The following is a 72,089-nucleotide window of genomic DNA, read 5'->3' as shown; positions in this document are numbered from 1 at the left end:
ACTTTAAAAGTGTTGGTCTTACATAAAATGCACACACTTACTTGTATTTAGTGTTAAACGTATGGCTCTCACAGAATTACATTTTAAAATATGTGGCGTTTGTGGCTCTCTCAGCCAGAAAGGTTCCTGACCCCTGCTGTACACTCTTCTCTTAGCACTGTTTTTGTAGCGTCCAGTAGTTTTGTTGGGTTATGGTTCCATTTTCACTTGTTTTGAGATGTTTTTGATTTCCCCTTTCACCTATTGGTTGTTCAGAAGTGTGCTGTTTAGTTTCCACATGCTTGTCAGATTTTCAGCTCTCCACTTGTTGATTTTTAGTTTCATACCAGTGTGGTCAGAAAAGATACTTGGTATGTTTTTAATCCTTTTGAATTTGCAAAGACTTGTTTTGTGTTCTATCATATCCTGAATAATGTTTTATGTGCACGTGAGAAGAATGTATATTCCAGCGCTGTTAGACGGAATGGCCTATTTATATCTGTTATATCTGTTTGTTCCACTTGGTCTAATGTATGGTTCATACAACATGTCCTTGTTAATTTCATCTGAATGATCTATTTATTGCTACTATTATTGTCTTGTTATTTCTCTCTTCAGATCTCTTAATATTTGCTTAAAATATGTTGGTGCTCCAGTGTAGTGGTATATATATATTTATGATTATTGTATCTTCTTGATGAATTTACCCCTTTATTATTATATAATGACTTTTTTGGTCTTTTGTTTCTCTGTTTGGTTTTAAGTCCGTTTTGTCTGATGTAAGTACAGCTATCCTGCTTTCTTTTGGTTTCCAGTTGCTTAGAATATCTTTTTACATTCCTTTACTTTTAGCCTATGTGTATTCTTGTAGCTGAAGTGGGTCTCATAGGCAGCATATAATAGGATTTTAAAAATCTACTCAACCACTCTGTGCCTTTTGGTGAATTCAGTGTACTTACATTTAGAACAATTGTTGATATGTTACCAGAATGGTTTTGTGGTTCCATTGTTTGTTTTCCTCTATTTCATCTTACCTTTGTAAATCGGTTATTTTATGTGATGGTATGCTTTGATTCCCTTTTTAAAAAATCTACTAGAGGTTTTTTTCTTCCTTCTTATTGAACTTATTGGGGTGACACTGGTTAACAAAATTATACAAGTTTCAGGTGCACAATGCCACAATATATCATCTGTTCATTGTATTGTGTGTTCACTACCCCAAGTCAAGTCTTCTTCTATCACCATTTATCCTCCCAATAACCTCTCCTTTCACTATAGTTTTTGCTTTGTGGTTACTTTGAGGCATACAAAAATATCTTATAGATAAACAATCCACTTTAATCTGATAGCACCTTAACTTTTCTTTTATACAGAAGCTCTACCCTTTTACGTACCTCTCTTTATATTTTTGATATCATAATTTTTCTCTTTTTATGTTGTGTGTATCTTAAGAAATTGCAATAGCTATATCGCAGTTGTACTATAATTAAGTGGTTAACACTACATTCTGTTTGAGAAATAGCTTTCTAAATCTGACTATAGATTTGTTTCTACCAGTGTCTTATATATTTTTGTTTTATTTGCTGTTCATTGTCTTTTTATTTCAGTTTGATGATCTCTTTTTGTTTAGAGCATCATGCCAATATTGCCAGGACTAGATGATCTCTTTTTAGCATTTCCTGCCAAGCAGGTCTAATGGTGATTAATACCCTCAGCTTTTGTTTTTCTGGGGAAGTCTTTATTTCTCCTTCCAGTCTTAAGGATAACTTTGGCAGATATAATATTCTCTTCTGGCAAATTTTTTTGACACTTTGAATATCATTCTACTGCCTCCTGGCTTGAGGATGTCTGCTGAGATATATGCTGATAGCCTAATGAGGGTCCTTTTCAGCTTAAAATATTTTTTTTCACTTGATGTTTTAAGGATTCTTACTTTACTTTTAATTTTTGACAGTTTAATTATAATATGTCACAGAAATGTATTATGTGCAAGGGACCCTCCATAAAAGTATTAGCACATTTTTCAGCAGAAACTTTGCAGGCTGAAGGGAGTGGCACAATGCATTTAAAGTGCTTAAAGAAACGAAACTTCCAACCAGGAATAGTCTAGCATTTATATTGTTTTCTCAGAATTGAAGGAGAAATAAAGTTTTCCAGACAAGCAAACATGAAGAGTTTATAAACACTAGATTGACTTCACAAAAAATGTTAAAGGGATTTCTTGAAGCAGAAATGAATGAATTAAAATCTAATTTCAAAGTTAGGAGAAGGAAAAAAATAACAAAGATTAGAGTGGAAATAAATTAGACAAAAAAGACAATAGAAGAAAATCAATGAAACTAAGTTCTGTTATTTCTAACTATCTTTTTTTTTTCTTTTTTTCTTTTTTTTGGTATATTTTTCTGAACCTGGAAACGGGGAGAGACAGTCAGACAGACTCCCGCATGCGCCCGACCGGGATCCACCCGGCACATCCACCAGGGGCGATGCTCTGCTCACCAGGGGGCGATGCTCTGCCCCTCTGGGGCATCGCTCTGTTGTGACCAGAGCCACTCTAGCGCCTGGGGCAGAGGTCAAGGCGCCATCCCCAGCGCCCAGGCCATCTTTGTTCCAATGGAGCCTTGGCTGCGGGAGGGGAAGAGAGAGACAGAGAGGAAGGAGGGGGTGGGGTGGAGAAGCAAATGGGCGCTTCTCCTATGTGCCCTGGCCGGGAATCGAACCCGGATCCCCCACACGCCAGGCCGACGCTCTACCGCTGAGCCAACCGGCCAGGGCTAAGTTCTGTTATTTCTAAACTGATAAATAAAACAGACAAATGTTTAGCTAGTTTCACCAAGAAAAAAAGAGAGGACTGAAATACATAAAATTAGAAATGAAAGAAGAGAGGTTGTGACTGATTTCACAGAAATACAAATGATCGAAAGAGACTGCTATGAACATAATAACTGCCATATAAGACAAGCTGAGATCATACTCAGTGCTCAAAAGCTGAAAACTTTTCCTATACAATGAAGAACAGGACAAGGATACCACTCTTACCTCTGTTATTCAACATAATCCAGGAAGCCCTAGGTAAAGCACATAGGCAAGAAAAAAAATAAATTCAAGTAGGAAAAGATGATGTAAAATTGTGTCTCTTTGTTGACATAATGACATGATATTGTATAAAATAACTGAAAAAATTCCACCAAAAAACTGTTAGAACTAATAAACAGATTTGGTAAACTTGTAGAATAAAAATTAATATACAAAATTATTTGTGTTTCTATACACTAAGAATGAACTATAAGAAAGAGAAATTAAGAAAACTTTCTCATTTACAGTTGTTCAAAAAGAATAAAATACCTGGGAATAAATTTACCCATGAAGGTGAAAGATTTGTACACTGACAACTCTTAAGACATTGATAAAAAAAATTGAAGAAGACATAAATGAATGGAAAAGATAATCTATGCTCATGGACTGGAAGAACTAATATTGTTAAAATATCTGTATTAGCAAAAATGGTCTACAAGTTCAATGCAATCCTTATCTTAATTTCAATAACATCATTTTACAGAAGTTAAAAAAAAAATCCTTAAATTTGTATGGAGCCACGAATAACCCCAAATAGGGAAAGCGATCTTGAGAAAAAAACAAAACTGGAGGCATCATATTTCCTGATTTCAAACTCTAATACAAAGCAAAAATAATCAAAACAATATAGTATTTGCTTAAAAAAAGAGACACATTGATAAATGGAACAGAACAGAGAACCCAGAAATAAACCCACTCATATATAATTAATTTATGACAAAGGAGTCAAGAATATACAGTGAGAAAAGGATAGTTATCATTTTCCATGCATTTAATAAATGATGCATGGAAAATGAGCCAGCTACATGAAAAAGAATAAATCTGGACCACTATTTTACACCATACACAAAAATCAACTCAAAAATGGATTAAAGACTTGAATGTAAGACCTGAAACCATAAGACTCATAGAAGACACTAATGTGTCAAGCATTAGTTTGACATTTGTTTTGGCAATGATTTTTGGATCTGACACTGAAACAATGGCAACAACAACAAAAATAAATCTTGAGCAAAAGTCAACAATAGCATCAAACTACAGATTCAGACTTGCAAAACTATGTATTTAAATTATTAGATAACAATTCAAGTATGTTTAATATGTTTAAATAAAGAAAGTATTAAAAGAATGATTAAAGACGAGAAACTATCAAAACTCTCCAGTTGGGAAAAGAGCAAAATGGATACTTCAGAAGAGAAAATTTTAATAATTAAAACTTGAAATTCAGTGGGTGTGTTACCCAGCCAATTAGGATAACTCATAGTAGAATGAATTTACTGGAAGGGAGATTTGAAAAATTTATTAAAGAGAACACAGTAGAGATATACACATAATGGATGTTTCAGTGATGTGCTTAGAGCAATAAGATTTGGCATACATCTAATTGGGTTTCTGTAGACATATAATAGAAATATAGAATCAATTTTCAGAATACTGCTTGTGTTTAGTAGACAGCACACTAGGCTGAAGGTTACCATATTAAATGGACAGTAGAAGAAGCTGTGAATATCTCTGTAATTACAAGGAGAAGATCTGTCTATAATCAATACATCTTATTGTTGTCATGGTTGTTGCTTATGATAATGATGATGATGATGATGGAGTGCCATTTTCCTCTTCTCCCACAAAGTGCTTCCTCTATTCAGTTTCATTGTGGACAGAACCAGACCTAAGACTGAAATGATAACTATGTTGTCTGTCTGTGACCATTTCCCCTTCCATATTGATGGCAAACATGTTGACTTTCTTTTCTAATTAACCACTTCATTTCTGCAGAATTATTCTTAACATAGTCCACCAGGAAGCAATAACTAATCTGATTTTTGTAAGTGAACCCTCTACCTTACTTCTCAGGGAATAGCCTTATGTGTTTTGTTTGTTTTTTTTTGTTTTGTATTTTTCTGAAGTGAGAAGTGGGGAGGGAGAGAGACAGACTCCCACAAGTGTCCGACCAGAATACACCTAGCATGCCCATCTGGGTCGTTGCTCCATTGCAACTGGAGCCATTCTAGCGCCTAAGGTGGAGGCCATGGAGCCATCCTCAGTGCCCAGGCCAACTTTTGCTCCAATGGAGCCTTAGCTGCAGGAGGGGAAGAGAGAGATAGAAAGAAAGGAGAGGGGGAAGGGTGGAGAAGCAGATGGGCACTTCTCCTGTGTTCCCTGGCTGGGAATCAAACCCAGGACTTCCACACATCAGGCTGATGCTCTACTGTTCAGCCAACCAGCCAGGATGATAGCCTTATGTTTTTATGGAGATATTTTAAAATTAATTGTTGGAACTAAGGATTGGGACATAGTTGGCGAGGAGAAAGACAATGTGGATGGCCAATGCTGGTAAGTGTTTATAGTTCACAGACACAGTTTGTTTTGTCAATGTTACAGCCTTTCTCCAGGGAAATATCTAAGACTTCTCCTTTTATGAATGTACACAACTCCCAGGCTAAACTTAACAGCACTTTTCTACCTCTCAAGTCATCCATGATTTTCTTTCTAGTTTGAATTCATCTGAATAAAAATGTGTTAGTGTTGGGAGATATTTTCATGACTGCCTAGGAGAAGGACAGCTATAGCACCTTGAAGACAGCATGCATCCCTGTTGCAAAATTATTATTTAGCTAGGTTACCATTGGTTCTGAAGATTTAGCACCTGCCTATTCTGGACTTGCTCCAATGAGAAAAAGAGAAAAAACTTCCAGAAACCCTGCCTTGGTTTCTTTTCTTTCTTTAAAATTGAATTTATTGGGGTGACATTGGTTAATAAAATGATATAGGTTTCAGGTATACTCGTCTCTATTTCCTAAACCCCCTCCCTGTCCATTGTCCATGCATCCTAACCTTTACTTAATTAAGTTCAAGTCACTTCTTTGTAGAAGTCTTTAATCTGGGAACCACAGATAGATTCATAAATAGCTCTGATTTGTGGAAAGAAAAGTCTGTACCTATGAGAAAAAAAGCATAATGACTTTTTCAATCTTACCTAATGTCTCAGGAGCCTTCCGAGAGTCATTAAGTGGGTTAAGCCCAATTCATTTCCCAGCTACTTATTGGTGTGTGACTCTTTCTACCATACTATCACATTATTCTGTTATTCTTATGTCTCTCCAGGCTGTGTGAAAGCAGAAAAACAGAGAATTGTCAATACTCCCAGATTAAAATTTATTGACTGCAGTTTACAAGGATATATTAAAGAGTATCTACTCCACCCCCTCATTTTACATTGAGGCCCAGAATGACTCAGGGCTTTCTCCAAGCGTTGAGTTAGCTAATATCAGAGCCATGCCTGACTGGACTCATTCTGTGTCACCTTAGAGAGAGGTGACACTTTTTCTTGATTTGGTATGTTTCCAAAAGTTTTATATATTTGTAAAATTTTGAATTAAAAAAATGTCAAAGTAAGACATTTTAAGGGATAATTTACTAAGGATGCTTATTAACTGTCTTTTTGTCCCCAAAGACAGTGACCGGGAAATTTTTTATTTAAGATTAGTGATTATACACGGAAGGCACAGATTAACTCAACATTGATGATTCAAGGTTGTAAACTTAGATGACTGAAAAAATGAATAGCCTTTCTCTTTGCTTTTTAGAATTGAATCTGTCATCTTCTTCTCAGCAGATGGCACCAAACAGGTCCACGGAAGGAGATAGAAATTGCAAGTCTGTGACCATGCCATGTTTCTCCTCCTGAGATTCTCAGATAAATAGCTGCAGCTCATTCTCTTCCCAATTTTCCTAGGACATCCACCTTGTGACATTGATCTGAGACCTGGGTCTTATCATCCAGTATGGACTCACACCTACCACCTATGTATGTTTTCCTCAGTTTCTTGTCATTTATAGACATCTGCTATTCTTCCATCAGCTCAAGGATAACTTAGACTTCTTAAAAGCTAAAAAACCCTGATTTCCTTCAATGCCTATGTCACCCAAGGTTTTGGTGGGTCCCAGATGAGTCATGCTGGGTGCTGCCTCTTGGCCACCATGTCCTGTAACAGATATGTCAGTATTGTGAGGCCTCTTTCGTACTCCGCCATCATGGCTTCTGGCTTGTTAGAACATGGTTGCTGGGGCTGTGGGAGTGGTTATTGTGGTCACTTAGTTCAAAGAGTCCCTTGCTTTCATCCCCACTACCATGGGCCAAATACCTTTCATTTCTATGACACACCTCTGATTTTCTCCTTGTATTGCTCCAATCCTTCCACTAGTTAGTTGATTCTTTTTCTGGTAGCTGGTTTTGTTGTGTTCAGTTATTTGCTTGTTATCCTCTGATGCTGTGGTGTGATGTAGTTTTCATTCTGAAATTACCCTCCATCAAAGGTAGCGCCAAGGCTTTCAGTGCCTGTGCCTCCCCTCTCTGTGGTGCAGGTTTCTCTTGCACCTGCATCCTAGCTCTAGCCACCCCAAGCAGCAGGACATGGCATTGCCAGTGCTCTGTGTCATCCTTATCCCCATGTGAAACTCTCATCTGAGGAACAAGGGGAGCAGAGGCCCCAAGAAGACAATAAAGGGGCAACACATTTACCTCCCTAAAAATAATATTAGAACAGGTATTATTTCCTCTGTGTAAGACAGGGAGAGACTATGTAAGTGACCTTCTTTTGTCGGTCACAAAAATAGAGCAAAGAAGTGAGAACCTGGTTTCCTTGATTTCTGGTGTCATGGTCAGCTGCCACCGCATGACCCATCTGAGACAGTGTCACCAACATTAAATTCAGTGTAAAAAGCCTGTTCCTATGATTAGACCCAGGTAGACAAAACCCTGTGTGTTGAGAAAAGAGGTTGAGGTTTTGATAGCTGTTACATGTAGAGAAATAATAACAACCTGGGAAGCCACACAGACTATTCTTTTCTTCACTGATTTTATTTCTTTTATTTATTTTTAAATGTCATGCATTTATTTATGTTTCAAAAAATAAAACTAAATAATGCACAAAATTAAATATGTGAAAGTTAAAAATGATTTTTAAAAGAAACCCTTTGTAACTTTAATCTTGAACAGAGTCAGAGGGGGGGGGGAGGGCAGCAAGGGGCAGGGGGGAGGGGAGAAGAGGAAAGGGATAAAGAAGTTAACCTGGGTTTATCACTGAATAATCTTGTGTCCTCCACCTTATACCTTGAGCCTCTTTCTGAATGAATTGTGAAAAAGAGATAATTGAAAGGAATGGAAAAAAGAAGGGGCACTTTTAAAGTCCAGCTTGGTGAGATTCGGAGAGGCTAGGAAGAAGTCAAAGTCATCACTGCGTGGCATATGTGGGCCAGGAGCACACTTCATGGCTGCTCCCCAGAGCCTGTGCAGGACTCAGAACAGTGGCTGTGGCGGTATGTAGAAAGCTGTGACCTGAGTGCCAGATGTGAGCCTCCCAGGGATTCCTGGGGCTTAGGTTTGACCAGGACCAGCAGTGCCACCAGACTGGGGGTTGTCATGGAGACTCGGAGTCCAACCAGAAGAATTTTTTTTTTTAATTTCCATATTTTTTTTTAAATTTTATTGATTGATTTTACAGAGAGAGGAGAGGAGAAAACAAGAAGTATCAAGTCATAGTTGCTTCACTTTAGTTATTATTCATTGATTGCTTGTTGTATGTGCCTTGACTGGGCAAGCCCAGGGTTTTGAACCGGCAACCTCAGCATTCCTAGTCAATGCTTTATCCACCGCGCCACCACAGGTCAGGCAAGAGAATTTCTTTTTAAAGATTTTATTTATTGATTTTACAGGGAGTGGTGGAGGGAATGAGAAGTATCGATGCATAGTTGCTTCACTTTTAGCTGTCCATTGATTGCTTGTCATATGTATCTTGACCAGGCAAGCCCAGGGTTTTGACCCAGTGACCTCAGTGTTCTAGCTTGATGCTCTATTCACCGTGCTGCTACAGTCCAGGCTAATTTTCAAAAATAAAAAAAAGATATATATTTTTCAAACAGGAGTTTATGGACTACATCACATACATGTGACATTATTTATGTAACACTTTGCACTACATATAGTTACATTGATAGCTTTCTATTGCATGTGAGATTGGCAGGTAAGAAATTACCTCCACTTGACAGGTAGAACCATTGGGCATATTGAAGTCTGCTATGTTCTTTTTTTTTTTTTTTTGTATTTTTCTGAAGCTGGAAACGGGGAGAGACAGTCAGACAGACTCCCGCATGCGCCCGACGGGGATCCACCCGGCATGCCCACCAGGGGCGACGCTCTGCCCACCAGGGGGTGATGCTCTGCCCCTCCGGGGTGTCGCTCTGCCGCGACCAGAGCCACTCTAGCGCCTGGGGCAGAGGCCAAGGAGCCATCCCCAGCGCCTGGGCCATCTTTGCTCCAATGGAGCCTTGGCTGCGGGAGGGGAAGAGAGAGAAAGAGAGGAAGGAGGGGGGGGTGGAGAAGCAAATGGGCGCTTCTCCTATGTGCCCTGGCCGGGAATTGAACCCGGGTCCCCCGCACGCCAGGCCGATGCTCTACTGCTGAGCCAACCGGCCAGGGCCTGCTATGTTCTTTTGAATGTAGTAACAATTTCGCTGACTCTCACTAAGTGTGACCTGTGGAACAAAAATGGGTCTTACTGACGTTCAGAATCATGGCTTCCGTGGCCTGAACGTGGTACCACACATTCTATACTTTCAGTGTTATAGCAAAACTATCTTAAGAATCTATTCAGTTTAAAGGCTTAAATTATTACAGTTCTTTTCAGGGGGAACATAAAACTACTACCCTATTATCAAGAGTTAAATGAAATAGTTAACTCGTTGCCCCCACCTACTCCTTTCGCTGTAGAAGTAGATCAAAACAAAAATGATATCTTCCTAAAACATCTCTGTATCCCTAGTAATGGCAAGGTAGATGAGCTCCATTAAAAAAAAAAAGAAAACAATGATTGTAGAAATAATCTTAAGTAGATATTTTTAATGAAGCATTAGTAATGCCGTATAATATGTTAAAAAGCCCTCCAATTCAGAACACTTAAATTATACCTACTAATAATAGAAGGCGTAATGTGTACGACACATTCTAAATGCTTTATTAGCATTGTCTACATGAATTCTTTATGAAGAGCTACTCTGTGAAGTAGCTGTTACTGTCGGTCTCGTTTTATAGTTAACAGTGCTGAGGCTTGGAGAGGTTAATTGACTCAAGATCACACAACCAGAAAATGGAAGAGCTGAAATCCAGTCCAGATTGCCTGATACCAATGCCCATGGTTGTAACCATGATTAGTCATGGCTCTGTCATGAATTAGTTTTATTATATTTCTTACTTGCCTTGATTTCTTCACTTACACATGGGAAATAATGATATGTCCACTTCACAGGGCTGCGTGGTGATGATTCAGGGCAGAGAGTTGGGAAAATGTCGCACGTATTTATCTAAAATGGGAATGCTTTGTAAACAAGGAAGTGCCCACATATGTGTCATAAAGCTATAATCCTGGTGAGCATGTCGTCTTCGGCCGGTCCCTTAGCTGGTTTGGCTCAAGTTCCTCTCCTGAAAACTGAGGGTGTTGGACTGGATGATTTGTAGGCATCTTCTACCTCTAATAACTCCAAGTTCATTAAAAGAAAAGTTACAACAATGAGATCATGATTGGACTGTGGGGAATGGGTGCAGAAGGGAAGTGGCAAAATGGGACGTGAAATATGCAGGGACAAAGACTCCATGACAACCATAATCCCAGAAAGCAGGCACCTGAAGAGTTTTCTCCCTTTAATTGTCTTTCCTCCCGTTGCCTCTGCCCTTTAATAGCACGTTTAAGAGGATCCCTAACTGTAGGCATCTCTTTGCTGTGAGTAGACAGCAAGCTTCATGGCCCAAACCTCCCATCTTGGAGTGGAGGCGTACCTGGAAAATTTCTTTAAAAATTTTAAAAAGAATCAAGCAGTTTTAACCTTTGGCATGAATGCTGCCTTCCTGGGGGATCTGGGTCAAGGTGTGAGGGCAAGGTTTAGAGATCGGTGAATTCTGTGCTATGTCAATATTGTTATTTTCCTCCCTGCAGGACCTATGAGGAACACGATTTATGGTCCTCGGTCTCCTCCATTCAGCCCTTTCCTCTCCCTCACTTCCATACCGTTCACTGAGGGTTGTTCCTTAGGTTCTCTTTCTCCTTATGCACGTTTTCTGACCTTCAGTGAAGAGATCAATCTCTAACCTAGAATTTCAGGTATTATTCTGCAGGAAGGGGCAGATGATGAGTTATAATTTCTTAATGCTGTGATCTTGAACTCTGTTAACTTGTTTTATTCACCTGTAAAATGGGGATAATAGGATCACTTAAAATCTAATGAGACAACATCTATAAATCCTAACACACTGTAAAAGTTAATAGAGTGTTGAATCCAAAATAATTTATTAAATTTAAAGGTTATTTCCTAATATCAAAACATGCTTCTCTGTTTTTCTAATTTATACATCCCAAATATCCTATCCATTTAACATTTTCTTGAAGCTTCTGTTTTTATAATAATAATGAATCTGATTTCCATTTACATATATAGCTTTGATTGATAAGTTCTGAGTAGCAAAATACAAGCTAGTCACGCCATAATTATATGACAAGTGATCATTTAAAATTCCACAGGCCTTTTGAAATACTCCAAATAGCTGTCATGCATAGCATCTCCATCTTTGGAGACTCTGAATATTTGGAGACACTATTCTGGGTGGTACAGAGATCACAGCCACCCCACTCCAAGCAGAAGTAGTGCTGGTGTAACTCTCCCCTTTAACCTTCTTTTCTTACATTGTTCTTTATTCAGCAACATTCCTGGTTTTCTTAACCTGACTTGGTATCTTGCACAACCTTGCAAACTGACCGTGTCCTTAATATGATATCAGCACTGGAAATCGAGTTTTGATTAGCTAGATCCACAGAGTAAATATCCAACAAATATTTATACTATTCATCTTTCTTCAGACTGTCTTGGGAGACAGTAAACACATGCAAAAATGTAATCAAAGGGAGTTAAGATATTCAGAATATTTTTCTTTTCCTCTAGCTTAGCAAACCATAACAAGATAAATGTTATCATAAATAAGTTAGACAGTCCACAATGCCTCACTCTTTTGTGAGAATAAGTTATGTGGAGTCCTTTTAGTCATGGCTGCCTTTATTACAGATTTAATACGAAGGTGAAGAATTTTAGTGCAACTTACTGAGCTAAACTTTGACTTAGTTTTACTAAGTTATTTCTATTACATTGAGGTTTTGGAGATGTTGTATATACCGCTTTATGTTTTCAAAGTATTTTCACTGAGTCTAACTTGTATTGGGTAAAATATCCTGTAAATTATATTGGCAGCATTCTACTTTAAGAATAAACAGGAGGATTTCACAGTTCATAAACCCATAATTAAAATGGAACAAAAACAAGAGTTTTTAGTTTCATATCCCAAAATGGGTGAAAGAACCATTTATTAATGTACTTTACATAGGTTTATTATTATACAGACATTAGTATATGAAGTGTTTATCATTAAATACAGTAGTGAGACATTTCACTCTCCATGTATTGTACAGAGTGTGTGGTATTAGGAGATTAAAATCTATCTGAGTGGGAGGTAACAGAACACTACAGATAGAAATATATACACTCATTTGCTAACAATATTCTTGAGTCTAGGCTTAGATACCATTTAATCTAGGAAATAATTTTATGAAGAGCTCCATGATACTCCAGTAGTATTAGTTCTGCCTTATTTTCTCTTTCACAAAGAAGGATGTCAGTGGAAATGGTACTTACTCAGTAAATAAGCCCTAAATGTTTTAAGTCCTTTATGTCATACCTGCAACAACCCCATAAAGTGGTATTATTAGTCCCATTTATAGATGAGGCAGCTGAAACACAGGGAATCTAAGTCGCTAAATGTCACACAGTCACTAAGTAAAAGTCAGGAATTTTGTAAGTCTGTTCTGTCATTCTCTCTCTAGCATTCTCTGTCATTTTTCCTCTCCCTTTCTCTTCTCTCTATACCATTAAGGATTAAGCATTTATATATGAGTAACTGTGATAGACTCTTATGATGTGTGTGTGTGAGAAAGAGAATATAAAACATTTTTTCCTACAGAGAGATAGAACCATTTTGTGCACGCATCAGCAGTATATGTGGCCCATCCCTTGTTGATTTATGTTTTTTATATTAAAGGGATTACCACATTGTCTTTTTCTACTTTGTGACTACTTTTCCAGTTCATTAATTATGTCTTAAAAGTATTTTATATAAGTGCTTTTTTTTCAGGCATAATCAAGCTTTGAATAGTTTTCTCTTATAGTTTCCGGTTTGCTCTTTTATTTCAGAAATTTCTTTCCCATCCTTAGATTATATAAACACATATTTATTCCTCTAATGCTTTTTACTTAGAGTGAACCAGCTCTACCAGACTTTGTGACCAACTTTAATCCTTCCCTATCAATTTAAAATACTAACTTTGTCATATATTAAATTTTTACCAATATTTAGGTTTATTTCTTAATTTTCTATTCTTTTGACATGTCTCTTTTTATAAGAATAATGAATTATCAGTGTTTATAATACTTTTTAATATCAAAATTAAAATTCTTGATAATTACTCATCTTTTTCAGGGTTTTCTTGGCTATTAGTATTGATTTACTCTTTCATCCTAAGGAAGTGCTGTTAGGTATGAGGCATAACCAGTAGGTGTTATCTACTGTGAGTCTGTTTGTGAGCTCTAACATGCTGATTGTACCAACAAAAATATGAAATATACCTTTCTTATATTGAACATTGAAATATCTACTTTGAGTCTTTCTCAGCATCAAGGCCCAACATAGTTTGATGCTATTGGCTCATTGACCCAAGTGTGAAGCAAACTAAATGGAAGATACTGTCCATGGTTTGTATCTTCATGGCTCCAGGTACTTTGACCTGCCTCTGCATGAGGTCTGAAACTTCACCTGCTTAGAGGCAATAGGGGCTGATGATCTCTCAGGGATTTCCCCCAGTTAACCCATAAAGCTCTATCATTCCTGCCGTTGCTATTCATGCTACAACTGTCTTTCATGGTTATCTGTAAGCAATCAATCATAGTCATAGCCAACACCTACTGAACAATTAATGGGTACCAGACTGTGTGCTGAGCACTTGCATCATTTTCCTCGTATAACCCTCCTATTAATCCTATCATTAAGGGCTTCTTGTTGTCCTCACTTTGTTACATATAAGTCACACCATTTATTTAAACCACTTGGATGAGTTCTCAAGGGTGTGACAGTATCAGAAATAAAACATTGTTATGTTTTATTGAGATATAATATTGTGTAAACTTGTGTAAAATATAATGCACCTGAAACTAATAAAATATTGTATGTCAACTATAATTTTAAAAAAGAATAAGAAAAGGGTACAACATAATAATTTGATATATGTATCTATGCAAAATTATTAATACAATAAGATTAATTAACATTTATCACCTCACACTGTTACAACCTTTTCCTTGTGATGAGAACTTTTAGGATCTGCTTTCTTAACAACGTTCAGATGGACAATAGTCTTGCTAACTATAGTCACCATGTTGCACATTACATTCCTAGAACTTACTTATCTTGTAAGTGGAAATTTATACCATTTGACCACTTTCACCCAGTTCTCCATATTCTATGCCTCTGGCAACCTCAAATCTGATCTTTGTTTCTATTAGCTTGGTTTTTATTTTTTATATTATACAGTGTTTGTCTTTCTCTATCTGACTTGTCTCACTTAACATAACGCCCTTAAAATTCATTCAGGTTGCCACAAATGGCAGGATTTCCTTCTTTTTTATAACTGGATAATATTCTTTACATATCACAATTGCTTTATCTAATAATTCTTTGATGGACACTTAGGTCCATGTTTTGGCTATTGTAAATAATGTGGTGATAACCAGGGGGATGCAGATTTTAGTTTTATTTCCTTTTAATATATGCAAAGAAGTAGAATTGTTGGACATATGGTAGGTCTATTTTAATTTCTGAGAGAACTTCATACTGCTTTCCATACTGGCTGTACCAATTTACATTCCCAAAACAGCACACTAGGGTTCCCTTTTCTCCACATTCTTACCAGCAATTTAACTTTCTTTCTTTCTTTTTGTATTTTTCTTTTTGATGACAGCTGTTCTAACTGATCTGAGTTGGTATCTTGTGTTTTTCCCCCATTTCTGACGATTTTTGATGTAGAGCGCCTTTTGATGTACCTATTGGCCAGTTGTATGTCTTCTTTGGAAAAATGTCTACTCAGGTCCTTTGCCCACTTTTTAAATGGACTGAGTTATATGAATCCCTTATATATTTTGCAGTTGAGTTGTGTAGGTTCCTAGACATTTCAGAAATTATCCCCTTATTATAATATGATTTTCAAATATTTTCTTCTATTGCACAGGATGACTTTTCATTTTGTTTTTACTTTCTCTTGCTGGTTTTAAAATTCTCATTTTCTTTGACTTTTGACAGTTCAATTATAATGTGGCTCAGTCAAGCCCTTTATGATTCAACATATTTGTGACTCTTTGGGCCTCATGAATCGGAATGCTTGTTTTTCTCTTCAGATGTGGGAAGTTTCTGCCTTTATCACTTTAAATATACTTTGTATCCATTTCTCTTTTTTTCTGCTTCTGAGGTTACCATAACGCACATATGTTTTTTGATGGTGTGCTGTAAATCCCATAGGCTTTCTTTACTCTTTTTCATTCTTGTTCTTTTTGCTCTTCTGACTGTGATAATTGCAAATGACTATTTAATAGCTCGTTGATTCTTTCTTCTGCTTCATCATGTCCCCTGTTGAAATGTTCTGTTGACTTCTACAGTTCAGTCATTTTATTCTTCAGTTCTAGGATTGATGTTTGTTTTTTGATAATTTCTCTTTCTTTGTTGAACTCATTTTGTTCTTGCATTTTTAAAAATTTCATTTAGTTGTCTATGTGGTGTTTTGTTTGTTTGTTTGTTTACAGGGACACAGAGAGAGTCAGAGAGAGGGATAGATAGGGACAGACAGACAGGAATGGAGAGAGATGAGAAGCATCAATCATCAGTTTTTCATTGCGACACCTTAGTTGTTCATTGATTGCTTTCTCATATGTGCCTTGACCGTGGACCTTCAGCAGACCAAGTAACCCCTCGCTCAAGCCAGCGACCTTGGGTCCAAGCTGGTGAGCTTTTTGCTCAAGCCAGATGAGCCCGCGCTCAAGCTGGCAACCTCGGGGTCTCTAACCTGGGTCCTCTGCATCCCAGTTCGACACTATCCACTGTGCCACCGCCTGGTCAGGCAATGTGTTCTTATAGTCCACTACATTTCTTTAAAAGAATTATTCTGAATTTTTTGTTGGGCAATTTACATGTCTCCATTTCAGTTATTGGGTCATTATAGTTTCCTTTGATGGTGTTGTTTTTACTCAAGTTTTTATGACCCTTGATTCCTTACATCAGTATCTGCGCCTTTGAGTAAGTGGTCTCCACTTCCAGATTGTACAGGTTTTTTTTTTGGCAGAGATAGATCTCCAGTCAGCTGGATAGGTCAGTTAGTAGTATCCTTGGGCTGCTAGGGCTTACTATTGGGGTCTATTTGTTGGCAAGGTCACTACCCTAGTTCTGAGGTTGGGTAGGATATGCCACTGGTGGGGGAAAGTTGGATAGAATGCTGGTTTACTTTTCTGACCAAATGTCTCTGTTGTTACCTGGGTTCTCTAGTCAGGCTTAACTGGGTAGAATTGGGTACTATACACTGTAGGAGGTTGGACTGTGAATTACTTTCACTGCCTGGGCAGAGCTGAGGAACCATCTTCAAGGCTTGTACAGGTCATTAATTGGAGACTTTAATCAGTGCATCGAATTTCCTAGCCACATGGGACCACCACCTTTGCTCTATAGATAGGCAGAGCCACTGGCTGGACTATCTGCTCATCTGACACTGCAAACAGGGCTGCACAGCTTGCCAGGTGCTCTGGTTAGGCTTTCTGCACAGGCAGGGCTGAATCTTTATTCAGAAGTGGGAAGGGCTGTGAATTAGTTTCCTTGCACAACTGGCCCAAGGCTTGCAAGTCTCCTTGTTTGGGAACACAGGCAGAACTGTGCACCAAGCTCCCTGGGCAGGGTTTGGGGTAGTAGGCAGGGCTATGCATTAACTTCCCTGCCTATGCAAGCTGGCAGAACAGCCTTTAAGGCTGGCAAAGCTCATTGCTGGGGTCCTAAAACAGGTGAAAGTGCACCAAGCTCCCTGGACAGATAGGGTCACTGGCCCAGATCTGTAGAAGGTCAGAGTCATTGGCTGGGCTTTCGGCTCAAGTGCTGCTGAGCTACGCAGCTTTGTAGGTGCTCTGGCCAGGCTTCCTAATTGGGTGAGGCCAGCAATAGGTGGGGCTATGAGTTAGCTTCCTTGCCTGGGAAGAGTGTGGCAGGGCCCATAGCTGGTATATAGTCTTAGGAATGTGAAGATTATGACCTGCTGAATAAAGAGGCACAATTCATTTACATGTGGTTGACAGGTGTCTCACTCAGCACACCCCCCTTGGCTGTTCTGATTTAAGGCACAATTTCAATATACTCACACAAAAAAAGTAATATTTTAAGACATTTTACTGACAGATTCTAGAAATGTGAAGTCGGGGTGCAATGAACCAGGAATAGGGTAGTCTTCAATCCTAGGTCATGAGTGAGCAAGAAGAGAGTGAATCTTCCCACCACTGAGTGAATCATTTCCCTTTTCTAGTGCTGAATGGAAGAAAACAAATATAGCACATGTGAGAACTATAATGCTCCCATTGCACCCGAGTCAGCAGTGTGTTCGTTCTCTTGTCTCTTTCTGATTTTAGGAGAACCAAGCCAATGATTGGGGGAAGAAATATCACAGAGATCACCCATTTCATCCTCTTGGGATTCTCAGATTTTCCCAGAATCATAGCAGGGCTGTTTGTTGTATTCCTGTTGATCTACATTATGACTCTGACTTGGAACCTATGTCTCATTGTCTTAATAAGAATGGACTCCCACCTCCACACGCCCATGTACTTCTTCCTCAGTAACCTATCCTTCATAGATATCTGCTATGCGACCTCCACAGCCCCCAAGATGCTCTCCAACTTCTTCCAGGAGCAGCAGACGATCACCTTTGTGGGTTGTGCTGTTCAGTACTTTGTCTTTTCAACCGTGGGACTGAGTGAGTCTTGTGTCATGGCAGCCATGGCTTATGACCGATATGCTGCCATTTGCAATCCACTTCTCTACTCATCAATCATGTCCCTCAGCCTCTGTGTTTGGATGGTGCTGGGGTCCTATTTGGCTGGACTCTCTGGTTCTATATCCCAGCTGTGTGCCATACTTCAGCTCCACTTCTGTGGGCCTAATGTCATCAACCACTTCTTCTGTGACATGCCCCAACTGCTAGTCCTGTCCTGCACTGACACTTTCTTTGTGCAACTCATGACAGCTATATTGATACTGATCTTTGAGATAATAAATGCCTTACTTATCATGATATCCTATGTCTATATTGTCTTCTCCATCATGAAGATCACTTCAGCTAGAGGCAGGTCCAAAGCTTTCAACACCTGTGCTTCTCACCTGACAGCAGTTACCCTCTTTTATACCTCAAGTATATTTGTCTACTTGAGCTCCAGCATTGGCGGTTCTTCCGTCTTTGACAGGTTTGTATCAGTCTTTTACACCGTGGCGATTCCCATGCTGAATCCTTTGATTTACAGTCAGAGGAACAAGGAAATCAAAGATGCCTTAAAGAGGTTGGAAAAGAAGAGAGAGTATTACTGTGGCCAATGATTCTCAGATTTTTGACGAATTTTTCTTATACTTACCCATGAATGGAGTATAATAAAGCACATAATATCTTTGGATAAACGAGGCTAATTTCATATAATTACCACACCAAAATGGACCAACAGCTGACTCGAGTTCATGCAGTTATACTATCTTTAAGTCCTGGGGGTTCATTTCTTTCACCTTCCTTGAGTAATGACCTCATCATTTATTAACCTGCCTGCAAGTATTTGGGAAACATCAAGGTTTAGAAACTTGTTGCTTTTTTTTTTACTCTGAGATTGAGCCCTGTTCCATTTCAGGCTTCTGACCTTAAAGGGGAGATACCTGGCAGAGGCCCCCAGGAATGTAGAAACTTTGTCTCCCAAATGTTCTGATGCAATATGGGCCAGATGTGGTGGTGACCAAGGTTTCTTCTATGTTTCTGCCCATAATGGGAATGAACAGAGGGAGGGATGTGCTTTTGGAAATAAACAAAGCCATATAATTGTTCTGGTTTTACCTCTTGGAAAGGCTGGCTGAGATAGTTAATTTCTTTCTATGGTGTCCTTCACTGCTAATCATCTAACATCTTTTTGGCCACATCATAGTTTCTACCAGTTATAGTCTAAGAAGGAGGAGGTGATGTGAATTATAAAGAAGAATGGAATGAAGTATGTGGTCCCTTTAGTTCCATTTGCTTATGAGTCTAATGATGTAATTTCATCCATCTCATGTTCAGTGGGGATTTCTGATGAGAGATGATATTTAAAATCCATGCCATAGCCAATAGCAATTTTTGATATAGTGGGACTCAAACTACTTTTGCTCACCCCCATTAAATCTAGAAAAATTATTCTTGGTTCACTCAGTAGGATTACACTGCCAAGTTATTTCTAACATTTTAATCATTTGTTCAACTTTGGTGTGAGGAAACTTGTGTGAGCATTCATTGTAATAATAGAATTTCTGTATATTCAATATTGAAGAGACTAAGAACAAATATGGAAAACTGCTATTGATTCTTTCCTATCGTCTGTGTTTAATATTTTACATCCTTGAGATTTATGGTTATATGGACGGGTATATGATGGATGAAGTAGAAGGGTTAAAGTCATGTTAATACTGATATATTTCCAGGAAACCTCCATGGCCATGAAAAGAAATAGAAAGGGGTATAAACAAGATTCTCATCCTTGGCCACTATCTGAAGGAGGAAATAAAGCTTGTGGTTCTAGTGGTCTCATTAAAAAGAGGAACAAGATGGGTAACAACTTTGTTGATTTAACAGATTGCCCAAGCTTGAACAAGCTGATATAAAGTAGATACTATTATATTTACATAGAATACTTGGAGACTCATTGGATTTTTTTTTCTTTTTTTCTTTTTTTTCATTTTTCTGAAGCTGGAAACAGGGAGAGACAGTCAGACAGACTCCCGCATGCGCCCGACTGGGATCCACCCGGCACGCCCACCATGGGGCGACGCTCTGCCCACCAGGGGGCGATGCTCTGCCCATCCTGGGCGTCGCCATGTTGCGACCAGAGCCACTGTAGCGCCTGAGGCAGAGGCCACAGAGCCATCCCCAGCGCCCAGGCCATCTTTGCTCCAATGGAGCCTCACTGCGGGAGGGGAAGAGAGAGACAGAGAGGAAAGCGCGGCGGAGGGGTGGAGAAGCAAATGGGCACTTCTCCTGTGTGCCCTGGCCGGGAATCGAACCCGGGTCCTCCGCACTCATTGGATTTTTAATGAATGTTTTGAGAGTTTCCATTTTAATGTGTCACATGAATTATTCTGTTCAATTAAGCACTGTAAGTAAACAGGTAGTTGAAGCTTTTGCTAAATATTCCATGAGTTCACACACGAACAGGATCCAGATATGGGATTGTTGAACCTCTGGGAGACAACATGTGGATTTACTACATGCCAAAGATACTGTAGTATGAATAAAGGATGCTTGCTTCATGACCCCATCCAGCCATAGGTGTGTTCTTTGAAGCATTGCTCTTTCAAATATGTATAAATGTGTGGGATGCTTGTAAGGTGTCATGCCCAATCCTTAAGGAGACAGAACTCAGATGTTTGTAAGGGATATTTTTATTATATTTCACAGATGTACATTTTTATGAGTTCAGATAATCTCAGGGAGGTGATGAATAGGTATTTAGAAGTTAACATTTTGGGAGCTGCTGTGGATGGGTGAGGTTCTTGAGAACTGCTACCATCTGGGAACTGGCTTCATAGGCTGCCGTTGATAACCATTAACTAGAGCTACTGATGGTAAATACCATTAAAGTATTATTTTAAAGAAAAAATTGGGGAAAATAAAATACAACTATGTAGACTTGCCCCCGAAGAACGTTTAGACCAATGGTACATTGTAAATGGGGTAGTTTTATTTATTTTTTCCCATGTTTTGTTATTTGTGTATGGAAATGCAACTTACTTACTTATGTTGATTTTATAATCTGAAACTTTACTGAATTTGTTTGATTTTTAGTTCTAATTGTTTTGGGGAAGTTTTTAGGATATTAATTTTCTCCAGTTTGGTTGCTTCTTATTCCTTTTCTTTTTTTTTTTTTTTTGTATTTTTCTGAAGCTGGAAACGGGGAGAGACAGTCAGACAGACTCCCGCATGCGCCCGACCGGGATCCACCCGGCATGCCCACCAGGGGCAACGCTCTGCCCACTAGGGGGCGATGCTCTGCCCCTCCAGGGCGTCGCTCTGCCGTGACCAGAGCCACTCTAGCGCCTGGGGCAGAGGCCAAGGAGCCATCCCCAGCGCCTGGGCCATCTTTGCTCCAATGGAGCCTTGGCTGTGGGAGGGGAAGAGAGAGACAGAGAGGAAGGAGAGGGGGGTGGAGAAGCAGATGGGCGCTTCTCCTATGTGCCCTGGCCAGGAATCGAACTCGGGTCCCCTGCACGCCAGGCCGACGCTCTACCGCTGAGCCAACCGGCCAGGGCCTGCTTCTTATTTCTTTATCTTGCCTGATTGCTCTAGCTAGGACTTCCACTACTATGTTGAATAAGAGTGGTGAGAGTGGGCATCCTTGTCTTGTTTCTGATTTCACAGAAAAAACTCTCAATTTTTCTCATTGAGGATGATGTCAGCAGTAGGTTTATCATATATGGCTTTTAGTATATTGAGGTATGTTCCTTTTATATCTAAATTATTGAGTTTTTATCATGAGAGAATGTTGTGTTTTATCAAATGTTTTTTCTACTCAATTGAGATAATCATATAATTCTTATCTTTAATTTGTTAACGAGATGTCATATTTATTGATTTGTGTATGTTGAACTCTTTTTGCAACCCAGGGATAAATCCCAGTTGATCATAATATATGATGCTTTTATTATATTGTTGAATTTGATTTGCTCATATTTTATTTATTTATTTATTTATTTGATCTGGCAAGCTCTGACTTTTTATTGGAATGTTTAATTCATTTACATTTAATATAATTATTAATATGGTTGGATTTATATCTGCCATGTTGCTGTATTCCATGGTTGTTTTTTTTTTCCCCCTTTTTGTATTTTTCCGAAGCTGAAAACGGGGAGGCAGTCAGACAGACTCTTGCATGCACCCAACTGGGATCCACCTGGCATGCCCACCAGGGGGCGATGCTCTGCCCATCCAGGGTGTCGCTCTGCCACAACCAGAGCCATTCTAGCACCTGAGGCAGAGGCCACAGAGCCATCCTCAGCACCCGGGCCAGCCCTGCTTCAATGGAGCCTCTGCTGCGGGAGAGGAAGAGAGAGACAGAGAGGAAAAAGAAGGGGGGTGGAGAAGCAGATGGGCACTTCTCCTGTGTGCCCTGGCCTGGAATCGAACCCAGGACTCCCGCACGCCAGGCCGATGCTCCACCACTAAGCCAACCGGCCAGGGCCCTGTTTTCCATGTTTTCTATATATTTTTCTCCTCTGTTATTCTTTTACTGTCTTCTGTATTAAACACATTTTCTAATATACCATTTTAAATCCAGTTTTTCCTATATTTTTGAAGTAATTTTCTTAGTGATTTCTGTAGCGATTGCAGTATCCATCTTTTTTTTTTATAAATAAATTTTTATTAATGTTAATGGGGTGACATCAATAAATCAGGATACATATATTCAAAGAAAACATGTCCAGGTTATCTTGTCATTCAATTATGTTGCATACCCATCACCCAAAGTCAGATTGTCCTCCATAACCCTCTATCTAGTTTTCTTTGTGCTCCTCCCCCTCCCCTTCCCCTCTCCCTCCTTCTCTCCCACGCGACCCCTCCCCCCCACCCTCACTAACCACCACACTCTTGTTTATGTCTCTTAGTCTTGTTTTTATGTCCCACCAATGTATGGAATCATGTAGTTCTTGTTTTTTTCTGATTTACTTATTTCACTCCATATAATGTTATCAAGATCCCACCATTTTGTAGTAAATGATCCGATATTATCATTTCTTATGGCTGAGTAGTATTCCATAGTGTATATGTGCCACATCTTCTTTATCCAGTCTTCTATTGAAGGGCTTTTTGGTTGTTTCCATGTCTTGGCCACTGTGAACAATGCTGCAATGAACATGGGGCTACATGTGTCTTCACGTATCAATGTTTCTGAGTTTTGGGGGTATATACCCAGTAGAGGGATTGCTGGGTCATAAGGTAGTTCTGTTTTCAGTTTTTTGAGGAACCACCATACTTTCTTCCATAATGGTTGTGCTACTTTACATTCCCACCAACAGTGAATGAGGGTTTTTTTTCCTCCACAGCCTCTCCAACATTTGCTATTACCTGTCTTGTTGATAATAGCTAATCTAACAGGTGTGAGGTGGTATTTCATTGTAGTTTTGATTTGCATTTCTCTAATAACTAATGAAGATGAGCATCTTTTCATATATCTGTTGGCCATTTGTATTTCTTCCTGGGAGAAGTGTCTGTTCATGTCCTCTTCCCATTTTTTAATTGGATTGTTTGTTTGTTTGTTGTTGAGTTTTATGAGTTCTTTGTAAATTTTGGATATTAGGCCCTTATTGAGCTGTTGTTTGAAAATATCATTTCCCATTTAGTTGGCTTTCTGTTTATTTTGTTGTCAGTTTCTCTTGCTGAGCAAAAACTTTTTAGTCTGATGTAGTCCCATTCATTTATCTTTGCCTTCACTTCTCTTGTCTTTGGAGTCAAATTCATAAAATGTTCTTTAAAACCCAGGTCCATGAGTTTAGAATCTATGTCTTCTTCTATGTACTTTATTGTTTAAGGTCTTATATTTAGGTCTTTGATCCATTTTGAATTAATTTTAGTACAAGGGGACAAGCTGTAGTCGAGTTTTATTCTTTTGCATGTGGCTTTCCAGTTTTCCCAGCACCATTTATTGAAGAGGCTTTCTTTTCTTCATTGTGTGTTGTTGGCCCCTTTATCAAAAATTATTTGACCATATATATGTGATTTTATTTCTGGACTTTCTATTCTGTTCCATTGGTCTGAGTGTCTAATTTTCTCCCAATACCATGCTGTTTTGATTGTTGTGTCCCTATAATATAGTTTGAAGTCAGGTATTGTAATGCCCCCAGCTTCATTCTTTTTCCTTAGCATAGCTTTGTCTGTTCGGGGTTTTTTATAGTTCCATATAAATCTGATGATTTTTTGTTCCATTTCTTTAAAAAATGTCATAGGAATTTTGATGGGAATTACATTAAATTTATATTGCTTTGGGTAATATGGCCATTTTGATTATATTTATTCTTCCTATCCAAAAACAAAAAATATTTTTTCATCTCATTGTATCTTTTTCGATTTCCTTTAACAGTGCTTTGTAGTTTTTGTTATATAAGTTCTGTACATTCTTTGTTATGTTTATTCCTAGGTATTTTATATTTTTGTTGCAATCGTGAAAGGGATTATTTTTTTGAGTTTGTTTTCTAATATTTCATTGTTGGCATATAGAAAGGCTATGGACTTTTGTATGTTAATTTTGTATCCTGCGACCTTACTGTATTGGTTTGTTGTTTCTAGTAATCTTTTTGTGGAGTCTTTGGAATTTTCAATGTATTGGATCATATCATCTGCAAAAAGTGATACCTTTACTTCTTCTTTTCTGATATGGATGCCTTTTATTTCTTTGTCTTGTCTGATTGCTCTAGCTAGAACCTCTAGTACCACATTAAATAAGAGTGGAGAGAGTGGACAACCTTGTCTTGTTCCTGATTTAAGGTGGAAAGTCCTCAGTTTTATGCCATTTAATATAATGTTGGCTGATGGTTTATCATATACGGCCTTTGTCATGTTGAGATATTTTCCTTCTGTACCCATTTTGTTGAGTGTCTTAAACATAAAGTTGTGTTGTATTTTATCAAATGCCTTTTCTGCATCTATTGATAAGATCATGTGGTTTTTGTTCTTTGTTTTGTTGATATGCTGTATTACCATTTTACGTATGTTGAACCATCCCTATGATTCTGGGATGAATCCCACTTGATCATGATGAATTATTTTTTAATATGTTGTTGTATTCGATTTGCCAGAATTTTGTTTAGTATTTTATCATCTGTATTCATTAGAGATATTGGTCTGTAGTTTTCTTTTTTTGTGCCGTCCTTGCCAGGTTTTGGTATGAGTGTTATGTTGGCCTCATAAAATATGTTTGGAAGTATTGCTTCTTCTTCAATTTTTTGGAAGACTTTGAGTAGAATAGGAACTAAATCTTCTTTGAATGTTTGATAGAATTCACTAGTATAACCATCTGGGTCTGGACTTTTATTTTTGGGGAGGTTTTTAATAGTTTTTTCTATTTCCTCCGTGCTAATTGGTCTGTTTAGGCTTTCTGCTTCTTCATGACTCAGTCTAGGAAGGTTGTATTGTTCTAGGAATTTATCCATTTCTTCTAGATTGTTGAATTTGGTGGCATATAGTTTTTCATAGTATTCTACAATAATGCTTTGTATCTCTATGATGTCTGTGGTGATTTCTCCTCTTTCATTTTGGATTTTATTTATATGAGTCCTTTCTCTTTTTTCCTTGGTGAGTCTTGCCAAGGGTTTGTCAATTTTGTTGATTTTTTCAAAGAACCAGCTCCTTGTTTTATTAATTTTTTCTATATTTTTTCTGTTCTCTATTTCATTTATTTCTGCTCTGATTTTTATTATCTCTTTTCTTCAGCTGGTTTTGGGTTGTCTTTGTTCTTCTTTTACTAGTTCCTTAAGGTGTGAAGTTAAGTGGTTCACTTGGGCTCTCTCTTGTTTGTTCATATAGGCCTGAAGTGATATGAACTTTCCTCTTATTACTGCTTTTGTTGCATCCCAGAGATTCTGATATGTTGTATTATCATTTTCATTTGTCTGTATATATCTTTTGATCTCTGTCCTTATTTCTTCTTTGACTCATTCATTTTTTAAAAGTATGTTGTTTAGTTTCCACATTTTTGTGGTTTTTTTCCCCTCTTTTTTGCAATTGAATTCTAGTTTCAAGGCTTTATGATCAGAAAATATGCTTGGTGCAATTTCAATTTTTCTGAATTTACTGATGTTATCTTTGTGGCCCAACATATGGTCAATTCTTGAGACTGTTCCATGTATACTAGAGAAAAATGTATACTCTGTCGCTTTGGGATGAAGTGTACTGTAGATGTCTATCATATCCAGGTGTTTTGTTTAAGGCCAATATGTCTTTATTGATTCTCTGTTTGGATGACCGGTCTAGAGCCGTAAGTGGTGTATTGAGGTCTCCAAGTATGATTATATTTTTGTCAGTTTTTGTTTTTAGGTCAATAAGTAGCTGTCTTATATATTTTGGTGCTCTTTGGTTTGGTGCATATATATTAAGAATTGTTATGTATTCTTGATTCAGTTTCCCCTTAATCATTATGAAATGACCATTTTTGTCTCTGAGTACTTTTTCTGTCTTGTAGTCAGCATTATTAGATATGAAGATATGAGTATTGCTACGCCTGCTTTTTTTTGGGTGTTGTTTGCTTGGAGTATTGTTTTCCAGCCTTTCACTTTGAATTTGTTTTTATCCTTGTTGCTTAGATGTGTTTCTTGTAGGCAGCATATAGTTGGATTTTCTTTTTTAATCCATTCTGCTACTCTGTGTCTTTTTATTGGTAAGTTTAATCCATTTACATTTAGTGTAATTATTGATACTTGTGGGTTCCCTATTGCCATTTTATAAATTGCTTTCTGTTAGTTTTGTATATTGTTTGATTCTTCTCCTTTGTTTTTCTATCATTTGTTTTTGTTTGTTTGTATTCCATACTTCTTTCTTCTGTTGTTACCTTTTTAAAGTCAAGTGATTCTGTGGTGGTTTTTTCAAGTGTGGTTACCATTAAGTATTGAAAAGGGTACCTACCATGTTCATTGTAGTACCCCATCTTATGAGTGTTTCTGCGCTTCATCGTCCTTTGCTACTGTTAGTCTCAGTCCTCTCCCTCCTTTTTTTTTCTTTTGTTGTCACAGTTTAAATTTGGTTTTATTTTGTTCTTGGTGGAGCTGTTATTTGTGGTTTTGATTTGTTTTGTTCTTTGAATCTGGTTGGAAACCCCCCTTTAGTATTTCCTGGAGTGGGGGCTTTCTGATGATAAATTCCCTCATCTTTTCTGTATTTGTGAATGTTTTTATTTCTTCTTCGTACTTGAAGGATAGCTTTGATGGGTATAGTATTCTTATCTGAAAGTTCCTCTCTTTCAGGGCTTTAAATATTGGGGTCTACTCTCTTCTAGCTTGAAGAGTTTCTGCTGAGAAATCCGATGATAATCTAATAGGCCTTCCTTTATATGTTGTATTCTTCTTTTCCCTGGCTGCCTTGAGAATTTTTTTTTTTTGTCGTTGGTTTGTGTCATCTTTATTATGATGTGCCTTGGAGTAGGTTTGTTGTAGTTCAGAAAACTCAGTGTTCTGTTTGCTTCTTGAATGTGAAGCTTTAGTTCTTTCCACAGGCTTGGGAAGTTCTCGTCTATTATTTGTTTGAGTATATTCTCCATTCCATTTTCTCTCTCTTCTCCCTCTGATATACCTATTATTCTTATGTTATTCTTTTTGGTGGAGTCAGACAATTCCTGTAGGGCTTTCTCCTTTTTTTTATTTTTGAGTCTCTTTCTTCTTCTCTCTGTTGTGCCTGAAGTTGCTTGTCTTCTATGTCACTAATTCTACCTTCTATCTGGCCAGTTCTATTAGCTAAGCTTGTTACCTCATTTTTTAGCTCGTGAATTGAGTTTTTCATTTCTGTTTGATTTGTTTTTATAGTTTCAATTTCCTTGGAAATATATTCTTTGTGTTCGTTGAGTTGTTTTTCTGAGCTCCCTAAATTGCTTTTCTGTTTTCTTGTATATCTCTGAGTATTTTTAGGATTTCTATTTTAAATTCTTTGTCATTTAGCTCTAAGGTTTCCAATATATTAAATTTTTTCTCCATAGATTTTTCCACATCTATCTGTGTTACTTCTCTATCTTTTGTATCCATGATATTCGATTTCCTTTTTCTTAATGGCATCTGAGGGTGGTTTTGCTGATAGCACTAATGAGAATTAATAAGGAATAAAAAGTAAAAAAAATGGAAAAAAAATGGAAAAAAAATTGGAAGAATAAAAACCCACACAAAAAAATAATAATTTATTATTTCCCCCCACCTTTTCTTTCTTCTCTTCCCTTCTTCCTTAGAAAAATATCATGATAACCTGTGAATTTTTTTTTATGCTAAATGGAACAGAAACTGCCTATAATGGAAGGTCTGGGTTGGGGGGAAGTGTTCACGGGGCAAAAAAGGAAGTAGGGACCTACAAAATGCAAAAAAGGAAGAAATCTTGGTCAAGTATAAAATGATTTGCTTGTAAGCAATGGTCGACTAAGAGATATAATGAGAGGGATAAGAGGGAAACAGAGAAAAGGAGGGAAAAAAACTATTGTATTAAGTGAAGCAAAGACTAAATAGAGTGGAGATCCTTGGTTGGGAGGAATGCTAATGACTTAAAAAGCAAAGTAAAAAGCACCCGAAATGCCACAAAAAATAACTTGAGTCCCAAATTAAATAATTTGTTTGTGATTGAGGATTGAATGAGAGGAAAAGTAAAAGAAGAAAAGAAGAAACTAATAGAAAGGGAGAAATAAGAAAAAGGGGAAAGAGAAAAAAAGGAATAAAAAGGAAAACAAAAAAAAAAAACAGAGAGAGAGAGAGAGAGTTAAGGGTTTTGGAGTATAACCCTCATGGAGAGTAAGGAAGAAGAAAAGAAATAAAATATAACACTTATGGGTAGTGTAGTTCAAGAAAAGGGAAGAATAAGATGGGCAGAGAATAAAAGGACCAAGGTGGAGGAAATAGAAATAATAATAATAAAGACAAGAAGATAAAAGTAACCAAAAAATAGTGGAACAAGTTATAAAGTCTGTGGATTTTTCTTGATTTTGAGAGGTTAACTTCTTCCTTTTTCTTTCCTTTCCCTCTTCCTGGTCGGTGACTCTGTACCCCAGGCTCTGCCCCTGTGTCATGCTTAGGTAGGGATTTGCAGTTGATGAGATTCTACAGCAATATCATATAGTTGGCTTCAGTCTCATTGGTAGTCAAGGCTTGTTAGCGTTTGCAGGCTCCGACAATGAGAGAGTCTGTTTTCCCAGAGCCTTTCTCCTAGTCTCCCCTTCCTGAATTAGCAGCCTGGTGATTCAGCTATGAGGCTGCTGCTTCCTTTGCCTGGGAAGTAAGAGGCTTCAAGAACTGGCAAATCCCCACTCTTACCCCACTCAATGCAGGGTTTTAGGTAAGGCTCTGGCAGTTAGAGCCGCCAGCGTAATCAGGTGGGTCTGGGAGCCAATTGCTCTCAAGGTGACTTTCAATGAACCTCTAGGCCTGTTCAGCATGCATAGCCCTCTGTGGGCCCACTCTCCCCAGGCTTTCCACACTTTGTAGCCTGTTTTGGCTGGGAAGAAGATGCCCCATTCACTACCTGCAGTACAGGTCTTAACATCTGCCAAGTCCCTCTCGTTAGTGTATATCCCTGAGTATGAAAGCTCTGTCAATCAGAAGTTGCCCCCACCCCTTTAGCAAGAGGCAGTAAAGAATATCATACCTCTTGTCTTGGATCGCTGAACTGAACTGAGAGAGATCTTGTCAATTAGAGCCCCGTAGGTCAGTTGGGAAGTGTGCAGACTGTGGGTTAAGCTAATTTCAGTGGTTGGATCCGCAGATGTGCTCCAGGACAGACTGTAAGCTGCCCGCGCGCCCCTCCCCCAATGCTTGATTGTTAGCTTGAATGGCTGGGTGAGGTGCCCTGTCTGGGGAAAGAAGATCGGGCATAGGGAAGTTCACTTTGGCACACTCCCCGCTTGCTGCTGGCGGTTGGGGTGCTCTGGACACGTGGGCAAATAGGGTGCTCTGGGTGTGCCCGCGGTTGGAGACGCTCGTGGCGCAATCGTGGCGGGCCCCTGGGGACGCTTGCAGCACACCGAATTGGGGCACAGGGCGCACGGTTTCTCACAGCACAAGGGCAGCTGCTTGCCGCAGGTGGGCTGTTGCAGTGCGGGCAGGCAGTTGCTCGCTTGGTTTGACTCACCACAGGCACACTTCCTCCTCAGCTTGAACGAACGTCCCTGTGGCAGTTAGCTTCCTCCACACCCTCAGCTCCCTCACGACTCTCAGTTCCAAGTGAAAGCAGCCCTTTCACCTTCAGTGTGTGTGGAACTCCCAGGTAGATTGCTCCAACAATAGATTTTTTTGTCTCTAGTTGATGAACTTGTTGAAATTTTGGGTTGATCTGTCGGACGTTCTGCTCACGGCGCCATTTCCATGACGTCACTCTAGTTTTGTTCTTTATATCTGGTTGGAAAACCCCATTTAGTATTTCCTGGAGTGGGGGCTTTCTGATGATAAATTCCCTCATCTTTTCTGTATCTGTGAATGCTTTTATTTCTTCTTTGTATTTGAAGGATAGCTTTGATGGGTATAGTATTCTTGGTTGAAAGTTCCTCTCTTTCAAGACTTTAAATATTGGCATCCACTCTCTTCTAGCTTGTAGAGTTTCTGCTGAGAAATCTGATGATAATCTAATAGGCCTTCCTTTATATGTTGTATTCTTATTTTCCCTGGCTGCCTTGAGAATTTTTTCTTTGTCATTGGTTTGTGCCATTTTCATTATGATGTGCCTTGGAGTAGGTTTGTTGTGGTTAAGAAAACTCAGTGTTCTGGCCCTGGCCGGTTGGCTCAGCGGTAGAGCATCGGCCTAGCGTGCGGAGGACCCGGGTTCGATTCCCGGCCAGGGCACACAGGAGAAGCACCCATTTGCTTCTCCACCCCTCCGCCGTGCTTTCCTCTCTGTCTCTCTCTTCCCCTCCTGCAGCCGAGGCTCTATTGGAGCAAAGATGGCCCGGGCGCTGGGGATGGCTCTGTGGCCTCTGCCTCAGGCGCTAGAGTGGCTCTGGTCGCAACATGGCGATGCCCAGGATGGGCAGAGCATCGCCCCCTGGTGGGCAGAGCGTCGCCCCTGGTGGGCGTGCCGGGTGGATCTGGTCGGGCGCATGCGGGAGTCTGTCTGACTGTCTCTCCCTGTTTCCAGCTTCAGAAAAAAGAAAAAAAAGAAAAAAAAAAAAAAAAAGAAAACTCAGTGTTCTGCTTGCTTCTTGAATGTGAAGCTTTAGTTCTTTCCACAGGCTAGGGAAGTTCTAAAACCTAAAAATCCTAGGAAACTGTGTCCTTGACTTCTTCATAACCTTGCACAGTCTTGGAGCTCAGGTTCTGCTAGAACTGACCAATACTGCCAGGATTCTTGCAAGTCCCCAACCTGTGGTGCTGTGGCATGGTCCAGACAGCTCATTCACCAAGACATTTATACAAGTGGGTGTTCTTGGGACAGGACTGAGCCAAATGCAGAATCAAGAAGGAGGAGAAGGCAGCTGCCACTTTGGTCAGAAGTAGAAATAAAGAGATTTATCACAGGTTTCCTTGAAATAGCCATTTCTCTTTATGTACTTGAAATGTGACTTGACTTGTAATGATCAAGATATATGTGGATTGCCATGAGTAGGTTTGTGGTAGTTCAGAAAACTCAGTGTTCTGTTTGCTTCTTGAATGTGAAGCTTTAGTTCTTTCCACAGGCTTGGGAAGTTCTCGTCTATTATTTGTTTGAATATGTTCTCCATTCCATTTTCTCTCTCTTCTCCCTCTGATATACCTATTATTCTTATGTTATTCTTTTTGGTGGAGTCAGACAATTCCTGTAGGGCTTTCTCATTTTTGAAAATTTTTTAGTCTCTTCTTCTTCCCTCTGTTGTGCCTGAAGTTGCTTGTCTTCTATGTCACTAATCCTACCTTCTATCTAGCCTGTTCTATTAGCTAAGCTTGTTACCTTGTTTTTCAGTTCATGAATTGAGTTTTTCATTTCTGTTTGATTTGTTTTTATACTTTCAATTTCCTTGGTAATATATTCTTTGTGTTCATTGAATTGTTTTCTGAGCTCCCTAAATTGCCTTTCTATGTTTTCTTGTATATCTCTGAGTATTTTTTTAGGATTTCTATTTTAAATTTTCTGTCATTTAGCTCCAAGGTTTCCAATATATTAAATTTTTCTCCATAGATTTTTCTTCATCTATCTGTGCTACATCTCTGTCTTTTGTATCCATGTTATTCAATTTCCTTTTTCTTAATAGCATCTGAGGGTGGTTTTGTTGATAACACTTAGTTTTCAGTGTGTGGGACGTCTAGATGCTCCAAGGATAGATTTTTCTGATTCTGATTGAAGAACTTGTTGAAATTTGGGGGAGATTTATTGGTAGCACTCCTCACGGTGCCATTTCTCTGACATCACTCTCTATTTCCCTTGCCAATGGAGATAAATCAGCAAATATATTGCTGCGAGAGATGTCAGAGAGCTTACTGCCTATGTTTTCTTCTAAGATGCTTATGGTTTCATGACTTACATTTAAGTCTTTTATCCATTTTGTGTTTATTTTTGTGAATGGTGTGAGTTGGTGGTCTAGTTTTATTTTTTTGCAGGTAGCTGACCAATTTTCTCAACACCATTTGTTAAAAAGACTGTCTTTACTCCATTGTATGCTATCACCACTCTTGTCAAATATCAATTGTTCATAAAGGTGTGGGTTTATTTCTGGGTTCTCTGTTCTGTTACATTGATCTATATGCATGGTCTTTTTTAACTTAATTAATTAATTAATTCATTCATTTTAGATAAGAGAGAGAGAGAGAGAGAGAGAAGTGGGGAAGGAGCAGAAAGCATCAACTCCCATATGTGCCTTGACTGGGCAAGCCCAGGGTTTTGAACCGGCAACCTCAGTAGTCCAGGTCGACGCTTTATCCACTGCGCCACCACAGGCCAAGATATATGCCTGTTCTTATGCCAGTGCCAAGCTGTTTTGAGTACAGTCGCCTTGTAGTATAACTTAATATCAGGAAGTGTGATACCACCCACTTTATTCTTCCTTTTCAAGATTGCTGAGGCTATTCATGTTCGTTTTTGGTTCCATATAAATTTTTTGGAATATCTGTTTTATATTTTTGAAGTATGTCCTTGGTATTTTAATAAGAATTGCATTGAATTTATAAGTCGCTTTGGGTAATATGGACATTTTAATAATGTTTATTCTTCCTAGCCATGAACACGGTATAAGCTTCCACTTGTTTGTATCTTCCTTGATTTCTTTTATCAATGTTTTATAGTTTTCTGAGTACAAGTCTTTAACCTGCTTGGTTAAATTTACTCCTAGGTATTTTTTTGTTGTTGCAGTAGTGAAGGCAATTTTCTTAATTTCTCTTTCAGACAGATCATTGTTGGTGTGTAAAAATGCCTCTGATTTCTGAGTATTAATTTTATATCCTGCCACTTTGCTGAATTCATTTGTCATGTCCAGTAGTTTTTTGACTGTGTGACTTTAGGGTTTTCTAGGTACAGTATCATATCATCAGCAAATAACAATAGTTTTACTTCTTCTTTTCCAATTTGGATGCCTTTTATTTCTTCTTCTTGTCTGCTTGCTGTGGCTAGGACTTCCAGAACTATATTGAATAAGAGTGGTGAAAGGGGGCACCCCTGCCTTGTTCCTGATCTTAAGGGGATTGCTTTTACTTTTTGCCCATTGAGTATGATGTTGGCTGTGGGCCTGTCATAGATGGCTTTTATCATGTTGAGGTATATTCCCTGTATTACCACTTTGCTGAGAGTTTTGATCATAAGTGGGTGATGGATTTTATTGAATGCTTTTTCTGCATCTATTGATATTATCATGTGGTTTTTGTCCTTCATTTTGTTTATGTGAAGAATCACATTGATTGATTTGCAAATATTGTCCAAGCCTTGCCTCCCCAAAATGAATCCCACTTGATCATGGTGTATGATTTTTTTCATGTATTGCTGGATCCAGTTTGCTAATATTTTGTTGAGAATTTTAGCATCTAAATTGATCAGGGATATTGGCCTATAGTTTTCTTTCTTTGTGTTGTCTTTGCCTGGTTTTGGAATCAGTATTATGCTTGCCTCATAAAAGGAGCTTGGAAGTTTTCCCTCCTCTTGAATTTTTTGAAATAGCTTGAAAAGTATAGGAGTTAGTTCTTCTTTGATTGTTTGGTAGAATTCGCCCGTGAAACCATCTGGCCCAGGGCTTTTGTTTGTTTGGGATTTTATGGATAACTGTTTTGATCTCATTTGTTGTAATCGGTCTATTTAGATTTTCTGATTCTTCCAGGTTGATTTTTGAAAGATTACATTTTTCAAGGAATTTGTCCATTTTACCTAGGTTGTCTAATTTTTTGGCATACAGTTCTTCATAGTATTTTCTTATAATCCTTTGTGTTTCTGCTGTGTCAGTTGTTACTTCTCCACCCTAATTTCTAATTTTATTTATTTGAGTTCTTTCTTTTTTTATCTTGGTGAGTCTGGCTAAGGGTTCATTGATCTTGTTTACTTTTTCAAAGAATCAGCCTCATCTATAAATGGGACTAATCATACCACTTTATGGGGTTGTTGCAGGTATGACATAAAGGACTTAAAACATTTAGGGCTTATTTACTAAGTACCATTACTACTGACATTCTTCTTTGTGAAAGAAAAAATAAGGCATAACTAATACTACTAGAGTATCATGGAGCGCTTCATAAATTATTTCCTAGATTAAATGGTATCTAAGCCTAGACTCAAGAATATTGGTAGCAAATGAGTGTATATATTTCTATCTGTAGTGTTCTGTTACCTCCCACTCATATAAATTTTAATCTTTTAATACCACACACTCTGTATAATACATGGAGAGTGAGATGTCTCACTACTGTATTTAATGATAAACACTTCATATACTAATATCTGCATAATAATAAACCTATGTAAAATACATTAATAAATTATTCTTTCACTCATTTGGGGATATGAAACTAAAAACTCTTATTTTTGTTCCTTTTTTTTTTTTTTGGTTGTTGGAGTTCTGTTTTCTTTCTTTTTTTTTTTTAATAAATTTTTATTAATGGTAATGGGATGACATTAATAAAGCAGGGTACATATATTCAAAGAAAACATGTCTAGGTTATTTTGTCATCAAATTATTTTGCAAACCCCTCGCCCAAAATCAGATTGTCCTCTGTCACCCTCTATCTAGTTCTCTGTGCCCCTCCCCCTCCCCCTAACTCTCTCCCTCCCTCCCTCCCATGTCCTCCCTCCCCCCCCACCCTTGGTAACCACCACACTCTTGTCCATGTCTCTTAGTCTCATTTTTATGTTCCACCAATGTATGGAATCATGTAGTTCTTGTTTTTTTCTGATTTACTTATTTCACTCCTTATAATGTTATCAAGATCTCACCATTTTGCTGTAAATGATCTGATGTCATTATTTCTTATGGCTGAGTAGTATTCCATAGTATATATGTGCCACATCTTCTTTATCCAGTTTTCTATTGAAGGGCTTTTTGGTTGTTTCCATGTCTTGGCCACGGTGAACAGTGCTGCAATGAACATGGGGCTACATGTGTCTTCACGTATCAATGTTTCTGAGGTTTTGGGGTATATATCCAGTAGAGGGATTGCTGGGTCATAAGGTAGTTCTATTTGCAGTTTTTTTGAGGAACCACCATACTTTCCTCCATAATGATTGTACTACTTTACATTCCCACCAACAGTGAATGAGGGTTCCTTTTTCTCCACAGCCTCTCCAACATTTGCTATTACCCGTCTTGTTGATAATAGCTAATCTAACAGGAGTGAGGTGGTATCTCATTGTAGTTTTGATTTGCATTTCTCTAATAACTAATGAAGCTGAGCATCTTTTCATATATCTGTTGGCCATTTGTATCTCTTCCTGGGAGAAGTGTCTGTTCATGTCCTTTTCCCATTTTTTTATTGGATTGTTTGTTTGTTTGTTGTTGAGTTTTATGAGTTCTTTGTAAATTTTGGATATTAGGCCCTTATCTGAGCTGTCGTTTGAAAATATCAGTTCCCATATAGTTGGCTGTCTGTTTATTTTGATATCAGTTTCTCTTGCTGAGCAAAAACTTTTAATTCTGATGTAGTCCCATTCATTTATCTTTGCCTTCACTTCTCTTGCCATTGGAGTCAAGTTCATAAAATGTTCTTTAAAACCCAGGTCCATGATTTTAGTACCTATGTCTTCTTCTATGTACTTTATTGTTTAAGGTCTTATATTTAGGTCTTTGATCCATTTTGAATTAATTTTAGTACACGGGGACAGGCTGTAGTCGAGTTTCATTCTTTTGCATGTGGCTTTCCAGTGTTCCCAACACCATTTGTTGAAGAGGCTTTCTTTTCTCCATTGTGTGTTGTTGGCCCCTTTATCAAAGATTATTTGACCATATATATGCGGTTTTATTTCTGGGCTTTCTATTCTGTTCCATTGGTCTGAGTGTCTATTTTTTTGCCAATACCATGCTGTTTTGATTATCGTGGCCCTATAATATAGTTTAAAGTCAGGTATTGTAATGCCCCCAGCTTCATTCTTTTTCCTTAGGATTGTTTTGGCTATTCGGGGTTTTTTATAGTTCCATATAAATCTGATGATTTTTTGTTCCATTTCTTTAAAAAATGTCATAGGAATTTTGATGGGAATTACATTAAATTTATATTGCTTTGGGTAACATGGGCATTTTGATTATATTTATTCTTCCTATCCAAGAACAAGGAATATTTTTCCATCTCATAGTATCTTTTTCGATTTCCCTTAACAATGCTTTGTAATTTTCATTATATAGGTCCTTTACGTTCTTTGTTATGTTTATTCCTAGGTATTTTATTTTTTTTGTTGCAATCGTGAAGGGGATTATTTTTTTGAGTTCGTTTTCTAATATTTCATTGTTGGCATATAGAAAGGCTATGGACTTTTGTATGTTAATTTTGTATCCTGCGACCTTACTGTATTGGTTTATTGTTTCTAATAATCTTTTTGTGGAGTCCTTCGGGTTTTCGATGTATAGGATCATATCATCAGCAAAAAGTGATAGCTTTACTTCTTCTTTTCCGATATGGATGCCTTTTATTTCTTTGTCTTGTCTGATTGCTCTGGCCAGAACTTCTAGCACCACGTTGAATAAGAGTGGAGAGAGTGGACAACCCTGTCTTGTTCCTGATTTAAGGTAGAAAGTCCTCAGTTTTATGCCGTTTAATAGGATGTTGGCTGATGGTTTATCATATATGGCCTTTATCATGTTGAGATATTTTCCTTCTATACCCATTTTGTTGAGAGTCTTAAACATAAAATTGTGTTGTATTTTATCAAAAGCCTTTTCTGCATCTATTGATAAGATCATGTGGTTTTTGTTCTTTGTTTTGTTGATATGGTGTATTACGTTAACCGTTTTGCGTATGTTGAACCATCCTTGAGATTCTGGGATGAATCCCACTTGATCATGATGTATTATTTTTTTAATATGTTGTTGTATTCGGTTTGCCAGTATTTTGTTTAGTATTTTGGCATCTGTATTCATTAGAGATATTGGTCTGTAGTTTTCTTTCTTTGTGCCATCCTTGCCAGGTTTTGGTATGAGGGTTATGTTGGCCTCATAAAATGTATTTGGAAGTATTGCTTCTTCTTCAATTTTTTGGAAGACTTTGAGTAGAATAGGAACCAAGTCTTCTTTGAATGTTTGATAGAATTCACTAGTATAACCGTCTGGGCCTGGACTTTTATTTTTGGGGAGATTTTTAATAGTTTTTTCTATTTCCTCCCTGCTGATTGGTCTGTTTAGGCTTTCTGCTTCTTCATGACTTAGTCTAGGAAGGTTGTATTGTTCTAGGAATTTATCCATTTCTTCTAGATTGTTGTATTTGGTGGCATATAATTTTTCATAGTATTCTACAATAATTCTTTGTATATCTATGATGTCTGTGGTGATCTCTCCTCTTTCATTTTGGATTTTATTTATTTGAGTCCTGTGTCTTTTTTCCTTGGTGAGTCTTGCCAAGGGTTTGTCAATTTTGTTGATCTTTTCAAAGAACCAGCTCCTTGTTTTATTGATTTTTTCTATAGTTTTTCTGTTCTCTATTTCATTTATTTCTGCTCTGATTTTTATTATCTCCTTTCTTCGGCTGGTTTTGGGTTGTCTTTGTTCTTCTTTTACTAGTTCCTTAAGGTGTGAAGTTAAGTGGTTTACTTCGGCTCTCTCTTGTTTGTTCATATAGGCCTGAAGTGATATGAACTTTCCTCTTATTACTGCTTTTGCTGCATCCCAGAGATTCTGATATGTCGTATTTTCATTTTCATTTGTCTGTATATATCTTTTGATTTCTGCGCTTATTTCTTCTTTGACCCATTCATTTTTTAGAAGTATGTTGTTTAGTTTCCACATTTTTGTGGGTTTTTCCCCCTCTTTTTTGCAGTTGAATTCTAGTTTCAAGGCTTTATGATCAGAAAATATGCTTGGTACAATTTCAATTTTTCTAAATTTGCTGATATTGTCTTTGTGGCCCAACATATGGTCAATTCTTGAGAATGTTCCATGTACACTAGAGAAAAATGTATACTCTGTCGCTTTGGGATGAAGTGTCCTGTAGATGTCTATCATATCCAGGTGTTCTAGTATTTTGTTTAAGGCCACTATATCTTTATTGATTCTCTGTTTGGATGACCGATCTAGAGCCGTCAGCGGTGTATTGAGGTCTCCAAGTATGATTGTATTTTTGTTAGTTTTTGTTTTAAGGTCAATAAGTAGCTGTCTTATATATTTTGGTGCTCCTTGGTTTGGTGCATATATATTAAGGATTGTTATGTCTTCTTGATTCAACTTCCCCTTAATCATTATGAAATGACCATTTTTGTCTCTGAGTACTTTTTCTGTCTTGTAGTCAGCATTATTAGATATGAGTATTGCTATGCCTGCTTTTTTTTGGGTGTTGTTTGCTTGGAGTATTGTTTTCCAGCCTTTCACTTTGAATTTGTTTTTATCCTTGTTGCTTAGATGTGTTTCTTGTAGGCAGCATATAGTTGGATTTTCTTTTTTAATCCATTCTGCTACTCTGTGTCTTTTTATTGGTAAGTTTAATCCATTTACATTTAGTGTAATTATTGACACTTGTGGGTTCCCTACTGCCATTTTATAAATTGCTTTCTGTTAGTTTTGTATCTAGTTTGATTCTTCTCTTTTGTTTTTCTATCATTTGTTTTTGTTTGTTTGTGTTCCATACTTCTTTCCTCTGTTGCTACCTTTTTTAAGTCAAGTGTTTTTGTGGTGGTTTTTTTAAGGGTGGTTACCATTAAGTAATGAAAAGGGTACCTACCATATTCATTGTAGTACCCTATCTTATAAGTATTTCTGCACTTCATCATCCTTTGCTACTGTTAATCTCCATCCTCTCCCCCCTTTTTTTCCTTTGTTGTCACAGTTTAAGTTTGGTTTTATTGTGTTCTTGGTGGAGCTGTTACTTGTGGTGTTGTTTTCTTTTGTTCTTTGAATCTGGTTGGAAAACCCCCTTTAGTATTTCCTGGAGTGGGGGCTTTCTGTTGATAAATTCTCTCATCTTTTCTGTATTTGTGAATGTTTTTATATCTCCTTCATACTTGAAGGATAGCTTTGATGGGTATAGTATTCTTGGCTGAAAGTTCCTCTCTTTCAGGGCTTTAAATATTGGGGTCCACTCTCTTCTAGCTTGTAGAGTTTCTGCTGAGAAATCTGATGATAATCTAATAGGCCTTCCTTTATATGTTGTACTCTTCTTTTCCCTGGCTGCCTTGAGAATTTTTTCTTTGTCATTGGTTTGTGTCATCTTTATTATGATGTGCCTTGGAGTGGGTTTGTTGGGGTTAAGAAAACTCGGTGTTCTGTTTGCTTCTTGAATTTGAGGCTTTAGTTCCTTCCACAGGCTTGGGAAGTTCTCATCTATTATTTGTTTGAGTATATTCTCCATTCCATTTTCTTTCTCTTCTCCCTCTGATATACCTATTATTCTTATGTTATTCTTTCTGATGGAGTCAGACAATTCCTGTAGGGCTTTCTTGTTTTTTATTATTTTTGAGTCTCTTTCTTTTTCTCTCTGTTGTGCCTCAAGTTGTTTGTCTTCTATTTCACTAATCCTATCTTCTATCTGGGCTGTTCTGTTAGCTAAGTTTGTTACCTCGTTTTTCAGCTCATGAATTGAGTTTTTCACTTCTGTTTGATTTGTTTTTATAGTTTCAATTTCCTTGGTAATATATTCTTTGTGTTCATTGAGTTGTTTTCTGATCTCCTTAAATTGCCTTTCTGTGTTTTCTTGTATATCTCTGAGTATTTTTAAGATTTCTATTTTAAATTCTTTGTCATTTAGCTCCAAGGCTTCCAATATGTTAAGTCTTTTCTCCATAGATTTTTCCACATCTATTTGTGTTACCTCTCTTTCTTTTGTATCCATAATATTCGATTTCCTCTTTCTTATCGGCATCTGAGGGTGGTCTTATTGATAGCACTAATTAGAATTAATAAAGAGTAAAAAGTAAAAAAAAAAAAAAAAGGTAAAACACCCCACAAAAAAAACCAGTAATAATTTATTATTTTGCCCTTTTTTTCTCTCTTCTCTTTCCCTCCTCTCCCCTCCTCAGGGAAGTATCGTGCCTATAATGGAGGGCCTGATTTGGGGTGAAGAGGTCAAGGGGCAAAAAAAGGGAGTAGAGACCTACTAAATGCAAAAAAATAAAAAGGAAGAATATCTTAGACAAGCATAAGATGATTTGCTTGTAAGTGATGGTCAACTAAGAGATATAATGAGAGGGATAAGAGGGAACCAGAAAAAAGGACCAAAAAAGAATAATAAAGAAGAAAAAATAAAAATAATAAGTAAAAATCTGTTGTATTAAGTGGAGCGAAGACTAAATACAATGGAGACCTTGGGTTGGGAGGACCCAAAATGCCACAAAAATAAACAAACAAGAAAAAAAAATAAAAACAAAAGCAAAAAAGAGAAATAAAGCCAAAAAAAAATCCTTGAGTCCCAAATTAACTAATTTGTTTGTGATTGAGGATTATATAGGAGGAAAGTAAAATGAGAAAAGAAAAAACGAATAGAAAGGAAAAAATAAGAAAAAGAGAAAAACGAAGGAAGAAATAAAATAGGAAGAGAAAAAACCAAAATAAAGCAAGACAAAGAAAAAAAAACAAAAGAGGAGAGAGTGAGAGTTAAGTGTTTTGGAGTATAACCTTAAAGGAGGGTGAGGATGAAGAAGAAAAATAAAATGCAACACTCATGGGTAGTGTAGTTCAAGAAAGGGGAAGCATAAGATGGGCAGAGAATAGAAGGACCGAGGTGGAGGAAATAAAGGCAAAAAGATAGAAGAAACAAACAACAACAACAACAACAAAAAATTAGTGGATCAAGTTGTAAAGTCTGTGGGTTTTTCTTGATTTTGAGAGGTTAACTTCTTCCTTTTTCTTTTCTCTCCCTCTTCCTGGTCGGTGACTCTGTACCCTAGGCTCTGCCCCTGTGTCACTCTTAGGTAGGGATTTGCAGTTGATGGGATTCTATGGCAATGTCATATAATTGGCTTTAGTCTTGCTGGAAGTAAAGGCTTGTTGGCGTTTGCAGGGTCCAACGATGAGAGAGTTTGCTTTCCTGGATTCTCTCTCCTAGTCCCCCCTTTCTGAAATAGCAGCCTGGTGATCCAGGTATAAGGCTGCTACTGCTTCTGCCTGGGGAGTAAGAGGCTCAAAGAGCTGGGAAATCCCCACTCTATCCCCACTCAGTGCAAGGCTTTGGGAAAGGCTCTGACAGTCAGGGCCTCCAGTGTAATCAGGCGGGGGTGGGAGTCAATTGTTGTCAAGGTAACTGTTCAGCGCCTATCATTTAGTTGGACCTCTCAACCCAGGCTTTCCACACTTTGTAGCCTGTTTTTGCAGGGAAGAAGAGGCACTAGTCTCTGCTTACGACTAGTGTAGTATAGACCTTATTATCTGCCAAGTCCTTCTTGTTAGCGTTTATCCCTGAATATGGAGGCTCTATCAATCAGAAGTTGCCCCCGCCCCTTTAGCGAGAGGCACTAAAAAATATCACGCCTCTTGTCTTGGATCGCTGAACTGAGAGAGATATTATCAATTAGAACCGAGGGTGCGCAGATTTTATGGGTTAAGCTAATTTCAGTGATTGGGTCGCAGCTGTGCTTCCGAAGGTATTTTAGGCTGCCTGCGCGCGCCCCTCCCTCAACGCTTGATTGTTAGCTTGAATGGCTGGGTGAGGTGCCCCGCCCATGGAGAGAATCTCCCAAGCCTCTCCCGCTCGCCCCGCCGCTGGTGGCTGGACCGCACCAGGCGCAGGATAATGGAGCCCCCTTGGTGTGCGGGCCAGCAGGGCGCCCTGGGCGCGTGGAATGCCCAAGGCACGCGCGCGAATGGGGCACTCCGGGCACCGGTGGCCGGCGACCCCCACTCGCAGTGTGCGGGCCGCTGGGAACGTCAGCGGTGCTCAACCGGACCGGGCGTGCGTGCGGCCGCTCGCGGCGGCTCGCGGCGGCGGCTCGTGGCGGCTGCTCGCAGCGGCGGTTCGCGGCGGCCGCTCGCGGCAGCGGCTCTCAGTGGCGGCTCGCGTCGGCCGCTCGCGGCATTTCGTGGTTCCCAAGTATATGGGCTGACTCACCACAGGCGCACTTCCTTGCGGTTTGAAAGAACGTCCCTGTGGTAGATTCCTCCACACCCTCGTCTCTCAGATTCAAGTGATAACAGTCCTTTCGCTATCAGTTTGTGTGGAACTCCGGAATGCTCCGAGGATAAATTTTTCTGTTTCTAGTTGATAAATTTGTTGTGATTTAGGGGAGAGCTGTCGGACGCGCTGCTCACGGCACCATTTCCGTGACGTCACCGGAGTTCTGTTTGTTCTATTTTAATTATGGTTTTATGAACTGTGAAATCCTCCTGTTTATTCTTAGGATAGAGTGCTGCCAATATAATTTACAGGATATTTTACCCAATACAAGTTAGACTCAGTGAAAATACTTTGAAAACATAAAGCGGCATATACAACATCTCCAAAACCTCAATGTAATAGAAATAATTTAGTAAAACTAAGTCAAAGTTTTGCTCAGTAAGTTGCACTAAAATTCTTCACCTTCGTATTAAATCTGTAATAGAGGCAGCCATGACTAAAAGGACTCCACATAACTTATTCTCACAAAAGAGTGAGGCATTGTGGACTAACTTATTTATGATAACATTTATCTTGTTATGGTTTGCTAAGCTAGAGGAAAAGAAAATTATTCTGATATCTTAACTCCCTTTGATTACATTTTTGCATGTGTTTACTGTCTCCCAAGACAGTCTGGAGAAGAAAGATGAATAGTATAAATATTTGTTGGTTAGTTACTCTGTGGATCTAGCCAATCAAAACTCGATTTCCAGTGCTGATATCATATTAAGGACACGGTCAGTTTGCAAGGTTGTGCAAGATACCAAGTCAGGTTAAGAAAACCAGAAATGTTGCTGAATAAAGAACAATGTAAGAAAAGGGGATAGTTACACCAGCACTACTTCTGCTTGGAGTGGGGTGGCTGTGATCTCTGTACCACCCAGAATAGTGTCTCCAAATATTCAGAGTCTCCAAAGATGGAGATGCTGTGCATGACAGGTATCTGGAGTATTTCAAAAGGCCTGTGGAATTTTAAATGATCACTTGTCTTATGATTATGGTGTGACTAGCTTGTATTTTGCTACTCAGAACTTATCAATCAAAGCTATATATGCAAATGGAAATCAGATTCATTATTATTTTAAAAACAGAAAATTCAAGAAAATATTAAATGGATAGGATATTTGGGATGGATAAATTTTAAAGACAGAGAGGCATGTTTTGATATTAGGAAATAACCTTTAAATTTAATAAATTATTTTGGATTCAACACTCTATTAACTTTTACAGTGTGTTATGATTCATAGAAAAGAACTGTTGTCTCATTAGATTTTAAGTGATCCTATTATCCCCATTTTACAGGTGAATAAAACAAGTTAACAGAGTTCAAGATCACAGCATTAAGAAATTATAACTCATCATCTGCCCCTTCCTGCAGAATAATACCTGAAATTCTAGGTTAGAGATTGATCTCTTCACTGAAGGTCAGAAAACGTGCATAAGGAGAAAGAGAACCTAAGAAACAACCCTCAGTGGATGGTGTGGAAGTGAGGGAGAGGAAAGGGTTGAATAGAGGAGACTGAGGACCATAAACCATGTTCCTCATAGGTCCTGCAGGGAGGAAAATGGCAATATTGAGATAGCACAGAATTCACCGATCTCTAAACGTTGCCCTCACACCTTGACCCAAATTCCCCGGAAGGCAGCGTTCATGCCAAAGGTTAAAACTGCTTGCTTCTTTTTGAAGAAATTTTCCAGGTATGCCTTATCCCACTCCAAGATGGGAGGTTTGGGCCATGAAGCTTGCTGTCTACTCACAGCAAGAGAGATGCCTACAGTTAGGGATCCTCTTAAACGTGCTATTAAAGGGCAGAGGCAACGGGAGGAAAAACAATTAGAGGGAGGAAACTCTTCAGGTGCCTGCTTTCTGAGATCATGGTTGTCATGGAGTCTTTGTCCCTGCAAATTTCACGTCCCACTTTGCCACATCCCTTCTTTACCCATTCCCCACAGTCCAATCATGATCGCATGGTTGTAACTTTTCTTTTAATGAACTTGGAGTTATTAGAATTAAAACACACCTACAAATCATCCAGTCCAACACCCTCAGTTTTCAGGGGAGTAACCCATGCCAGACCAGCTAAGGGACCGGCCGAAGACGACATGCTCACCAGGATTACAGCTTTATGACACGTATGTGGGCACTTTCTTGTTTAAAAAGCATTCCCATTTTAAAAACATACATGCGACATTTTCTCAACTCTTTGCCCTGAGTCATCACCACGCAGCCCTGTGAAGTGGACATATCATTATTCCCCATGTGTAAGTGAAGAAATCAAGGCAAGTAAGAAATTTGATAAAACTAATTCATGACAGAGCCATGACTAATCATGGTTATAACCATGGGCATTGGTATCAGGCAATCTGGACTGGATTTCAGCTCTTCCATTTTCTGGTTGTGTGATCTTGAGTCAGTTAACCTCTCCAAGCCTCAGCAATGTTAACTATAAAATGAGACCGACAGTAACCATTACTTTACAGAGTAGCTCTTCATAGAGAATTCATGTAGACAATGCTAATAAAGCATTTAGAATATGTCGTACACATTACGCCTTCTATTTTTAATAGGTATAATTTAAGTGTTCTGAATTGGAGGGCTTTTTTAACATATTATACGACATTACTAATGCTTCATTAAAAATATCTACTTAAGATTATTTCTACAATCATTGTTTCCTTTTTTTGTAATGGAGCTCATCTACCTTGCCATTACTAGGGATACAGAGATGTTTTAGGAAGATATCATTTTTGTTTTGATCTACTTCTACAGCGAAAGGAGTAGGTGGGGGCAACGAGTTAACTATTTCATTTAACTCTTGATAATAGGGTAGTAGTTTTATGTTCCCCCTGAAAAGAACTGTAATAATTTAAGCCTTTAAACTGAATAGATTCTTAAGATAGTTTTGCTATAACACTGAAAGTATAGAAAGTGTGGTACCACGTTCAGGCCATGGAGGCCATGTTTCTGAAAGTCATTTTTGTTTCACAGGTCACACTTAGTGAGAGTCAGAGGAATTGTTAGTATATTCAAAAGAACATAGCAGATTTCAATATGCCCAGAGGTTCTACCTGTCAAGTGGAGGTAATTTCTCACCTGCCAACTTCACATGCAGTAGAAAGCTATCAATGTAACTATATGAAGGGCAAAGTGTTACATAAATAATAATGTCACATGTATGTGATGTAGTCCATAAACTTCTGTTTGAAAAATATATATTTTTAATTTTTTTTATTTTTAAAAATTAGCCTGGACTGTAGCAGCACAGTAAATAGAGCATCAAGCTAGAACACTGAGGTCACTGGGTCAAAACCCTGGTTTTGCCTGGTCAAGACACATATGACAAGCAATCAATGGACAGCTAAAAGGGAAGCAACTATGCATCGATACTTCTCATTCCCTCCACCACTCCCTGTATTATCCACAAAGTCAAGTTATGGAAACAACCTAAGTGTCCATCAATGGATGAATGGATAATGAAGACATAGGGTATACATTCAATAGAATATTACTCAGCTATCAGAGTGAAGACAATTCTGCAATTTGTAACAATGTGGATGAAACTTGAGGGTATTATGCTAAATTAGAAAAAGACAGAGAAAGGCAAATGCTATATGATATCACTAATATATGGAATCAAAAAAGCTAAACTTTAGAAACAGAATATAATGGTGGTTACCAGAGGATAGGGAGCACAGGAATTGGGGAGATATCTTTAAAAGGGTCAAACTTGCAACTAGACAACGAGTAAGTTCTGGAAACCTAATGCACAGGATAGTGATTACAACTAACACTGTATTTTAAACACTTAGCAGAGGTATGTTTCTTATTGCAGTCCTCATGGCCGCTTTAAAACAACCTTCTCATACATTCTTAGACATTTTTAAAGAGCAATGCTTCAAAAAACATCCTTATACCTAGATGCAGTAACCCCTTATCCTTTATTCATCTCACCATTTCCTTGGCATCAAGTAAGACCTCACATGCTCTGCCAAAATTTCAGCAATTTCCCATCTCTCCATCCTGTCCATGTATGCACTCACAGAATATTTGGCAAAGGCTTCAAATACTCCTTCACTTACAGTTCTTAATTAAATAGAATAGTTCATGGGATTCATCAGAATTGAACCCAAAACAACATTAAAAATGTAATGAATGTCCAAAAAATAATACGTAAAGGTAATGATGTTTTTTTTAATATAATTTTTAAAGTCTGGGTGACCTGGAAAATCAAAAGTCAGTGTTGTTATACACCTTGTTGCTCTTTTAAGCCAGATCACTGGGACCACAAGCTTTATGTTTCACTTCAGTAAACTGTGAAAACTGGCCAGAATTGAGAACCCTGCCTATTCTGTTTCCTCTCTGGCCCTTGAGGTTTCCTGGAAACTACCAGCATTAAAGTAACTCTAACCATTCTACTCCACCCATCATATCACTCCATATAACCATAAATCTCCAGGACATAAAATATTGAACACAAACAATAAGAAAGAATGTATTACAGTTTTCCATATTTATTCTTAGACTCTGTTATATTGAATATTTAATAATCTATTATTACAATGAGTTCTCACACAAACATGTATAGATCTTTGAAATAGCAGAAATGAGTTAGAAGGGTGCTTTTGTTGGCCATACACCACGGGTAAATGTTCCAGACTCAATGGAGAAAGAGAGGATTGAGTGCTACAATATCAGAAAGTGCTATTGACTATGACATTGATTTTGAATAACATCTCTCCTAAAAATTCCCCAATACACACTAGATGCAAAATATGATATCATCAGACTCATAAGTAAATGAAACTAAAGCGACTACATACTTCATTCCATTCTTCTTAATGATTCACATCACTCCTTCCTTAGACAATAAGTGGTAAAGACTAAGATATGACCAAAAATGTATTTTATAATTAAAATGGAAAGAAAAAATAGAATGATATTACCAGGACAATTGTATGGCTTTGTTTCTTTCCAAAAGCACATCCCCTCTCTCTGTTCATTCTCATTATGGGCAGAAACATAGAAGAAACATTGATCACCACCATGTCTGGACTATGCTGCATCAGAATATTTGGGAGACAAGGTTTCTACATTCCTGGGGGCCTCTGCCATGTATCTCCCCTTTAGAGTCAAAAGCCTGAAATGGAACAGGGCTCAATCTCAAAATAAAAAAGAAACAAGTTTCTAAACCTTGATGTTTCACAAATACTTGCAGGTAGGTTAATAAAAGATGAGGTCATTCCTCAAGAAGGATGAAAGAGATGAACCCCCAGAACTTAAAGATATTGTGATTGTGTGGACTCGAGTCAGCTGTTAGCCGATTTTGGCATGCTAATTGTGTGAAATTCAGCCTCTTTTGTTCAAAGTTAGTGTGAATTTTAATATACTCCATTCATGTGCATGTTATTGTGGTTTAAAGCAATTTTGATGAGACAAAATCTGTCAAAAAAATCTCAAAATCATTGACCACAGCAATATCCTCTCTTCTTTTGCAACCTCTTTAAGGCATCTTTGATTTCCTTGTTCCTCAGACTGTAAATCAAAGGATTCAGCATGGGAATCACCGTGCTGTAAAAGACTGATACAAACCTGTCAAAGATGGAGGAACCGCCAATGCTGGAGTTCAAGTAGACAAATATACCTGAGGTATAAAAGAGGGTAACTGCTGTCAGGTGAGAAGCACAGGTGTTGAAAGCTTTGGACCTGCCTCTAGCTGAAGTGATCTTCATGATGGAGAAGACAATATAGACATAGGATATCATGATAAGTAAGGCATTTATTATCCCAAAGATCAGTATCAATATAGCCGTCATGAGTTGCACAAAGAAAGTGTCAGTGCAGGACAGGACTAGCAGTTGGGGCATGTCACAGAAGAAGTGGTTGATGACATTAGGCCCACAGAAGTGGAGCTGAAGCATGGCACACAGCTGGGATATAGAACCAGAGAGTCCAGCCAAATAGGACCCCAGCACCATCCAAACACAGAGGCTGGGGGACATGATTGATGAGTAGAGAAGTGGATTGCAAATGGCAGCATATCGGTCATAAGCCATGGCTGCCATGACACAAGACTCACTCAGTCCCACGGTTGAAAAGACAAAGTACTGAACAGCACAACCCACAAAGGTGATCGTCTGCTGCTCCTGGAAGAAGTTGGAGAGCATCTTGGGGGCTGTGGAGGTCACATAGCAGATATCTATGAAGGATAGGTTACTGAGGAAGAAGTACATGGGCGTGTGGAGGTGGGAGTCCATTCTTATTAAGACAATGAGACATAGGTTCCAAGTCAGAGTCATAATGTAGATCAACAAGAATACAACAAACAGCCCTGCTAAGATTCTGGGAAAATCTGAGAATCCCAAGAGGATGAAATGGGTGATCTCTGTGATATTTCTTCCCCCAATCATTGGCTTGATTCTCCTAAAATCAGAAAGAGACAAGAGAATGCATTGCTGACTTGGGTGACATGGGAGCATTATAGCTCTCACATGTGCCAATTTTTTTCCTCCATAGAGCACTGGAAAAGGAGAAATGCTTCACTGTCCTGGTTGGAAGGACCCCATTTTTTCCTCTCAAATTGTCCAGAAGACCTAGTCAGTTGCTTCAGGTTCTCAATTATTTCATGAAGTCTCATGAAAATTAAAAGATATATAAAAACATGACTAACAACTTAGAAAGCAAATGAAATCCTGTAATTATTATATTTAAGGAAAAATAATTGATTAAAATAACATCCTTTTAAAAGACCTCTGATAATTCAATATATAGCTTCCGCTTTATAACAGTAAAGCCTAAGAGGCATCATAACAGAATAAATTAGAAACAGCTCTTCCTCTCCCAGGTAATCATCTAAAGATTTAATTATTTTTTCTTCACCCACTGAAGAAAGTTACCATGTGTGTAATAACATCAAATTTTAAAGCAAATATATTTAAAATAATAAGTGAGGGAAAGGGAAGGGCTGAATGGGAGAGACTGAAGACCTTATAAGCCTTGCTCAATGAAGGCCCTGCTGAGAGAATCACACAAATACTGAGATGGCACATGATCCACTGTTTTTTCTAAATCTTACCCATTCACCTTGACCCAGATCTCCCATGAAGACAGAGTTTTTGCCAAAGGCTGAACTTGTTTCTTTTCAAAAGAATTTTCCAAGTGGGCCCTATCATACTCCAAGACGGGGGAGCTTATTGCCATGAAGCTAGCTGTCCACCATTCACAGCAAGAGAGATGCCCACAACTGGGGATCCTCTTAAATGTGCTATTAAAGGGCAGAGGCAACAGGACAAAAGACAATTAGAGGGAGAAAACTCTTCAGGCCCTTGCTCTCTAGAGTCATAAATATCATGGGATTTTGTCTCTGCTAATTTCCTCACTACTTTGTTATCCGTGTCCCTTCTGGACCTATTTATTCCCTACTTCACCACAGTCCAATCATGACCTGATGATTTACAACTTTTGTTTTCATGAACTTGGAGTCATTAGAACTGGAAAAGGCCTAGGGATCATCTGATCCAGCACCCTCCATTTTCAGGCAAGGAACCTGAACCAGAGCAGTGAAGGATTTGCCCACAATGATATGCTAGCTAGGAGCATAGCTCTCCCCCCCCCATTACTGAAACATCCATTATTTGAGTTTATTTCCCTACTGTGTTCCCTTCCAGTAATTTCATTCTATCATAAGTTGTGCTAGTAGGTTGTTTAACTCATTCATTGAATTTCAAATTTCAATCATCATATTTGTTTTCATTAGCCAGGTTGATGGAGATTCAGATATGGCACCTGTGTGCAAGATGTATGAAGGGAACCCTTTTGCACTGCTGGTGGGAATGCAGACTGGTGCAGCCACTGTGGAAAACAGTATGGAGATTCCTCAAAAAATTAAAAATGGAACTGCCCTTTGACCCAGCCATCCCACTTATAGGAATATATCCCAAGGACACCATATCACTGACTGAAAAAAAGAAATGCACCCCCATGTTTATGGCAGCATTGTTCACAACAGCGAAGATCTGGAAACTGCCTAAGTGTCTGTCAGTGGACAAGTGGATTAAAAAGCTATGGTATATATATACAATGGAATACTATGGGGTTATTTAAAAGAAGGACATATTACCTTTTGCAACAATATGGAGGGACCTGGAAACTATTATGTTGAGTGAAATAAGCCAGGGAGAGAAAGAAAAATATTATATGACCTCACTCATTTGAGGAATCCAAGGAATAATGAGAACTGAGGAATGGAATTGAGACAGAGGAGGGATCAAAGGGACCAGAGGAAAAGAGGACAGAGGGAAAGGGGATGATAGATGGGATAAACCTGAAGGGAAGGAGGTAGGGCACTGTAAGGAGGGGCACAAGTGAGATGTTGAGGGGAATAGGGGGAAGGGTGATGCATTTGGGGTGACCCTAGAATCTATGTAAACACAATTAATTAAAAAAATAAAAATTTAAGTTAAAAAAAAAAAAGATCTATGAGGGGATGGCTCAGAAAATGAAAATAATCAATGGCCTCTGCCAGCACTGATGCCACACTATTCAGTTCCTCCTCATATGTCCCTGGTGCCTTTTCATCAGCTGCCCCAGTGCTAAGCTCAGAGCAAGTGAATCCAGGTAAGTCATGTGCAGATCCTTTAAGGGGAACACCTGAGACTCCAGCAGCCTTCCATCTCACTCAGCCAAAATATCTGCTAGTTTTCACAGCCAGAAGTTATGAGGACTTCTCTTCCTGGATTTGAGGGTCAAGTTGAAGGGTGAGAGTATCCCTTCCAGCCTATTTCCTTAACTTATAGTTGTTAGAAAACGAAGTATGAGTTTCAATGTATGTCTGATATAGGGCCTTCCTCGTTTGGGTCCATGTGTACTAATTCTGCTCCATATGAATTTTTTAAGATGAAAACAACCCAGCCTCAATAGGTTTATCAGACAAGAATACACCACACAATATCAACATAATACCTAACACATGTCAGTTTCTCTATTTACGGTGACATTTAAGTTCAATCTGATACTGTGGTTCTATTCCAGAAGATCTTTGTTTTGAGAGAGAGAGATGAAACCTCTGTTCTTCCATAAGGTCTCCCTGGGTCCCATATGCCTGTTTATTTCTAGAGGGTGGTGGTACCAAAGTGTGTGGTTTGTCTGTCTTCCAACTAGATGGTGCCAGCCAAATCTAGTCTGCCAACACTAAAGAGAGATGCTTCCACACCCAGTTTATAACTGTTCCAAGCCACAACTGCCAGAGACTGCTATGGAGATCTCTGTACTTGTGGGAAAGAGGGGGAATCTCATCTCTGCCAGACCCACAAGCAGCACTGCACACAGGCTGTCAGCATTAGAAAGGGAGAGAGAAGCATGGGAAGAATGAAGACGGAACAAAAACACAGGAGTCACATGCGAACTGTTGGTTTATCTTCCCCAGTTATTTAGCTGTTCAGGGAAGGTCATAGTAGATTAAGTTGATGGGAGAATGCAAGGATACCTGGTATATTTCCTTACATGCAAATCAGTCAGGTTTTTCCTGTTCAACTGTAGGTCAGGAAGACCCAAATCAGTTATCTGGACACAGAAAGTGAAACGCAAGTGTTTCCTCATCTGTGTGAATGATCACAGAAAAGGCAAGCTCTAGGTTTGTCTCTGTGTAAGATTAGAAACATGAGAGTAGTAATCTTTAGAAAAAATATCTAAAATCTCAGTATAGTCTGTCTAATGTGCCAGTCACTAAACCATGAGTACGTGAATGTTTTTTTTTGGGGGGTGGATCTGTGTATGATTGTATGTACCTGTCTAAAAAACTAGGGGAACATAGATGGTTCATATGGACAATAACTTGGTTTGTAAAAACTCTTAAAAATTAAACTACAAAATCAGACTATAATAGATCAATGAAATGTGTAACAGAAGCATTTTGAAAACAAAATATTTTTTTGGTTCAAAAGAAGGAAAATCTTTCAATAAATCTGCAAATAATACCATGATGAGAGGTGAAGATGGTCACTTAGAAGACAATGAATGCCTGGGGAGAAAAAAATGGTAGTGCCCTCCAGCTAGCTGGACAGACCCTGTAGCTGGCCGCATCAGGCACTGATGCACATTATCCGCTTTGCTTTGATTCCTCCCTCTCTCAGTAGACTCTCAATTGTAATTTGTTCTTTCGTGTGGTTTCCTTAGGAAGAATTGTGCCACTGGCACAAGTATAAGCTTGGAAGTTCTGTTCTTCACTGAAAAATAAGAAGGGCATCCTGGCTTATGGAGCTCGCTATTCTGAGCTTGGTAAACTTCATCCCATCTGGAAAAGATGTTCAGAGGCTGCAGAGATGAGTGCCACACCCTGGATTGTGGTGATTTTATTAAAGTGAAATCAGCTCCACCTCCCTAGCCCCACTGGGACAGCCATACCCTGTCCTGCTTCAAACAGCTATAAAATGCCTTATTTTTTTAGTACCAAAAACATTCTGTTTCATGTGCATCTGTTCATATGACACAAAGTAAACACACTTATATGGGAAGTTTTATTTAATGTGTGGCTTATTTTAACCCCAGACCATTTTTGCTTTATTCAGGCCTCGTGACTAATCCTCATCTCATTCGTTAGATTTAATGATTATTAATGAATGATATCATTAACTCTCTCTCTAGGATCATGGCCAAAAGTTCTTCCCTTTCTTTTTATTGTGTTTATTTTTCATTGCAATAAAAGCAGTTCCTTTACTTTTTAATCTTTTGGGTGCTGAGAGGACATGGGTTTGACACTTTGGGTGAGTCAATTAACCCCCACCCTCACCTCTGCAGGGCCTGAGTAAATTGAACTCACTTTCCAAGGAGCCTTCAAACTCTGAAAGTCTGAAATTTTGAGACCCTGATTTTCTGTTTTTGAAACTCTTTCTATGGAAATAATGTTTACGAAGAGGAGTTCATCTATTTCATGGAGATCAGGTTAGCAATCCTTAATCTGAAAATAAAAATTAATTAAATCACATAAAGAGCTCCTATATGAATGAATATAATCATTGAGACTCTTGACACACAAGGTAAGAGGCTAAATTTAGAAAAATAAATATAGCCACTGAGATCACTGAAAGAAAAAGGAGTGTCCCCTGAAATAGCCTGAGAACAAGAGAAGGATTGGAAGTTCTTCATCAAGAGAAGCATCTTAGCCAGGACTGGAGGAAAACTGGCCCAGGAGATCCTGAGGCTGGGAAAGTGAAGCCCAACTGTCTATAAAAGAGTTTGATACTGAATTAAGGTCCAAGGTAATTCAGAGGGTAAACCCCTAATGATGATCTGTACATCTTCTTAGGATTAGAAAAGACTGATAAAGGAGGATGGTAAGATAGTTCATCTGTCATGCCAACTCTGATTATAGTTATAATGATGATTTACAAAATAAGATTGAGACACTCAAAAATAAAAAGCAGTGCCTTGACCAGTGGCACAGTAGCCCTGGAATGCCGAGGACACTGGTCCCATCCTAGGTTTGCTGGCTCATTCCCAAGTACACCAGTTGGAGCAAGGGTCAGCTCACATACTAGAAGCAATCAATGGCAAAACTAAGTGGAACAATGATTTGATACTTCTTTCTCTCTCCCTTCCCATTCTCTCTCATCCCCCTTCCTCTCTCTCCCCTTTCTCTCTCTCAAAAAAATAAGGAACTCTGGACAGGAAAATGAAGAGAAGGAACATGCAATATGCTTGTCAACACATTCTAAGAATTGCAGAAGCTGTCATATTAAATTAACCTGGACATAACCATAAACTCTCCATAAATTTCAAAGACAAGTAAATATAAGAATATAAAGCAGAAGTCTAAGTGAACATTAAAAAAGTATGAAAGGAAATGCCACCTAAAAGCATATAAACTCCCTATAGAATTACAATGTTTAGAAGACATTTGAGATTCAACTCAAATTTCAGCTTACTATGATTCTATGCATGTTAGATTCTGTTCACTGACAGCTTTTGCTAAGATATGATTTGCTTTCATGTTTAACATTTTAGCTTAGTTATTTTAATGTGGTTACTTTCATTGTTTCAAAGCAAAGCCCAGAAATAAAGTCAGAGATACGTAGCAATAAAATCGAATCTTGATTCTCATATTAGAGTCTGAAAGGTATCTCAGTTCATATTTTTTCCACAAAAGGTGAGGATAAATGTCAATTGAATATAGTTGTTTTTTACCACTCATTCGAAGCAGAGATAAGGTACAATACAAAGGTATATTTGGAGGTTTGTGAGGTCTTTTAAATATGTTTACAAGAAAGAAGTTTTAAGCTAGAAGTCATGGAAGGAAGTTCTAAGCTAGAAGTCATGAGTGAAACCAAGATGGCAGTGGAGTAGGCAGATGCACAGACTCCTAACTCACACCATCAAACTGGATTACAAATTAATTTAGGAACAATCAGCATGAAAAACCAACTTTGGATTAAAAGAACAGGCCTCAAAAACTAAGAAGCACAGAAGAGGCCACACCAAGACCAGTAGGGGGGCTCTGAAATCTCCTGCTTCCAGGAGTGAAGGTGGGGTGAGACTGAGAGCCCAGAAGGGCTCTCATTAAAAGGAGAAGATCATAAAATATTGCTCACAGCCACTTGCCTGGGGACTGGGAACTAGGTGTGCTGAGAAGGCTGGCTTATCTTCCAAAAAGAAAGTAGGGAGAGAGAGACAGATGGTGTCAGGCAGAGGAATGAATGGGATGACCTGAGAAGCTGACTCATCCTGTGTGGAAGCAGCTATAGCTGGAGGAAGATTTGAACCCTCAACAAAGCACAAGCCTAAACTGGTTCCAGGTGACCCACTTCCAGAAAGCTCTCCAGCTCCAATCAGCACAACAAGACATAGGTGAAAACAGGAAGTGGGGAAGAGAGGCAGTAACTCAAGTCTCCATGGAGATCTGAGATACACCACCCCCTACTGAAACGGAGAAAGCACCTGGCCCCAAAGAGAAAAGCTGGAAGATTAGGCCTTCTGAGTCTCAGGTTACACCACACATTTCTGGATACAGCTTCAAATAAGCCCCTTGCTAAGATCAGTAAACAAGACTACCACTGAGTTAAGAAAACTGAGAAGAAAACAAACAAATCAAAACTTCAAAGAGACTCTACTACGTAAGGAGGTGAGAGCTGAAAGAAGCCTACAAATCATAGAGAATAATGGGTAGGCAGAGAAGCATAAGTCATATGCTTCAACAAGATAAATCCTCTGATAAAAGTCTTGGACAAATTAGAAGTAATCAAATTACCGGATGCAGAGTATAAAATAATGATTTTTAGGATGTTTAAAGATCTCAAAGCTACAGCTACAATGAATGGACTTAAAGAACACTTCAATAAAGAAACTGAAAGCATCAAAAAGGACACAGAAATCATAAAGAGGAACCAGACAGAAATGACAAACACCATATCAGAAATGAAGACTACACTGGAAGGAATTAAAAGCAGGCTGGATGAAGCAGAGGATTGAATCAGCAACTTAGAGGACAAGATAAGTGAAAGCATGGAAGCAGAACAGCAAAAAGAAAAGAGACTGAAAAAATCTGAGGACACTCTAAGAGAGCTCTGTGACAACCTAAAGAGAAACAACATTCGCATCATAAGGGTTCCTGATGAAGAGAAAAAACAAGGGTGAGAGACCTTGTTAAATGAAATCATAGCTGAAAACTTCCCTAAATTAATGCAGGAAAAAGTCACACAAGTTCAAGAAGCACAGAGAATTCCATTAAAGAGAAACCCAAAAAATCTACACCAAGACACATCATAATTATAATACCAAAGCTAAGTGATAAAGAGAAAATATTAAAAGCTGCTAGAAAAAAAAGGCTATCACCTACAAAGGAGCCCCCATAAAGATAACATCCGTCTTCTCAACAGAAACACGTAGGCCAGAAAAGAATGGCAAGAAATAATCAAAGTAATGGAGAACAAGAGCCTACAACCAAGACTACTTTATCCAGCAAGGATATTGTTTAAAATTGCAGGAGAAATAAAAAGTTTGCCAGACAAAAAAAAAATTCAAGGAATTCATTACAACCAAACCAATGCTGCAAGAAATGTTAAGGGGCCTGTAGTAAACAGAACAAAGGGGAAAAAGAATATATTAAAAGAGGAATATAACTTTAAAGAATAAAATGGCAATAAACAACTACATATCAATAATAGCCTTAAATATAAATGGATTAAATGCTCCAATCAAAAGACATAGGGTAGCTGAATGGATAAAAAAACAGGACCCGTACATATGCTGTCTACAGGAGACAAACCTCAAAAAAAAAAAAAAAAAAAGATACACATAGACTGAAAGTAAAAGGATGAAAAAAAAACATTTCATGCAAATGGAAATTTAAAAAGCTGAGGTAGCAATATTAATATCTGACAAAATGGACTTTAAAACAAAGACTATGGTAAGGGATAAAGAAGATCACCACATAATGATAAAGGGAGTAATCCAACAGGAAGAGATTACCATTATAAATATATGTGCACCTAATATAGGAGCACCCGAATATATAAAGCAGATTTTGATGGTCATAAAGGGAGAGATCAACAGCAATAGTATAATAGTAGGGGATTTCAATACCCTACTAACATCAATGGATAGATCCTCAAGAAAAAAAATTAACAAAGAAACAACAGAATTAAGGGATACACTACATCAACTGGATTTAATAGATATCTTCAGAACCTTCCACTCTAAAGCAGCAGAATATACATTCTTTTCAAGTGTTCTCTAGGATAGACCACATATTAGGACATAAAACGAGTCTCAACAAATTTAAGAAGATTGAAACCATATCAAGCATCTTCTCTGATCACAGTGGCATGAAACTAGAAATCAACTACAATAAGAAAACTGAAAAACACTCAACCACTTGGAAACAAACTGGGTTAACAATGAGATCAAGGAAGAAATAAGAAATTTCCTTGAAACAAATGAAAATAAACATACAACTCAAAATCTGTGGGACACAGCAAAAGCAGTCCTGAGAAGGAAGTTCATAGCATTAATTATAAGCATACCTTAAGAGGCTAAAAAACCTCAGAAAAAAAACCAAACAAAACCTTAATCCTACAACTAAAAGAACTAGAAAAATAACAGCAAGTAAAGGCTAGAGTAAGTAGAAGAAAGAAAATAATAAAGATCAGAGCAGAAATAAATGACACAGAAATTAAAAAAACAATACAGAGGATCAATGAAATGAAGAGCTGATTCTTTGAAAAAGTAAACAAGATCAATGAACCCTTAGCCAGACTCACCAAGAAAAAAAGAGAAAGGATTCAAATAAATAAAATTAGAAATTAGGGTGAAGTAACAACTGACTCAGCAGAAATACAAAGAATTATAAGAAAATACTATGAAGAACTGTATGCCAAAAAATTAGACAACCTAGGTAAAATGGACAAATTCCTTGAAAAATGTAATCTTTCAAAAATCAATCTGGAAGAATCAGAAAACCTAAATAGACCAATTACAACAAATGAGATCAAAACAGTTATCCATAAAAATCCCAACAAACAAAAGCCCTGGGCCAGATGGTTTCATGGGAGAATTCTACCAAACATTCAAAGAAGAACTAACTCCTATACTTCTCAAGCTATTTCAAAAAATTCAAGAGGAGGGAAAACTTCCAAGCTCCTTTTATGAGGCAAGCATAATACTGATTCCAAAACCAGGCAAAGACAACACAAAGAAAGAAAACTATAGGCCAATATCCCTGATCAATTTAGATGCTAAAATTCTCAACAAAATATTAGCAAACTGGATCCAGCAATACATGAAAAAAATCATACACCATGATCAAGTGGGATTCATTTTGGGGAGGCAAGGCTTGGACAATATTTGCAAATCAATCAATGTGATTCTTCACATAAACAAAATGAAGGACAAAAACCACATGATAATATCAATAGATGCAGAAAAAGCATTCAATAAAATCCATCACCCACTTATGATCAAAACTCTCAGCAAAGTGGTAATACAGGGAATATACCTCAACATGATAAAAGCCATCTATGACAGGCCCACAGCCAACATCATACTCAATGGGCAAAAAGTAAAAGCAATCCCCTTAAGATCAGGAACAAGGCAGGGGTGCCCCCTTTCACCACTCTTATTCAATATAGTTCTGGAAGTCCTAGCCACAACAAGCAGACAAGAAGAAGAAATAAAAGGCATCCAAATTGGAAAAGAAGAAGTAAAACTATTGTTATTTGCTGATGATATGATACTGTACCTAGAAAACCCTAAAGTCACACAGTCAAAAAACTACTGGACATGACAAATGAATTCAGCAAAGTGGCAGGATATAAAATTAATACTCAGAAATCAGAGGCATTTTTACACACCAACAATGATCTGTCTGAAAGAGAAATTAAGAAAATTGCCTTCACTACTGCAACAACAAAAAAATACCTAGGAGTAAATTTAACCAAGCAGTTTAAAGACTTGTACTCAGAAAACTATAAAACATTGATAAAAGAAATTAAGGAAGATACAACAAGTGGAAGCTTATACCGTGTTCATTGCTTGGAAGAATAAACATTATTAAAATGTCCATATTACCCAAAGCGACTTATAAATTCAATGCAATTCCTATTAAAATACCAAGGACATACTTCAAAAATATAGAACAAATATTCCAAAAAATTTATATGGAACCAAAAACGAACATGAATAGCCTCAGCAATCTTGAAAAGGAAGAATAAAGTGGGTGGTATCACACTTCCTGATATTAAGTTATACTACAAGGCGACTGTACTCAAAACAGCTTGGCACTGGCATAAGAACAGGCATATATCCTGGCCTGTGGTGGCGCAGTGGATAAAGCGTCGACCTGGACTGCTGAGGTTGCCGGTTCAAAACCCTGGGCTTGCCCAGTCAAGGCACATATGGGAGTTGATGCTTTCTGCTCCTCCCCCACTTCTCTCTTTCTCTCTCTCTCTCTCTCTTATCTAAAATGAATTAATTAATTAATTAAGTTAAAAAAGACCATGCATATAGATCAATGTAACAGAACAGAGAACCCAGAAATAAACCCACACCTTTATGAACAATTGATATTTGACAAGAGTGGTGATAGCATACAATGGAGTAATGACAGTCTCTTTAACAAATGGTGTTGAGAAAATTGGTCAGCTACCTGCAAAAAAATGAAACTAGACCACCAACTCACACCATTCACAAAAATAAACACAAAATGGATAAAAGACTTAAATGTAAGTCATGAAACCATAAGCATCTTAGAAGAAAACATAGGCAGTAAGCTCTCTGACATCTCTCGCAGCAATATATTTGCTGATTTATCTCCATTGGCAAGGGAAATAGAGAGTGACGTGAGAGAAATGGCACCGTGAGGAGTGCTACCAATAAATCTCCCCCAAATTTCAACAAGTTCTTCAATCAGAGACAGAAAAATCTATCCTTGGAGCGTCTAGACGTCCCACACACTGAAAACTAAGTGTTATCAACAAAACCACCCTCAGATGCTATTAAGAAAAAGGAAATCGAATAACATGGATACAAAAGACAGAGATGTAGCACAGATAGATGAAGAAAAATCTATGGAGAAAAATTTAATATATTGGAAACCTTGGAGCTAAATGACAGAGAATTTAAAATAGAAATCCTAAAAAATACTCAGAGATATACAAGAAAACATAGAAAGGCAATTTAGGGAGCTCAGAAAACAATTCAATGAATACAAAGAATATATTACCAAGGAAATTGAAAGTATAAAAACAAATCAAACAGAAATGAAAAACTCAATTCATGAACTGAAAAACAAGGTAACAAGCTTAGCTAATAGAACAGGCTAGATAGAAGGTAGGATTAGTGACACAGAAGACAAGCAACTTCAGGCACAACAGAGGGAAGAAGAAAGAGACTAAAAAATTTTAAAAAATGAGAAAGCCCTACAGGAATTGTCTGACTCCACCAAAAAGAATAACATAAGAATAATAGGTATATCAGAGGGAGAAGAGAGAGAAAGTGGAATGGAGAACATATTCAAACAAATAATAGATGAGAACTTCCCAAGCCTGTGGAAAGAACTAAAGCTTCACATTCAAGAAGCAAACAGAACTCTGAATTTTCTGAACTACCACAAACCTACTCATGGCAATCTACATATATCTCGATAATTACAAGTATGTCACATTTCAAGTACATAAAGAGAAATGGCTATTTCAAGGAAACCTGTGATAAATCTCTTTATTTCTACTTCTTTTTTTTCCCTTGTTTTCATACATTTTATTATATATATATATAGATGTGGTTTTCCATGTATTTATCCTGCTTGAGGGTCACTATGGTTTTTTTTTATTGTATTTATTTTTAATGGGGTGACATCAGTAAATCAAGATACATATATTCAAAGATAATATGTCCAGGTTATCTTAAAGTTCAATTATGTTGCATACCCATCACCCAAAGTCAGATTGTCCTGTCACCCTCTATCTAGTTCTTTTTGTGCCCCTCCCCCTCCCCCTTCCCTCTCCCTCTCCCCCCTCCCCCCATAACCACCACACTCTTATCAATGTCTCTTGGTCTCACTTTTATGTCCCATCTACGTATGGAAAAATGCAGTTCCTGGTTTTTTTCTGATTTACTTATTTCACTCCGTATAATGTTGTCAAGATCCCACCATTTTGCTATAAATGATCCGATGTCATCATTTCTTATGGCTGAGTAGTATTCCATAGTGTATATGTGCCACATCTTCTTTATACAGTCATCTATTGATGGGCTTTTTGGTTGTTTCCATGTCCTGGCCACTGTGAACAATGCTGCAATGAACATGGGGCTGCATGTGTCTTTACAAGTCAATGTTTCTGAGTTTTTGGGGTATACACCCAGTAGAGGGATTGCTGGGTCATAAGGTAGTTCTATTTTCAGTTTTTTGAGGAACCACCATACTTTCTTCCATAATGGTTGTACTACTTTACATTCCCACCAACAGTGGATGAGGGTTCCTTTTTCTCCACAACCTCTCCAACATTTGCTATTACCTGTCTTGTTAATAATAGCTAGTCTAACAGGTGTGAGGTGGTATCTCATTGCAGTTTTGATTTGCATTTCTCTAATAACTAAAGAAGATGAGCATCTTTTCATATATCTGTTGGCCATTTGTATTTCTTCCTGGGAGAAGTGTCTGTTCATATCCTCTTCCCATTTTTTTATTGGATTGTTTGTTTGTTTGTCGTTGAGTTTTACGAGTTCTTTGTATATTTTGGATATTAGGCCCTTATCTGAGCAGGTGTTTAAAAATATCATTTCCCAATTAGTTGGCTGTCTGTTTATCTTGTTATCAATTTCTCTTGCTGAACAAAAACTTCTTAGTCTGATGTAGTCCCATTCATTAATTTTTGCTTTCACTTCTCTTGCCTGTGGAGTCAAATTCATAAAATGCTCTTTAAAGCCCAGGTCCATGAGTTTGGTACCTATGTCTTCTTCTATGTACTTTATTGTTTCAGGTCTTATGTTTAGATCTTTGATCCATTTTGAGTTAATTTTAGTACAGGGGGACAAACTGTAGTCCAGCTTCATTCTTTTGCATGTGGCTTTCCAGTTTTCCCAGCACCATTTGTTGAAGAGGCTTTCTTTTCTCCATTGAGTGTTGTTGGCCCCTTTATCAAAAATTATTTGACTATATATATGTGGTTTTATTTCTAGGCTTTCTATTCTGTTCCATTGGTCTGAGTGTCTATTTTTCTGCCAATACCATGTTGTTTTGATTGTTGTGGCCCTATAATAGAGTTTGAAGTCAGGTATTGTAATGCCCCCAACTTCATTCCTTTTCTTTAGGATTGCTTTGGCTATTCGGGGCTTTTTATAGTTCCATATAAATCTGATTATTTTTTGCTCCATTTCTTTAAAAAATGTCATTGGAATTTTGATGGGAATTGCATTAAATTTGTATATAGCTTTGGGTAATATGGCCATCTTGATTATATTTATTCTACCTAACCAAGAACAAGGTATATTCTTCCATCTCATAATGTCTTTTTCGATTTCCCTTAACAATGGTTTATAGTTTTCATTATATAAGTCCTTTACATTCTTTGTTATGTTTATTCCTAGGTATTTTATTTTTTTTGTTGCAATCGTGAAGGGGATTATTCTTTTGAATTCATTCTCAGATGTTTCAATGTTGGCATATAGAAAGGCTATTGACTTCTGTATGTTAATTTTGTATCCTGCGACCTTACTGTATTGGCTTATTTTTTCTAGAAGTCTTTTTGTGGATTCTTTGGGGTTTTCGATGTATAGGATCATATCATCTGCAAAAAGTGATACCTTTACTTCTTCTTTTCCGATATGGATGCCTTTTATTTCTTTGTCTTGTCTGATTGCTGTGGCAAGAACCTCTAGTACCACATTAAATAAGAGTGGAGAGAATGGACAACCCTGTTTTATTCCTGATTTAAGGGAGAAAGCCTTCAGTTTTGTGCCATTTAGTATGATGTTAGCTGATGGTTTATCATATATGGCCTTTATCATGTTGAGATATTTTCCTTCTATACCCATTTTGTTGAGAGTCTTAAACATAAAATTGTGTTGTATTTTATCAAAAGCCTTTTCTGCATCTATTGATAAGATCATGTGGTTTTTGTTCTTTGTTTTGTTGATATGGTGTATTACGTTAACCGTTTTGCGTATGTTGAACTATCCTTGAGATTCTGGGATGAATAACACATGATCATGATGTATTATTTTTTTAATATGTTGTTGTATTCGATTTGCTAGTATTTTGTTTAGTATTTTAGCATCTGTATTCATTAGAGATATTGGTGTGTAGTTTTCTTTTTTTGTGCCATCCTTGCCTGGTTTTGGTATAAGGGTTATGTTTGCCTCATAAAACGTGTTTGGAAGTATTGCTTCTTCTTCAATTTTTTGGAAGACTTTCTGTAGAATAGGAACCAAGTCTTCTTTGAAGGTTTGATAAAATTCGCTGGTATAGCCGTCTGGGCCTGGACTTTTATTTTTGGGGAGGTTTTTAATGGTTTTTTCTATTTCTTCTCTACTAATAGGTCTGTTTAGGCTTTCTGCTTCTTCTTGACTCAGTCTAGGAAGGTTGTATTGTTCTAGGAATTTATCCATTTCTTCTAGGTTGGTGAATTTAGTGGCATAAAGTTTTTCATAGTATTCTACAATAATTCTTTGTATATCTACGATGTCCGTGGTGATTTCTCCTCTTTCATTTTGGATTTTGTTTATATGAGTTCTTTCTCTTTTTTCCTTGGTAAGTCTTGCCAAGGGTTTGTCCATTTTGTTGATTTTTTCAAAAAACCAGCTCCTTGTTCTATTAATTTTTTATATAGTTTTTCTGTTCTCTTTTTCATTTATTTCTGCTCTGATTTTTATTATCTCCTTTCTTCGGCTGGTTTTGGGTTGTCTTTGTTCTTCTTTTTCTAGTTCCTTAAGGTGTGAAGTTAAGTGGTTCACTTGGGCTCTCTCTTGTTTGTTCATATATGCCTGAAGTGATATGAACTTCCCTCTTATCACTGCTTTTGCTGCATCCCATAGATTCTGATATGTCGTATTATCATTTTCATTTGTCTGTATGTATCTTTTGATCTCTGCACTTATTTCTTCTTTGACCCATTCATTCTTTAAAAGTATGTTGTTTAGTTTCCACATTTTTGTGGGATTTTTTCCCTCTTTTTTGCTGTTGAATTCTAGTTTCAAGGCTTTATGATCAGAAAATATGCTTGGTACAACTTCAATTTTTCTGAATTTGCTGATGTTGTTTTTGTGGCCCAGCATACGGTCAATTCTTGAGAATGATCCATGTACACTGGAGAAAAATGTATACTCAGTCCCTTTGGGATGAAATGTCCTGTAGATGTCTATCATATCCAGGTGCTCTAGTGTTTTGTTTAAGGCCACTATGTCTTTGTTGATTCTCTGTTTGGATGACTGATCTAGAGCCGTCAGCGATGTATTGAGGTCTCCAAGTATGATTGTATTTTTGTCAGTTTTTGTTTTAAGGTCAATAAGTAGCTGTCTTATATATTTTGGTGCTCCTTGGTTTGGTGCATATATATTAAGAATTGTTATGTCTTCTTGATTCAGTGTCCCCTTAGCCATTATGAAATGGCCATTTTTGTCTCTGAGTACTTTTGCTGTCTTGTAGTCAGCATCATCAGATATGAGTATTGCTACGCCTGCTTTTTTGTGGATGTTATTTGCTTGGAGTATTGTTTTCCAGCCTTTCACTTTGAATTTGTTTTTATCCTTGTTACTTAGATGAGTTTCTTGTAGGCAGCATACAGTTGGATTTTCTTTTTTAATCCATTCGGCTACTCTGTGCCTTTTTATTGGTGAGTTTAATCTGTTTACATTTAGTGTAATTATTGACACTTGTGAGTTCCTCATTGCCATTTTATAGATTGCTTTCTGTTAGTTTTGTGCCTTGTTTGATTCTTCTCTTTCGTTTTTCTATCTTTTGTTTTTATTTGGTTGTGTTCCATACATCTTTCCTCTGTTGCTATCTTTTTTAAATCATGTGCTTCTGTGGTGGTTTTTTCAATGGTGGTTACCATTAAGTAATGAAAAGGGTCCCTACCCTGTTCATTGTAGCAAACTATTTTGTGAGTACTTTTGCCCTCCATCGCCCTTTGCTACTGTTAATCTTCATCCTCTCCTCCCCTTTCTTATTTTTGTCACAGTTTAAAGTTGGTTTTGTTATGTTTTTCTTGGAGCTTTTACTTGTGGCTTTGTTGTTGTTTTTTTTATTCTTTGTATCTGATTGGAGAACCCCTTTTAGTATTTCCTGGAGTGGGGGTTTTCTGGTAATAAATTCTCTCATCTTTTCTGTATCTGTGAATGTTTTTATTTCTCCTTCATATTTGAAGGTTAGCTTTGATGGGTATAGTATTCGTGGCTGAAAGTTTCTCTCTTTCAAGACTTTAAATATTGGGGTCCACTCTCTTCTAGCTTGTAGAGTTTCTGTTGAGAAATCTTATGATAATTTATTGGGCCTTCCTTTATATGTTGTATTCTTCTTTTCCCTGGCTGCCTTGAGAATTTTTTCTTTGTCATTGGTTTGTGTCATCTTTATTATGATGTGCCTTGAAGTAGGTTTGTTGGGGTTAAGAAAACTTGGAGTTCTGTTTGCTTCTAGAATTTGAGGTTTTAGTACTTTCCAGAGGCTTGGGAAGTTCTCATCTATTATTTGTTTGAGTATGTTCTCCATTCCATTTTATCTCTCTTCTCCCTCTGATATACCTATTATTCTTATGTTATTCTTTTTGATGGAGTCAGATAATTCCTGTAGGGCTATTTCATTTTTTTTAATTTTTGAATCTCTTTCTTCTTCTCTTTGTTGAGCCTCAAGTTGCTTGTCTTCTATTTCGCTGATCCTCTCTTCTATCTGGCCTGTTCTATTAGCTAAGCTTGTTACCTCGTTTTTCAGCTCATGAATTGAGTTTTTCATCTCTGTTTGATTTGTTTTTATAGTTTCAATTTCCTTGGAGATATACTCTTTGTGTTCATCTAGTTGTTTTCTGAGCTCCCTAAATTGCCTTTCTGTGTTTTCTTGTATATCTCTGAGTATTTTTAGAATTTCTATTTTAAATTCTCTGTCGTTTAACTCCAAGGTTTCCAATATCTTAAATTTTTTCTCCATAGATTTTTCCTCATCTCTCTGTGTTACCTCTCTTTCTTTTGTATCCATGATATTCGATTTTCTCTTCTTTAATGGCATCTGAGGGTGGTTTTCTTGATAGTATTAATGAGATTTTATAAGGAATAAAAGGATAAAAAAATAAAAATAAAAATAAAAAATTGCGCGTTTTTTTAAAAAAATTAATCATTAAATAAAGAAAAATAAAATAAGATAAAAATTTGAGGAAAAAAAGGGAATAATTCCTTCCCCTCCTTTTTTCCTCTCCTCTCCTCTCCCCTCTTTTTTGAGAAAATCTTGTGATGAACTGTGAATTATATTGTACTAAATAGAACAAACAATACCTGTAGTGGAGGGCCTGAGTTGGGGAGAAGTAATAGAGGGGTAAAGGAAAAAGAAAAAAAAGAAAAAAAATACAAGAAAAAAATTTTTATATATAAAAAAGGGGGGAGCAGTATAGACCCACAAAAAGCAAATTAGGAAAAAATTTGGGTCAAGAATAAAATGATTTGCTTTTAGGTGTTGGCTGACTCAGAGTTATGATGAGAGGAATAAGAGGGAAACAGGAAAAAGGGGTGGAAAATTAAAAAATTACTATTGTATTTAGTGGAACAAGAACTAGATAAAATGGAGAGCCAGGGATGGGAGCACTGCTAATGTGTTAAAAAGGTGAAGTAAAAACCCTCCAAAATGCCACAAACTTAAGTTTGAGTCCCAGATAAGATAATTTGTTTGTTATTGAAGTTTGAATGAGAGAAGACATAAAGGAGAGAGGAAGAGACTAATATAGAGGGAGAAAAGAGAGAGAGAGAGAGAAAAGATGGAACAACTTAAAGAAGAATAAAGAAAAAGGAGGAGAGAGAAAGAGAGAGTTAGGGGTTTTGGATTGCAACCCTCAAAGAGAGAAAGGAGGAGGAAAGAAAAGATAATGGGAGATGTAACACTTATGGGTAGTGTAGTTCAAAGAGAGGCGAGAGTAAGACTGAGAGAGAATTAAATGACCAAATTGGAGTAGAAAAAAAAATCAAGAATGAAGAAAAGAGACACAGACGAACAAATATAATACAATGGGATAGGTTATAAAATCTGCAGATTATTCTTGATTTTGAGAGGTTGTCATCTTGCTTTTTTTTTTTCTGTATTTCTGGTTGGTGACTTTGTACCCCGGGTTCTGCCCCTGTGGCACTCTCTGGAAGAGGTTTGCAGTTGATAATTCTCTATGGTAATGTCATGTATTGGGCTTCAGTCTCGTTGGCAGTCGAGGTTCATTAGTGTTTATAGACTCCAACAGTGAGAGGATCTCTCACTGTGAGAGTGTTCCTGGAGCCTCTCTCCTAGTCTTTCCTTCCACAATTAGAAGCCTGATAATCCAGCTATGGGGTTGCTGCTGCCTCTGCCTGGATAGTAAGAGTCTCAAAGAGCTGGCAACTCCCCACTCTATTCCCACTAAGCACAGGGCTCTGAGTAAGGCTCAGTCAGTCAGACCTGCCAGCATAATCAAGCGTGGCTTCCTCTCACTCAAAGACCTCTGGTTCTGCCCCTCTGTGGGATAACTCGAGTGCCCACTCCTGAGGCGTTCGGAGGAATCTCTTGCCCACTCTCTGTGCGCACCCACCAGGATGTCAGACCAGACAGGTCACACTTCGAGTGAAATCCCTACCCACACAGAAAAGATCGAGCTTTGGAATTGGCTTTTGCTCTATCCTCGTGCGGCTTTCCCAAGGGGTTAGGGCTGCCTGAGATTCCGCTCCTGGCCTGCTCACAGACCTGCTCCTCTGTGGGAAAAACACGGGCGCCCACCTCTGAGGAGTTCGGAGGAATCTCCTGTCCACTCTTCCTGTGTGCGCACTGACCAGATTATGAGTTTCAGGCGGGACGCCTCTCACTCCGAGAAAGCCCTCTGCCCACACGGAAAAGTTACTGGGTTGGAATTGGCTTTCGCTCTGTCCCCGTGCGGCTTTCCCAGGGTGCTGGGGCTTCCGCTCCTGGCCTGCTCACAGGCCTCTGACTCTGCTCCTCTGAGGGAAAACACGGGCGCCCACCCCTGAGGATTTCGGAGGAATCTCCTGCCCACTCTGCGTGCTTGCGTGCGCACTGACCAGATTATGAGGATCGGGCAGGACGCCTCTCGCTCCGCGAAAGCCCTCCTCCCGCACAGAAAAGTTCCGCCGTTGGAGTTGGCTCCAGCTCCCTCCCTGTGCCCGGTCCCCTCAGGGCGCTGGGGCTCCTAGGAGATGCTGCTTTTGCCCACACAGAGGCCTCTGACTCTGCTTCTCTGTGGGTTAGCACAGGCGGCGCCCACCCCTGAAGTGTTCGTAGGAATCTCTTGCCCACTAACCACGCCAACCAGGAGATGCGGAAAATGGCTGCCCCACTTGTCTTTCTTTGTCTGGGTTTGGCGCATGCGTGTTAGCTTGAATTGCCCAGGTTTTTCCACGGCTTGGATCTCCGTGCCACAGCCTGGTTTAGCTGTTTGTACCACAGCCTGGAACTATCCACTCCCTATGCCCGCCTTAGTTTCTATATTCTCAGTGAAAGCCATCCTGTTTGGATTAGAGAGGAAGGCGGAGCATTTCTTACTCCTTATTTCCCCCGGAGTTTGACCATATATTTAGCCAATCTTTCGCTCGATCCTACCTTCGGGTGTGTTGTGAAGCATCTGAAGACTCCAAGGATACGTTTTTCTGTTTCTGGTTGAAGAACTTGTTGAGTTTATGGGGAGATTTTTGGTATCGCTTCCTACCGTGCCATCACTGTGACGTCTCTCCCACTATCTATTTCTACTTCTGACCAAAGTGGCAGCTGCCTTCTCCTCCTTCTTGATTCTGCATTTGGCTCAGTTCTGTCCCAAGAACACCCACTTGTATAAATGTCTTGGTGAATGAGCTGTCTGGACCATGCCACAGCACCACAGGTTGGGGACTTGCAAGAATCCTGGCAGTATTGGTCAGTTCTAGCAGAACCTGAGCTCCAAGACTGTGCAAGGTTATGAAGAAGTCAAGGACACAGTTTCCTAGGTTTTTTAGTTTAAGTGAATCCTCTTCTGTTGATATAAGGCGCTTTCTTGGGTTTTCTTGCTAACTCAGATTGTTTTTTAAAAGGAAAGCTTTTCTTCCATTTTATGACGATTTAACAGGTAAGTATAGGCAAACACACTTTAAAGTACCCAGATTTCAATATAGTCTTCTCCCTCTCTTGGACCTTTTTGCTCCTTAAATACAGAACAAACTGGCCGGGTCTATGGTATTTTGTTGGTATACCCAGTCTATGGTATTTTGTTGTGGTAGCCTGAGTTGACATATAGTAATATAATAATTAAGATAAATATAGAAGAAATTGATGGCAATGTTCTGGAAATTCATGTTACCAAATTGATTCAATTAGTAGAAAACAAAAGTGAACTAATAACCAGAAGATAAAAATTGAACTTATATAATAACTTTCTTCACATTAACTGTTGGGTTGGATGACTTTGTTGGTTTTAAGGACAGCTCATTCCAGTGTTATAGGAAATGTTCAGAATATTGAGAAAGATCAAAAGCTAATAATGTATTTTAAAATTGGCTTATTCTACCCAAAATTATTGTTCTTTTTGATAGAGTATAGATTAAGAGGAACAATTTAAAAATTTGGGGGGAGGAAGGGAAACATCTGACTGGCTAACTCAATAAGTCAAGGAAATCCTGAAAATATATTTTTAAAGTCAGAATTTTTACTTATTGGGTGGAGCTTGAAGCAGTGAATCTGCTCATTCACTTTTTGTTAAAGAAGGGACTTCTGATTGGAATATATAGACACATGGGTAATGATGAATGTCCTGAATGGCTGGTCAGGGACCTGAAAGGAATAAAATTGAAAAACTGGGACAAGGACATCTTGGGTAGAGGTATATAGATGGACATATGGAAATGAAAATGAATGTGAAGATCTTTGTGTTATATATTGAAAACCATCAGAATAATTCATCACAGAAGAGATGCTGAACAACCAAGTAAGAAAACTCAACCAGTGGACTTGAGCCAGCCTTGATCATTGGCTACATGATGGGCACATGGTAGAAGTAAAGATAGCAGGAGAGATAGAGGTTATTCATGGACCCCATACCATAAGTTTTCACTTACCTAAGCTGATTTTCTGTCCCTGCTTCCAAAGGTCATGAGCCAAAGGTTCAATATTGTAAAAATTTCTATTCTCCCAGCCAATATAAGGATACAGTAAAATTGTAATGAAAATCTCATCATATTTGTTTGTAGAAACTGACAAGTTGTTTATAAAATAAATATGGAAGTGCAAAGGTCAAAGTATATACAATAAATTTATTTTTGCCTTATGAGATATAAATTATTGACAAGCTGTAGTAATTATATATAGTTGTATTGTTTCAGAGATACATAAAAAGACCAATAAAACATAGGAGAAAGTGTAACAGTGACTTACACATATACAGATACTTGATTTAGAATAACACTGGCACTGCAAGTGAGTGGGAGGACAGACTTGTCAGTAAATGGTGCTCAAACAATTAGGTATTCAAGTAAAAGAAAATAACATTGTATCTTTACATATTCTATCATGCACAAAAGTCATTTCCATGTGGAGTCAAAAGGTAAAAGATAAGGTAAAATTAAAAAAAGCACTAACCATAAGAAAAATTTATAAATTTGGTTACATTAAAATTAAGAAGCAGGCCCTGGCCGGTTGGCTCAGCGGTAGAGCATTGGCCTGGTGTGCGGGGGACCCAGGTTCAATTCCCGGCCAGGGTACATAGGAGAAGCGCCCATTTGCTTCTCCACCTCCCCTCCTTCCTCTCTGTCTCTCTCTTCCCCTCCCGCAGCCAAGGCTCCATTGGAGCAAAGATGGCCCGGGTGCTGGGGATGGCTCCTTGGCCTCTGCCCCAGGCGCTAGAGTGGCTCTGGTTGCGGCAGAGTGACGTCCTGGAGGGGCAGAGCATCGTCCCCTGGTGGGCAGAGCGTCGCCCCTGGTGGGCGTGCTGGGTGGATCCTGGTGGGGTGCATGTGGGAGTCTGTCTGACTGTCTCTCCCCATTTCCAGCTTCAGAAAAATACAAAAAAAAATAAATTAAGAAGCAATTTTTACCAAAAGATATCACATGAGAGTGGAAAACAAACCAGAAGCTTGGAGAAGGTAGTCAACTACAAATACTTGACAAAGAACTAGTGTCTCGAATATATGAAGAAATACTACAAACCAACAAGAACGTAAAAGACAACATAATAGAAAAAGGAGCAAATATCCTCACTTAGAAAATGTAGCAATAAAAGTAATCCAAATCACCTGTAAACTTATGAAAAGTTGTTCAGCCTAATTAAGAAGCAGAGAAATGAAAGTTAGCACCATAATTTGATATTCCATTAGAGTTCTAACGAGTGGGTCAATGTTAAACAGTCATATGACACCATTGGTAAGGATATGGAGCAACAGAAACTCCATGCATGACTTGTGGAAGTGTAGAATCACACAATAACTTTGGAAAATAAGTTGGAACTATCTGGAAAAAATTGAAGATATAAATTTAGTTCAACTTCCCACTTCAACTCCTGTACACTTGGGAAAACATACACATGTGCAAGAAAAGGCACAAAATAAAAGAATATTCATAGCAGTACCAGCTCAGTA

The 72,089-nt window shown here is 38.1% G+C and overlaps 2 protein-coding genes across 2 annotated transcripts; one reads left to right on the top strand and one right to left on the bottom strand.

Annotated features, from left to right (window-relative positions):
- Nucleotides 1-17,866: 17,866 nt before the first annotated feature.
- On the top strand, nucleotides 17,867-23,476 carry LOC136320863 (olfactory receptor 5AN1-like; the record flags this gene model as incomplete). The annotated part of the gene is made up of 2 exons (XM_066254002.1): nucleotides 17,867-18,795; nucleotides 23,455-23,476. Coding segments are annotated over exons 1-2 (951 nt in total), but the record flags the coding sequence as incomplete, so codon positions are not given.
- A 24,819-nt stretch (nucleotides 23,477-48,295) lies between these two features.
- On the bottom strand, nucleotides 48,296-49,246 carry LOC136319714 (olfactory receptor 5AN1-like). The gene has a single exon (XM_066252840.1). The coding sequence runs from the start codon at nucleotides 49,241-49,243 to the stop codon at nucleotides 48,296-48,298; it is 948 nt and encodes a 315-aa protein (XP_066108937.1). The 5' UTR covers nucleotides 49,244-49,246.
- Between the last annotated feature and the right edge of the window lie 22,843 nt (nucleotides 49,247-72,089).

This window comes from Saccopteryx bilineata, chromosome 1 (genome assembly GCF_036850765.1).
Source record: "Saccopteryx bilineata isolate mSacBil1 chromosome 1, mSacBil1_pri_phased_curated, whole genome shotgun sequence".
In the NCBI taxonomy this organism is placed as follows: Eukaryota; Metazoa; Chordata; class Mammalia; order Chiroptera; family Emballonuridae; genus Saccopteryx; species Saccopteryx bilineata.
This window is presented reverse-complemented; position numbering and strand designations above follow the sequence as displayed.

What these genes read in the sequence shown, in the direction of transcription:
- LOC136319714 (XM_066252840.1), bottom strand. Translation starts at nt 49,243, where the DNA reads ATGATTGGGGGAAGAAATATCACAGAGATCACCCATTTCATCCTCTTG.